Source organism: Hevea brasiliensis, chromosome 8, assembly GCF_030052815.1.
Source record: "Hevea brasiliensis isolate MT/VB/25A 57/8 chromosome 8, ASM3005281v1, whole genome shotgun sequence".
Lineage (NCBI taxonomy): Eukaryota > Viridiplantae > Streptophyta > Magnoliopsida > Malpighiales > Euphorbiaceae > Hevea > Hevea brasiliensis.
The window spans coordinates 27,697,761-27,769,849 of record NC_079500.1 but is presented as its reverse complement, the minus strand read 5'-3'; the positions used below and the strand labels follow the sequence as shown (position 1 = coordinate 27,769,849).

General features: G+C 31.2%; 2 protein-coding genes across 2 annotated transcripts; both read right to left on the bottom strand.

Moving 5' to 3' along the window:
• Nucleotides 1-43,107: 43,107 nt before the first annotated feature.
• Nucleotides 43,108-46,275, bottom strand: LOC110655841 (abscisic acid 8'-hydroxylase 4). The gene is made up of 9 exons (XM_021812312.2): nucleotides 45,950-46,275; nucleotides 45,540-45,861; nucleotides 45,263-45,412; nucleotides 44,921-45,169; nucleotides 44,671-44,760; nucleotides 44,452-44,530; nucleotides 44,216-44,322; nucleotides 43,995-44,113; nucleotides 43,108-43,454 (listed from the first exon to the last, which is right to left on the bottom strand). Exons 1-9 carry the CDS (start codon nucleotides 46,150-46,152, stop codon nucleotides 43,334-43,336), a joined length of 1,440 nt encoding a protein of 479 aa, XP_021668004.2. The 5' UTR covers nucleotides 46,153-46,275; the 3' UTR covers nucleotides 43,108-43,333.
• Nucleotides 46,276-51,795: 5,520 nt separating this feature from the next.
• On the bottom strand, nucleotides 51,796-53,128 carry LOC131182120 (uncharacterized). Its single transcript, XM_058150764.1, has 3 exons — nucleotides 52,526-53,128; nucleotides 52,044-52,400; nucleotides 51,796-51,922 (listed from the first exon to the last, which is right to left on the bottom strand). The coding sequence occupies exons 1-3, from the start codon at nucleotides 52,621-52,623 to the stop codon at nucleotides 51,796-51,798; spliced, it is 582 nt and encodes a 193-aa protein (XP_058006747.1). The 5' UTR covers nucleotides 52,624-53,128.
• Nucleotides 53,129-72,089: the final 18,961 nt, after the last annotated feature.

The window sequence follows — 72,089 nt, the reverse complement described above, 5'->3', positions numbered from 1 at the left end:
TGGACAAGTGGAAGGAGCATGATATGAGAGCTAAGTGTTACATGCTTGCTTCCATGAGTAATGAGTTCTGAAGCAACATGAGAACATGCAGAGTGCTAGTGAGATCCTCCTTCACCTACAAGAGTTGTATGGTGAGCACGGCAGAATGCTAGGTATGAGATATCTAAACAGTTATTCCGTATGAGGATGTCGAGGGACAGAATGTTGGGGATCATGTCCACAAGATGATTCGGTGATTGAGCGGTTGGAACATCTTGACTTCAACATGGATTTCCAACTACAAACGGATTTGATCCTTGATCCCTTCACGAGTCTTTTGGGAATTTTGTGACAAATTTCCATATGACTAAACAGAATGCACCTTAGCTGAATTACTCAACATGCTGGTTATTGCCCAAAAGAATATGCCACGCAATAAAGGAAAGAGGTAGATGTGGTTGCATCTTCTTCAACTGGAAATTACAACAAGAAGAAGGGCAATAAGAAAAAGAAACATCGATTCTGGTCCTTCAAGAAAATAGCTAAGCAGAAAAGGAAGACTAAAGGCGATGGAGGCAAAGGAAAGTGTCTCCACCGCCAACAGAAAGTGTTTCCATTACCAACAGGAAAGTGTTTCCATTGCCGAAGAAAGTGTTTCCATCGGCGGTATAGCAATCTAAATGAATGCAATGCCATGGTGAAAACCAACTCAAGTTCAAAATATATTTGGCACTTAAGGTTATGTCATGTTGCGAGAAGATAGGATTGCAAAATTGGAGAAAATGGGGATTCTATCCTCATTGGGCTCTGAGCCTACTCCAACTTGTGAATCTTCCCTTCAAGGCAAAATGACTAGATCACCCTATGTTGGACAAGGGCTAAGAGCTGAAAATATTTTGTAACTAATACATAGTGATGTATGTGGTCCGTTTAAAGAAATGGCTAGAGGGCTTTCATTATTTTATTACCTTTCTTGATGATAAATCAAGGTTTGGGTATTTGTATTTGATGAAATACAAACATGAATCCTTTGAAAAGTTCAAAGAATTTAAATCAAGTAGAAAATCAAACAGGAAAAAATATTAAAGCTCTTGATCGGATCGTGGAGGTGAAGATTTGAGTACTGAATTTGATGAATACTTGAGAGAGCATGGCATTGTTTCTCAGCTGACTCCTCCAGGAACACCACAGCTAAATGGTGTATCTGAAATGAGAAATCGTACCCTATTGGATATGGTACGTAGTATGATGAGCTATCTTGATATGCCAATCTCCTTTTGGGATTTGCATTAGAATCGACTTTATATATTACGAATAGGATTCCATCAAAATCGGTTTCTTCCACACCTTATGAGATATGGCATGGAAGAAAACCAAGTCTTAAGCATGTTAAGATTTGGGGTTGTCCACTTATATCAAAAAGTGAACAACGATAAATTGGAGACGGATCGAGGAAAAGGTCGATTTGTTGGATATCCAAAAGATAGTTTTGGATATTAATTTTATTTGCCTACTTCACAAAAGGTTGTGATAAGTAGAGATGCCACATTTCTTGAACAACGTTTGTTCAAGAAGGAGGCAAAGGAAGGCAAATAGAGTTAGAATTGGGGAATTCGACCAACCAATGCATCAGGATGGATATAGATCCATCTAGTCAACCTATACCCATTGATGAAACATCTATATTTGTTCCTCGTAGAACAACCAGGTATCTCACCCACGGTGAGATATGGTTTTCTTCATGAAGATGAACAAGAGTTGTCTACTCATGAAGAAGTAGATCATGGAGATGATCCACTTACCTATGAAGAAGCTATATCGGATATAGACTCTTCAAAATGGATTGATGCTATGAAATCGAGATTGATTCCATGTATAAGAATCAAGTTTGGGATATTGTTGACCCACCAAGGTATTTTACCTATAGGGAACATATGGGTTTTCAAGAAGAAAATTGGTTCTGATGGAAAGTTAGAGACCTATAAGGCAAGGCTAGTAGCGAAAGGGTTTCGCCAAAGGCAAGGAATAGACTATGAGGAGACTTTCTGCTTTGTTGCCATGCTTAAATCAATTAGGATTTTATTAGCAATAGTGCATACTATGATTATGAGATTTGGCGGATGGATGTCAAAGCGACTTTTCTCAATGGATACATTGAAGAAAACATTTTCATGGAACAACCTAAGGGATTTGAATCCCAAGATGGTTCCAAAGTATGCAAGCTAAAGCGATCCATTTATGGGTTGAAACAAGCTTCGAGGAGTTGGAACATCCGTTTTGATGAAGCCATTAAATCTTTTGGTTTTATCAAAAATGAGGATGAGCCATGTGTATATAAGAAGGTTAGTGACAGTGCTATCACTTTCCTTGTCTTATATGTGGATGACATACTGTTGATGGGTAATGATATAGGTATGTTGACGACTATAAAGGTGTGGTTGTCAAATACATTCTCCATGAAAGACTTAGGGAAGGCAACCTATATTCTTGGGATTCGCATCTATAGAGATAGAGCGAAAAGAATAATTGGTTTATCCCAAAGTCTATCCTTGGAAAAGGTGTTAAAGAGGTTTAACATGCTTGATTCCAAGAGAGGATTGTTACCAGTGAGACATGGTATCCATCTTTCTAAAGAGATGTCTCCAATGACACCTGAAGAAAGAGATAAGATGGCCAGGATTCCATATGCTTCGGCTATTGGAAGTTTAATGTATGCAATGTTGTGTACTAGGCCGGATATCGCATATGCTGTTAGTTTGACTAGCAGGTATCAATCCAATCCAGGTTTGGAACACTGGATAGCTGTCAAGAATATTCTTAAGTACTTAAGAAGAACTAAGGATTTATTCTTGATTTATGGAGGTGGAGACTTGCAATTGGATGGTTATATTGATTCTGATTTCCAATCAGATATCGATGATAGAAAGTCTACCTCTGGATATGTGTTCATTTGTAATGGAGGTGCAGTCAGTTGGAAGAGTTCCAAACAGAGCACGACTGCAGATTCCACTGCAGAGGCTGAGTATATTCTTTGCATCGAATCTTTGCAAAGGAAGGCTGTTTGGATAAAGAAGTTAAATGTAGAACTTACGAAGAGTTCCTTCCATTGAGTTAGCAGTTCCACTACACCGTGACAACAATGGAGCAGTCATACAGGCTAAGGAACTAAGGTCTCACCCAAAATCCAAACACATAGAAAGGCACTACCACATTATCAGAGATATAGTTGGGCAAGGCGATATAGCCATGCAGAAAAAATAACATCAGCTGAAAAACCAGTTGATCCATTCACTAAGCCTTTGTCACAAGCTCAGTTAGACTGACATCTTGAGAAGATGGGTCTAAGGTATTGTAATGAATGGCTCTAGTGCTAGTGGGAGATTGTTAGTAGTATGCCCTAGAGCAGATCATTTAGTATGTATCGTGTATATATTTTATTAATAAAAGGCATTTCCACTTTTAGTTTACATAATATATTTATGTGTAATAGAAAAGGTCCATTGATATTTTGTTAGAAATATTATTCTTAAGTTGTTAAGAATATGAGTGACAATATTTCTAGCACAAAGTATCATAAATAGGTTCACAATTGAGGATACTTCATAATAAGGACATGACTTATCCAGAAAGATTGTATTCATGTTTGTTCCCAAGTTATTTATATGAGATATAAATAAGATGGAATGGTGAGTCTCATGCCATATAACAAACATGATAGGCACTTATAAATGATAAGTAGGCGACCCGGTGGCGCTTATGATAAGCACATGGAGTTTACTCTTGTCAATGTTTTGTCATAAATCATATTAGTGCATATAATCTTTAGACCGAGAGATAGCACAGTTATCTTGTATATAGGTAGTTTGAGTTTGATGATATGCTATACATGTACTATGTATATGTATATATATGGGCATTGGCTGCCTCTACTAGTATATATGGGAGGTAGGTGTTGATCAGATGGAATCTGTTCCTCTAAGTAAATAGAGATAAAATCCTATGTATTTTTAATTGTTGTTTGTTTGTTGTCAAGTTCTGGCAGAGATTAGATAGATTTAAAGAGTTTTGATTGAAAAAAAAAAATCTTTTAATCAAAGAATTAAAAGAAGACATAATATTTATAGCAAAATGGAGTTTGACATAAACATGACTCTCTTGAGTTGGGATTTTTTTGTGAGAGAGATTCTAGTGCATGGTAACATATGATTATAGGTTCATTTAAGGTAAATCTTATTACTAATTGGGTGGCCATGGCATGCTATGCTAGGTGTTAACCATAGTCTATGAGGTTCATAAAATGATTTAGAGAAATCATTTATGGTAAGAAAGAGTTCGATGATATTAAGAGTTGATATCATGTCTCATTGCCAATTAGTGATGAGCCTAGCCTAAGTCACACACATACACAAGTTATCACCTATTTAAATATGATTTAATTAATTAATTAAAGAGTTTAATTGATTAATTAAATATATTTTTTTTTGCAATTAAATGCAAAAGTCCTAGCATGACTTGAAACAAAATCTAGATTATTGGATGTATAATATAAGTTAAATTTATATTTAAAGTGTTTAAAATTGTGTTTAAATATGAAAATAATTGATGAGAAATTAATTGATAGAGATTAATTAATAATTTATATTTGATATAAATTAATTAGAAGAAGAAAATAATTATTTTGGGTTAAGAACTCAAAATTAAGACACGAGGGCATTTTGGTCATTTCACGGGTGTGACACGTGGCACCATGAGATGGTGACACATGGCATAACATAAGCTTGCCAAATGTTTTTTTTTTTTTTCATGTAAGATGATTAAAATCAAGATTAGATATAGGTTTGACACTTGTGGATTGGTCACTTAAAAAAACTAGAATCAAAAAAGGTGACATGTGGCTAGGGTTTAATGTGTTAACCTAGCACACAATGTGATTGTCACTTAAACCCAGAGCTAATCAAAAGGTGACATGTGGCTAGGGTTTAATGTGTTAACCTAGCTATTTAAGTGTGGTTATGAAAAGAAAAAAAAACAGCAGCTCTCTCTCATATGTCACGCCACTTTGAGCCTCTCCAGCTAAAATATAACCAGCAGCCTCTCTCATATGTCACGCCACTTTGAGCCTCTCCAGCTATTTCTCTTCATCTCTCATCAATTCAAAGAGATTAGCCATCAATCTCTTGAATTAAGAACACTAGAAATTGTTTCTAGTGTCTCTGTTTATCTCTAATCTCTTAAAAGCGAGAACTTGAATTTCTAATTGATAGAAAAGGCTTTAGAAGCTATTCAAGCATTCAAGGCTGCCATAGGTGTTCTTGGTGTGGACAAGCTAGAGGGACAACATCCGGTGTCCAAGACGATCTTCAAAGGCGCAGACACGCCGCAAAGACATCAAGAGGTTAGTGTAATCGTTCTTGATTTAATCTAGGGTTCTAAATTTATCTGATTAATTTTAAAATCTTAAATGGCAAATACAGATCAAAAACATATTAAAAGAGTTTTAATATGTTGTTTATCATTGAAATCAAATAGATAAAAATAAATCTTGCATGATGCATGTGACCCTAGGTGAAAATTTTTGAATTCAATGGTATAAACTTGTGTTTTTCACGCTTCCATTCCTTCAAAATCTAGGTTTGGGTATTTGTATTTGATGAAATACAAACATGAATCCTTTGAAAAATTCAAAGAATTTAAATCTGAAGTAGAAAATCAAACAGAAAAAAGTATTAAAGCTCTTCGATCAGATCGTGGAGGTGAATACTGAGTAATTGAATTTGATGAATACTTGAGAGAGCATAGCATTTATTTTGAATGAATCCTCCAGAAACCACAGTTTTGAATGGTGTATCTAAAAGGAGAATCGTACCCTATTGGATATGGTATGTAGTATGATGAGCTATCTTGATATGCCAATCTCCTCTCCTTTGGGATTTGCATTAGAATCATCGAATAGAATTCCATCAAAATCAGTATCTTTCATACCTTATGAGATATGGCATGGAAGAAAACCAAGTCTTAAGCATGTTAAGATTTGGGGTTATCCAGCTTATATCAAAAACTGAACACTGAAAAATTAGAAACCAGATCAGAAAAGGGTCGATTTGTTGGATATCCAAAAGATAGTTTTGGATATTATTTTTATTTTTCTACATCACAAAAGGTTGTGGTAAGTAGAGATGCCACATTTCTTGAACAACAGTTTGTTCAAGAAGGAAGCAAAGGAAGGCAAATAGAGTTAGAATTGGAGAATTCTGACCAACTAACAGATCAGATGGATATAGATCCATCTAGTCAACCTACACCTATTGATGAAACATCTACAGCTGTTCCTCGTAGAACAACCAGGGTATTGCACCCGCCAATGAGCTATGGTTTCCTTCATGAAGAAGAACAAGAGTTGTTTACTCATGAAGAAGTAGATCATGGAGATGATCCACTTACCTACGAAGAAGCTATATTAGATATAGACTCTTCAAAATGGATTGATGCTATGAAATCCGAGATTGATTCCATGTATACGAATCAAGTTTGGGATCTTGTTGACCGAACTGAAGGTATTGTACCTATAGGGAACAAATGGGTTTTCAAGAAGAAAATTGGTTCTGATGGAAAGGTAGAGACCTATAAGGCAAGGCTAATAGCAAAAGGGTTTCGTCAAAGGCAAAGAATCGACTATGAGTAGACTTTCTCGCCTGTTGCCATGCTTAAATCAATTAGGATTCTATTAGCAATAGCTGCATACTACGATTATGAGATTTGGCAGATAGATGTCAAAACAGCTTTTCTCAATGGATACATTAAAGAAAACATTTTCATAGAACAACCTAGGGGTTTTGAATCTCAAGATGGTTCCAAAGTGCGCAAGCTAAAGCGATCCATTTATGGGTTAAAACAACCTTCGAGGAGTTGGAACATCTTTTTTGATGAAGCCATTAAGTCATTTGGTTTTATCAAAAATGAGGATGAGCCATGTGTATATAAGAAGGTTAGTGATAGTGCTGTCACTTTCCTTGTCTTATATGTGGATGACATTTTATTGATGGGTAATGACACAGGTATGTTGACAACTGTAAAGGTATTGTTGTCAAATACATTCTCCATGAAAGACTTAGGGGAGGCAACCTATATTCTTGGGATTCGCATATATAGAGATAGAGCAAAAATAATAATTGGTTTATCCCAAAGTCTACACTTGGAAAAGGTATTAAAGAGGTTTAACATGCTTGATTCCAAGAGAGGATTGTTACTAGTGAGACATAGTATCCACCTTTCTAAAGAGATGTCTCCAAAGACACCTGAAGAAAGAGATAAAATGGCCAGGATTCCATATGCTTTGGCTATTGGAAGTTTGATGTATGCAATGTTGTGTACTAGGCCAGATATCACATATGCTGTTAGTTTAACTACTAGGTATCAATATAATCCAGGTTTGGAGCACTAGATAGCTGTCAAGAATATCCTTAAGTAGTTGAGAAGAACGAAGGATTTATTCTTGATATTTGGAGGTGGAGACTTGCAATTGGATGGTTATACTAATTCTGATTTCCAATCAGATATCGATGACAGAAAGTCTACCTCTGGGTATGTGTTCATTTGTAAAGGAAGTGTAGTCAGTTGGAGGAGTTCCAAACAGAGTACGACTGCTGGTTCCACTACAGAGGCCGAGTATATTGCTGCATCATATGCTGTAAAAGAAGCTATTTGGATATAAGATGTTAGTAGTATGCCCTAGAGCATATCATTTAGTATGTATCTTGTACATATTTTTAATAATAAAAGGCATTTCCACTTTTCCGTTTACATAATATATTTATGTGTAATAGAAAAGGTCCATTGATATTTTGTTAGAAATATTATTCTTAAGTTGTTAAGAATATGAGTGACAATATTTCTAGCACAAAGTATCATAAATAGGTTCACAATCGAGGATACTTCATAATAAGGACATGACTTATCCAGAAAGATTGTATTCATGTTTGTTCCCAAGTTATTTATATGAGATATAAATAAGATGGAATGGTGAGTCTCATGCCATATAACAAACATGATAGGCACTTATAAATGATAAGTAGGCCGAACCAGTGACACTTATGACAAGCACATGGAGTTTACTCTTGTCAATGTTTTGTCATAAATCATATCGATGCATATAATCTTTAGACACGAGATAGCACAGTTATCTTGTATATAGGTAGTTTGAGTTTGATCTCGCTTTCATACTTGTACTATGTATGGGTATATGGGCATGTGTTGGCTCTGCTAGTTATATATGGAGGTAGGTGTTGATCAAGAAGGAATCTGTTCCTCTAAGTAAATAGAGATAAAATCCTATGTTCATTTAATTGTTCTTGATGTTTCAAGTTCTGGCAGGAGACAGATAGATTTATTGAGAAAGAGTTTACGATGAGAAAAATCTTTTAATCAAGAACTGGAATTAAAAGAGAACATAATATTCATAGCAAATGGAGTTTGACATAAACCATGACTCGGCTTGAGTTGGGATTTTGTAACAGAGAGATTCTAGTGCATGGTAACATATGATTATAGGTTCATTTAAGGTAAATCTTATTACTAATTGGGTGGCCATGGCATGCTATGCTAGGTGTTAACCATGGTCTATGAGGTTCATAAAATGATTTAGAGAAATCATTTATGGTAAGAAAGAGTTCGATGATATTAAGAGTTGATATCATGTCTCATTGCCAATTAGTGATGAGCCTAGTAAGTCACACACATACACAAGTTATCACCTATTTAAATATGATTTAATTAATTAATTAAAGAGTTTAATTGATTAATTAAATAGATTTGTTTGCAATAAAATTGCAAAGTCCTAGCATGACTTGAAACCAAATCTAGATTATTGGATGTGTAGTATAAATTAAATTTATATTTAAAGTGTTTAAATATGAATTTAATTGATGAGAAATTAATTAATAGAGATTAATTAATTAATTTATATTTGATATAAATTAATTAGAAGAAGAAAATAATTATTTTGGGTTAAGAACTCAAAATTAAGACACATGGGCATTTTGGTCATTTTGCAGTGTGACACGTGGCACCATGAGATGGTGACACATGGCATAACACATAAGCTTGCCAAATAATTTTAATCATGTAAGATGATTAAAATCAAGATTAAATATAGGTTTGACACTTGGCACAATGTGATTGGGTCACTTAAACCTAGAGCTAATCAAAAGGTGACATGTGGCTAGGGTTTAATGTGTTAACCTAGCTATTTAAGTGGGGTTATGAAAAGAAAACACAACCAGCAGCCTCTCCTCTCAATTGTCACGCCACTTTGAGCCTCTCCAGCTATTTCTCTTCATCTCTCATCAATTCAAAGAGATTAGCCATCAATCTCTTGAATTAAGTCAACTAGAAATTGTTTCTAGTGTCCTGTTTACATCTCTAATCTCTTAAAAGGCAGAACTTGAATTTCTAATTAATAGAAAAGGCTTTAGAAGCTGTTCAAGGGCTGCCATAGGTGTTCTTGGTGTGGACAAGCTAAAGGGACAACATCTGGTGTCCTGAAGACGAATCTCAAAGCGCAGACACGCTGCACATCAAGAGGTTAGTGTAATCGTTCTTGATTTAATCTAGGGTTCTAAAATTAATCTGATTAATTTTAAAATCTTAAATGGAAAATACAGATCCAAAAACATATTAAAAGAGTTTTAATATGTTGTTTATCATTGAAATCAAATAGATAAAAATAAATCTTGCATGGTGCTTGTGACCCTAGGTGAAAATTTTTGAATTCAATGGTATAATCTTGTGTTTTTCACGCTTCCGTTCCTTCAATTGGTATCAGAGCCACTATATTTGCCATTTAGATTGTTGATTATATAATTTAATTGTGTGTTTGATCATGAGATCAAGAGATTCATTGCTGGTTGGATCATGAGGTGTGGCGGCACACATGGTGGAGCCACCATTGGTGGCGGCAACAATGGTTCCATGGGTGGTTCAAGGTTTGGCTTTTAATTCTGCAATTGTTGTATGATCTAAGGCCTATTCTTTGACTAATTAAAGTGTTTAATTAGTTGTTTTAATCACACAATTAAATTATGATTCAAATCAGAATTTTAAAAATGTTTGAATGTGATTCAAATCTGAATTTTAAAAGTTGTTTGAATGAGATTCAAATCTGAATTTTTAAAGTTGTTTGAATCATATTTAAATCTGATTTTTTAAAATTGATTCAATAAAATTCAGATCTGATTTTTAAAAATATTTGAATGTGATTCAAATCTGATTTTTTAAAAAAATGTTTGAATGTGATTCAAATCTGAATTTTTGAAGTTGTTTGAATGTGATTCAAATCTGAATTTTTAAATTTGTTTGAATGAGATTCAAATCTGAATTTTTAAATTTATTTGAATCATATTCAAATCTGAATTTTAAGTTGAATATGAGATATTCAATTTAATTTAAGAATGTATGTTTTATTTAATTGTTAAATAGTGATATGCATGATGGATGATCATGGACTATAAAAGACCAATGTGATTGGATTTATTTCTTTTATGTTTCTTTGGGATTGTAAATTAATTAATTTATTTTAATTTATTTTGGGCATGTATTATTAAGTTTGTAATATTTTGGGTTGTAATTTCATTTATTTAAGTTCTTGTAAATTCGCCTTGGTATGCCAAGGATTACTATGTAATATTGGATTGCAAGAAGTTCAAGGAGGTCAAGAGCATTGGTGGGACCAAAGGGGAGGAATTCAATATCAAGTGTTGATTATGTACTCCTTCAGCAACTCTTGTAAAATGAATGAATGAAATGCACCTAAGAATGCCCAGATTCAATTCTTGGTGGCTCAGAATTGAATCCCTTAGAAAGTCCATGATCATACCATATTTACTGCTTATCCATGAATGCATGAGATGTATGGGAATGTATGCAATTATATGATATATGCATGCTAAATGGATAATGTGCAAAGTGAGACCTTAATAGTAATTAGGATGGCTATAAAATCTTCCAAACAAATGATTAAGTTGGAAATGCTATAATTAAAGTAATTATAACATAAGCCCTCCATTGGGGTAATTATTTTAAGAAATTTTAAATAGTTGCATGAGATGCAATTAATTTAAGAGATTTTCTTAAGAATAATTGTTAAGCATGAGATGTTGTAAATATGTAAATGGTTTGGTGGCCAATATTGGATGTACCTGAGGACATTAAAATTATTTGCATAATTACTGGCTCAATGGGATCAACTTAACTAATGCAAGATAAGTCAATATTGGATGTACCTGAGATTTTGAGCATTAGGGGCTAGCAAAAGGATTGAACCTCACATGAGATGTGATGGGCAAGGAGTTGCTCACTTATAGTTTATTGTAATTCCAATAATGGATGTACCCGAGGATGATCAATAGAATTATAAGAATTCAATCACCCACTAGAAATCCATCCAACTAGGATTTCCGTTTTCTACTTTGGAAGTGTAGGATTCGCTAAGTTAGTGGGAGGATCAATTTGATTAAAAGACCATAATCATTTTGGTTAATTACATGATACATTTACTAATTAATCTGGTTATTTTCTGCAGTTAATTTTCTGATAAAAATGAGCACAAAACAAACACCACCATCCAATATCCTTTCAAGCATACTTGATCACAACAGTTTGACAGGACCTAATCTCTCTGATTGTCTAAGAAATTTTAAACTTGTCCTGAACCTTGAACATATAGGATATGTTCTATATTCAAATGTTCCTGGTCCCTTACCTCCAGAGGCCACACAAGAGGAACATGATACTTTGGACAAGTGGAAGGAGCATGATATGAGAGCTAAGTGTTACATGCTTGCTTCCATGAGTAATGAGTTACAGAAGCAACATGAGAACATGCAGAGTGCTAGTGAGATCCTCCTTCACCTACAAGAGTTGTATGGTGAGCACAGCAGGAATGCTAGGTATGAGATATCTAAACAGTTATTCCGTATGAGGATGTCTGAGGGACAGAATGTTGGGGATCATGTCCACAAGATGATTCGGCTGATTGAGCAGTTGGAACATCTTGACTTCAACATGGATTTCCAACTACAAACGGATTTGATCCTTCAGTCCCTTCCTGAGTCTTTTGGGAATTTTGTGACAAATTTCCATATGGCTAAACAGGAATGCACCTTAGCTGAATTACTCAACATGCTGGTTATTGCCCAAAAGAATATGCCAGGCAATAAAGGAAAAGAGGTAGCTTTGGTTGCATCTTCTTCTGCTGGAAAGTCCAACAAGAAGAAGGGCAATAAGAAAAAGAAACCTCAGATTCCTGGTCCTTCCAAGAAAATAGCTAAACAGAAAGGGAAGACCAAAGCTGACAAAAGCAAAGGAAAGTGTTTCCACTGCCAATAGGAAAGTGTTTCCATTGCCAGTAAGAAAGTGTTTCCACTGGCCAGAGTATAGCAATCTAAAAGAATACAATGCCATGGTGAAAACCAACTCAAGTTCAAAATATATTTGGCACTTAAGGTTATGTCATGTTGTAGAAGATAGGATTGCAAAATTGGAGAAAATGGGGATTCTATCCTCATTGGGCTCTGAGCCTACTCCAACTTGTGAATCTTGCCTTGTGGCAAAATGACTAGATCACCCTTTGTTGGACAAGGGCTAAGAGCTGAAAATATTTTGGAACTAATACATAGTGATGTATGTGGTCCGTTTAAAGAAATGGCTAGAGGGGGTTTTCATTATTTTATTACCTTTACTGATGATAAATCAAGGTTTGGGTATTTGTATTTGATGAAATACAAACATGAATCTTTTGAAAAGTTCAAAGAATTTAAATCTGAAGTAGAAAATCAAACAGGAAAGAATATTAAAGCTCTTCGATCAGATCGTGGAGGTGAATATTTGAGTACTGAATTTGATGAATACTTGAGAGAGCATGGCATTGTTTCTCAGCTGACTCCTCCAGGAACGCCACAGCTGAATGGTGTATCTGAAAGGAGAAATCGTACCTTATTGGATATGGTACGTAGTATGATTAGCTATACTAATATGCCAATCTTCTTTTGGGGATTTGCATTAGAATCAGCTTTATATATTCTGAATAGGATTCCATCAAAATCAGTTTCTTCCACACCTTATGAGATATGGCATGGAAGAAAACCAAGTCTTAAGCATGTTAAGATTTGGGGTTGTCCAGCTTATATCAAAAAAGCTGAACACAGATAAATTGGAGACCAGATCAGAAAAAAGGTCAATTTGTTGGATATCCAAAAGATAGTTTTGGATATTAATTTTATTTGCCTACTTCACAAAAGGTTGTGATAAGTAGAGATGCCACATTTCTTGAACAACAGTTTGTTCAAGAAGGAGGCAAAGGAAGGCAAATAGAGTTAGAATTGGAGAATCGACCAACCAGCATCAGATGGATATAGATCCATCTAGTCAACCTATACACATTGATGAAACATCTACAGCTGTTCCTCGTAGAACAACCAGGGTATCTCACCCACCAGTGAGATATGGTTTTCTTCATGAAGAAGAACAAGAGTTGTCTACTCATGAAGAAGTAGATCATGGAGATGATCCACTTACCTATGAAGAAGCTATATCAGATATAGACTCTTCAAAATGGATTAATGCTATGAAATCCGAGATTGATTCCATGTATAAGAATCAAGTTTGGGATCTTGTTGACCCACCTGAAGGTATTGTACCTATAGGGAACAAATGGGTTTTCAAGAAGAAAATTGGTTCTTATGGAAAGGTAGAGACCTATAAGGCAAGGCTAGTAGCGAAAGGGTTTCGCCAAAGGCAAGGAATAGACTATGAGGAGACTTTCTCGCCTGTTGCCATGCTTAAATCAATTAGGATTTTATTAGCAATAACTGCATACTATGATTATGAGATTTGGCAGATGGATGTCAAAATGACTTTTCTCAATGGATACATTGAAGAAAACATTTTCATGGAACAACCTAGTGGATTTGAATCCCAAGATGGTTCCAAGGTATGCAAGCTAAAGCGATCCATTTATGGGTTGAAACAAGCTTCGAGGAGTTGGAACATCCGTTTTGATGAAGCCATTAAATCCTTTGGTTTTATCAAAAATGAGGATGAGCCATGTGTATATAAGAAGGTTAGTGACAGTGCTATCACTTTCCTTGTCTTATATGTGGATGACATACTGTTGATGGGTAATGATACAGGTATGTTGACGACTATAAAGGTATGGTTGTCAAATACATTCTCCATGAAAGACTTAGGGGAGGCAACCTATATTCTTGGGATTCGCATCTATAGAGATAGAGCGAAAAGAATAATTAGTTTATCCCAAAGTCTATACTTGGAAAAGGTGTTAAAGAGGTTTAACATGCTTGATTCCAAGAGAGGATTGTTACCAGTGAGACATGGTATCCACCTTTCTAAAGAGATGTCTCCAAAGACACTCGAAGAAAGAGATAAGATGGCCGTGATTCCATATGCTTGGCTATTGGAAGTTTAATGTATGCAATGTTGTGTACTAGGCGGATATCGCATATGCTGTTAGTTTGACTAGCAGTATCAATCCAATCCCAGGTGGAACACTGGATAGCTGTCAAGAATATCCTTAAGTACTTGAGAAGAACTAAGGATTTATTCTTGATTTATGGAGGTGGAGACTTGCAATTGGATGGTTATACTGATTCTGATTTCCAATCAGATATCGATGATAGAAAGTCTACCTCTGGATATGTGTTCATTTGTAATGGAGATGCGATCGATTGGAAGAGTTCCAAATAGAGCACGATCAGAGATTCCACTCATCGAGGTCGAGTATATTCTTGCATCGATGTCGCAAAAGAAGTCGCTTGGATGAAGAAGTTCGTGACAGAACTTACAGTAGTTCCTTCCATTGAGTCAGCAGTTCCATTACACTGTGACAACAATGGAGCAGTCATATAGGCTAAGGAACTAAGGTCTCACCAAAATCCAAACACATAGAAAGGCGCTACCACATTATCAGAGAAATAGTTGGGCGAGGCGATGTAGCCATGCAGAAAATAGCATCAGCTGAAAATCCAGTGATCCATTCACTAAGCCTATGTCACAGACTCAGTTAGACCGACATCTTGAGAAGATAGGTCTAAGATATTGTAATGAATGGCTCTAGTGCTAGTGGGAGATTGTTAGTAGTATGCCCTAGAGCATATCATTTAGTATGTATCTTGTACATATTTTTAATAATAAAAGGCATTTCCACTTTTCCATTTACATAATATATTTATGTGTAATAGAAAAGGTCCATTGATATTTTGTTAGAAATATTATTCTTAAGTTGTTAAGAATATGAGTGACAATATTTCTAGCACAAAGTATCATAAATAGGTTCACAATCGAGGATACTTCATAATAAGGACATGACTTATCCAGAAAGATTGTATTCATGTTTGTTCCCAAGTTATTTATATGAGATATAAATAAGATGGAATGGTGAGTCTCATGCGATATAACAAACATGATAGGCACTTATAAATGATAAGTAGGCCGAACCAGTGACACTTATGACAAGCACATGGAGTTTACTCTTGTCAATGTTTTGTCATAAATCATATCAGTGCATATAATCTTTAGACTGAGATAGCATGATTATCTTGTATATAGGTAGTTTGAGTTTGATCTCGCTTTCATACTTGTACTATGTATGGGTATATGGGCATGTGTTGGCTCCTGCTAGTTATATATGGAGGTAGGTGTTGATCAAGAAGGAATCTGTTCCTCTAAGTAAATAGAGATAAAATCCTATGTTCATTTAATTGTTCTTGATGTTTCAAGTTCCTGGCCAGACAGATAGATTTATTCGTAAAAGAGTTTCGATGAGAAAATCTTTTAATCAAGAACTGAATTAAAAGAGAACATAATATTCATAGCAAATGGAGTTTGACATAAACCATGACTCAAATTGAGTTGGGATTTTGTAACAGAGAGATTCTAGTGCATGGTAACATATGATTATAGGTTCATTTAAGGTAAATCTTATTACTAATTGGGTGGCCATGGCATGCTATGCTAGGTGTTAACCATGGTCTATGAGGTTCATAAAATGATTTAGAGAAATCATTTATGGTAAGAAAGAGTTCGATGATATTAAGAGTTGATATCATGTCTCATTGCCAATTAGTGATGAGCCTAGTAAGTCACACACATACACAAGTTATCACCTATTTAAATATGATTTAATTAATTAATTAAAGAGTTTAATTGATTAATTAAATAGATTTGGTTTGCAATAAAATTGCAAAGTCCCTAGCATGACTTGAAACCAAATCTAGATTATTGGATGTGTAGTATAAATTAAATTTATATTTAAAGTGTTTAAATATGAATTTAATTGATGAGAAATTAATTAATAGAGATTAATTAATTAATTTATATTTGATATAAATTAATTAGAAGAAGAAAATAATTATTTTGGGTTAAGAACTCAAAATTAAGACACGAGGGCATTTTGGTCATTTTGCGCAGTGACACGTGGCACCATGAGATGGTGACACATGGCATAACACATAAGCTTGCCAAATAATTTTAATCATGTAAGATGATTAAAATCAAGATTAAATATAGGTTTGACACTTGGCACAATGTGATTGGGTCACTTAAACCTAGAGCTAATCAAAAGGTGACATGTGGCTAGGGTTTAATGTGTTAACCTAGCTATTTAAGTGGGGTTATGAAAAGAAAACACAACCAGCAGCCTCTCCTCTCAATTGTCACGCCACTTTGAGCCTCTCCAGCTATTTCTCTTCATCTCTCATCAATTCAAAGAGATTAGTCATCAATCTCTTGAATTAAGAACGCTAGAAATTGTTTCTAGTGTCCTGTTTACATCTCTAATCTCTTAAAAGGCAGAACTTGAATTTCTAATTAATAGAAAAGGCTTTAGAAGCTGTTCAAGGGCTGCCATAGGTGTTCTTGGTGTGGACAAGCTAGAGGGACAACATCTGGTGTCCTGAAGACGAATCTCAAAGGCGCAGACACGCTGCAGCACATCAAGAGGTTAGTGTAATCGTTCTTGATTTAATCTAGGGTTCTAAAATTAATCTGATTAATTTTAAAATCTTAAATGGAAAATACAGATCCAAAAACATATTAAAAGAGTTTTAATATGTTGTTTATCATTGAAATCAAATAGATAAAAATAAATCTTGCATGGTGCTTGTGACCCTAGGTGAAAATTTTTGAATTCAATGGTATAATCTTGTGTTTTTCACGCTTCCGTTCCTTCATAAGAAACCCCGGACTCACTAGAAATCCAAACACATAGAAAGGCGCTACCACATTATCAGAGAAATAGTTGGGCAAGGCGATATAGCCATGCAGAAAATAGCATCAACTGAAAATCCAGCTAATCCATTCACTAAGCTTATATCACAAACTCAACTAGACTAACATCTTGAGAAGATGGGTCTAAGATATTATAATGAATGGCTCTAGTGCTAATGGGAGATTGTTAGTAGTATGCTATAGAGCATATCATTTAATATGTATCTTGTACATGTTTTTATTAATAAAAGGCATTTTCACTTCTTTCATATGTGCCACCACCCCTTGGCTGCCCTCTCCCCTCTTCTTCTTCATCTCTCATCAATTCAAAGAGATTTGCCAATAATCTCTTGAATTAAAAATACTAGAAATCGTTTCTAGTGTCCTGTTTACATCTGTAATCTCTCAAAAGGCAAAACTTGACTTTCTAATTCATAGAAAAAGCTTTAGAAGCTGTTCAAGGGCCGCCATAGGTGATCTTGGTGTGGACAAGCTAGAGGGACAACATCTAGTGTCCTAGACACATCTCAAAAGTGCCAAACACACTACAGTGCATCAAAAAGGTTAGTGCACTTGTTCTTAATCTAATCTAGGGTTCTAAAGAATTAATCTGTTAATTCTAATATCTTAAATAGCAAATGTAGATCCAAAAATATATTAAAAGAGTTTTAATATGCTATTTATCATTGAAATCAAATAGATAAAAATAAATCTTGCATGATGCATGTGACCTTAGATGAAAAATTTTTGAATTCAATGATCCAAACTTGTGTTTTTCATGCTTCCGCTCTTTCAACAAGGATGATGCATAAGGTACTTGAATGTAGATTATTTTGGCCATTCATTTTTAGAGATGTATACCTCTTCTATAAGAGTTGTGCACAATGCCAAAGAACTGATAATCTCTCTCACAGAGATCAAATGCCCTTGTCCCTTATACTTTCTTATGAGATTGTTGATGTGTTGGGCATTGATTTTATGGGACCATTCCCTTCTTCTTTTGGTAATATCTATGTTGTTTTAGTTATTAGGTGGAAGCTAAAGCCACTTGGACTAATTAGGCTAAAAGTGGTGTGGTTTTTATCAAGTCTCACATTACAAACGAGCTTTGGCATTCCTAAGTGATAAAGGAATTCACTTTTGCAATAGAACTATTAAGGCTCTTTTGAAAAGTATCATATGACCCATAAAGTTTACACTGCCTACCATCCTCAAATAAATTGATAAACTAAAGTATCAAATAGAGAGATTAAGTCCATTCTTAAGAAAACTATGAATCCAACAAGGAAAGATTAAATTTTAGGTTGGATGATACACTATAGGCATATAGGACCGCATACAAAACTTCTATTTATATGTCTCCATATTGATTGGTTTATGGTAAGCACTATCATCTTCCTTTGAAAGTCAAGCATAAAACATGTTGGGCCATAAGGCAATGCAACATAAACATTGATAAAGTTAAGAGAACATAAAAAGTTGTAATTGCAAGAGTTGGAGGAAATTAAGAATGATGCCTATGAGAACTATTAAGTCTAGAAAAAGAAGAAAAAGGCATTCCATGATAAGATGCTAACCAAAAAGAAGTTTGTGGTGGGATAAAAAGTGCTTCTATTCCATTCAAGACTCAAGCATTTTCCTAATAAGTTATGTTATAGATGGGATGGTCCTTTTGTTGTTATTAATGTTATATTCATAGTGCAGTTGAAATGCAAAGTGTAGCAACAAAGAAGGTATTCGAGGTGAATGGGCATTGGTTAAAGCCTTATTATGAAAGATTCGAAGGGCACAACTTGGATGAAGTGGAGCTAAAAGACCCCTAATATGAAGAATGATTAAGATTAGGGAAGTTGTGCAAATGAATTTAAACAAATTTTCTAATTGGGAGGCAACCCAAGTATCTTCAAATAATATTTGCTTTTTAAATTCTTTTTACTTTTATGTTTTTTTTTTCTATTTTCCTGCCACTTACATTGAGGACAATATAAGATTTAAGTGTTTTTGCATTTTCTTTTTCAAATTTTTGCATATGATTTTTTTTTATTTTGCCATGTTTTGCGTCTATGTGTTATGTCTTTTATGTGTTTTAGATGTTTTCCAAGATTGTTAAGATTATGTATGTTATAGGCATGGATTGATCTAGCTTGATGAGAGCACGGATAGAATGAATGAGTTGAATTACAGTGTAAGCTTTCTTGATATGGTAGTTGAATTAAATCATGCTAAGATGGTAGATCAATAACTTTTATGTGAGATTTTGAATCTAAGATTGACACATCTATGTCAAACTCTATTTTTTATTGAGTGTGATATTCATTCATGGATATTGTATCTCTAGAACTTGCTCTTAATGTTGTTGAGATTACAGTGATATATGCATGCATGAAAGTGATGAAGGCAAATTAGGGATAACCACTTGAGCTTAAATAGAAAACCTATATGATGATTTCATTAGTGAACCAATTTTAAGCCTACATTATGACCTACTTTCTTTATTGAGTTAGCCCAATAATATAAGCCTTTAACTTGAAAAGCCATTATTATACCTAACCTTAGCATTAGTACAGCATTTGAATATGTGAAAGTATGCGTTATGGTTGGTTCATATGAAGAAAAAATGGTGAAATTATTGTGATATTTGCTTAATGTACAGCTTTGTGTTTCTTTTATCTCATGTGCATAAATTAAAACCAAAAGTAGAGTAATAAAAATGCAAAGTAAAAAAAAATGTGATAGGACTCTCATATATGTTTAAGGAACATAAGCTAAATTCTTATTGTAGTTGAAGGGTGAATGCACAAAAGTGAATAAGAAAAGAAAATTGAAAGAAAGAAAAAGAATGAAAATGAGCAAAGAAAAGAAAGAAAGAAAGAGCTAGTGAGCTTGTTGTGAAAATTGAAAAACTATGGTTGTGACATATGTTTCATGAGTACAAAATTTGAATGCTCTACTAGTTTCTTTAGTTTTAAAACTTGTTTATCCTTTGTTCCATACCTTCATCCAAGCCCCATTACAAACTTGATAAAAACCTTCTGATTTGTGTTGTGCATATAATCTAAGTAGTGGAAATGAGATGAACAAGTAAACTTATTGTAGGTCATGTTCATGGATTGAATTTTGAGAGCAAACTCATTTAACCTAAACACATGAAAGATGGAGTGATTCTCATTCCTATGTGAGGTTCCTCCATATTGGAATGTTTAGCTTTTTATGAGATTGCTATGGTAAGTGAAGTTCTAATGTTTGTGAGGAGATTTGTTCATGATATTTATTATTCTTAAAGAGCTTAGTTATGTTTGTCATATCTTACTCCTTTGTAAGATATGATATAATGCCGTAGTATACCTAACAAATTACCAAAATTCGCCAACCGATAATCTATTAAATATACTATAAGGGATTTTAACAAAACAAATTCATTTTGAGGTTTAATGTGGTGGTAAAAGAATTATTTAAGAGTTTTCAATTTAAGTGCATGCTATAAAATTTTCTTAGAATTAATTTAGCATTTTTAAAATTTTTCAAAAATTTTGCATGGTGATGGCTAAAACTATATAAAACCAGTTCTTTTAAACCTATAAAAAATCACCTGTAACAATTATTTTACATAATTAAATACAATCATTATTAAAAAAAATTTCTTTCTTTCATCCACAAACCAAAAAGGATGAAGCTTTTACATTTACAATATAAAAAAAAAATTATTTCAAATTGACATCCATTGAAATTAAGGAAATTGGTATTACAAAATTTACAAATGTTCAAACTCACAAAAAATAATATTACAACAATTTACATTGGATTAAAGTCCCAAAAACAATATTACAAAGTTTCTGTATAACTGTTCGAATCTAATTACATACATATAGATATATAATTACACTAAAACCTAATGTACAAGAGTATACCTATGATATACCTGAAGACAACTCCAACTCAGCTTCAAGTAGGCTCATTCAACTATTCTATCTTTTCTTTCACCTACTACAGCATACAAAAGCTATCGCTAAGCGGTGAACTCAGTAGTACATAACTAATAATTTAAAAACTCAATATAAAATATATTTATCAAATCATAATAGGGAATTTGAAATGTTCAAATTTTCTATAATTCATAAAACCAATATCAACATTTTTAATCATACAAATCCTTTGTTTCAATAACATTTTATCAAACATTCATAAATCAAGGGTGTATTTGCAATGTTCACATTCCCATGAAATCATCATAACATTTTGAAATCATTAACAAAACATTTATTCTTCAATTCCATGTTTATTAAGTAATCACAATTTAAGGGTGTTACCAACATTTCACACAGTTAGATCATGACACAAAATTTCTTATCAAAGCTGTGTTGTACACCACGACAAAGCCAAGTCATCCCAATAACCAAAGGATAAAAGGGAACACAAAGGGTAGCTAGCATAGATGAGTACTCATCCAAGTCATCCTCAACTGGCCAGCCAGAGAGGGAAACTCAATCCCACAAGTGGAGGAGAAACAAATCCAAGTCATCTCACTAGACATGCTAATGAGGAATACAAATCAAATTGCCATTTCCACTGTGGTTTCAAAACATATTCAAAATAATTTCCATTCAACAAAATGCATTTACAAATCAATAAACACATTTAGTTGTTACAAATTCATGTACATGGTTGAAAACACATCAAGTTCTCAAAAGCACTTCAAAACACATTCAAAACCAGCCCACCCCCTTGCTACAATGAAATCAAGGGCTAACATTCGCCTTTCCATAATATAAATTCATTTCACAATTCACAATCTGCAAAATAATGCATTAAATTCTTAAATACATAAAAGAAATCATACTTAAAGCATACAAAGTCAATTTAACAAATTAAAGTTCTCAAATACAAAGAAAAAGCATAAATCATTCATATAAAGCTCATTCAAATCAATTACAAATTTAAAAACAAAGGAAAAAGCTAGTTGTGCACAAACCTTCAATGAATCTTCTTTTTTTTTACTAATTTCTCCTTGTCCTTCAAAGCCTCTTTTTTTTGCTAAAAACACACAAGCAGGATATCTCAATACTTATCCCAACTATTGCCAATAACTGATCACATAAATGTCTAATGAATCCCTAAGTTAACTTTGCAATTTCAATGAAATTCTGGGTTCTGGGCAGTTTTGGACCTTCACTGTTGAACCCAATTTCAACCTAATTCCAGTCCTTATTTGCCAAAGTAATCATCATGAAAATTGTTCCTTTATGTGTTAGGTTTAATTTCCAATTTGAATCACTAAATTTGAAGTTCTGTATCTCATGTTATGGCTAAATTACTAAACTCTGTTCCAGGTGTACTATCCTGAAATTCCAAGTTTTCTGGATTTATACCTTAAATTTCTATTCTGTATCCGGGCTTTTTAAGCTCATAATTTGGCCCTGATCCCTAAAACAATGTTTTAGGCCTTTGTCTTAGGTTTTCAAATCATTTTGAATCACTTCAATTGGAGTTATGTAGAGGAAGTTATGGTCTGTTAGCCATTTGGAGGTCAAAGGGCAATTTTGTTAAAGTGCAACTTTTCCAGATTTGGCATTCCTAACTTACCCTAACATTTCCCCTATTTTGCCCTATGAACTGGGTTTAGGTCCAAATATGAAGTTTTTAGTTCTATGTCTTATAGTCATTTGGCCTTAGAATCACTTAATTTTCTATTGTGTAGCTAGAGTTATGGCAATTTTGTCAAAACTAGTTGGATGCCTAATCCTTCACATTTTTCAAGTTCAATCCATAATCAGGACAGATTTGATAAACTAATTTTGTCTAGTAATTTGATTAAGTTAGGGTTATAATTTGACTTCATGGTCTTCATAAGAATTATTCTCCTATGTCTCAGGTTTCCATTGGTTCAAGAATCATCTAATTTAGAGTTTTCTAAAGTGAGTTATGTCTAATTGAATAGGTACTATTTATATGGTCATTTTCTCCAGGTTCATAATTGGTAACCTAGATTCAAGCCTTAATTAGGGTAACTTATGGTCATTTTCTAGGCAGGGGTTCTTCATGAAAGTTTTATTCCTATGTCTTATGTTTCATTTCCGATTAGTTTCACACCAATTAGAGTTGTGTAGCTCAACGTATGAGCATTTAAACCTACTAGACTCAAGTGTCTAGAATTCCAACACATTAACCACATTCCTATTTCATTAATTTCTTCCACCAACCAACACCAATACTCATTCAATTTACACCAAATGACCATAATTCAACATTAATAACATCAATTGCACTTTATATCACTTAAACCCTAATTTCTCCAAAACCCTAATTTCACAACTTTTTAATTTCATGCAATTACCTCAACATGCAAATCGTATAAACACCTCTACACAAGCTTAAATTCAAGTTCAATTCAATTAAAATACACAAAACCCTAATGGTACCCAAGCTAGCCGAAAATTCATGCCCTCATGCATGCAAGATTTCTTCAATTTCTTAAGCATATTCCCCATAACTAAACTTAATTCAACACATACATAACTAATTAGACTTGGTAGAGAGCTTACCTCACTTAGGTAAATTCCAACTCTTCCAATTCTTCAATTTCTTTGCTTACTTTCTCTTCCAATCTTATAATCATAGGCTAATTAGAGGCTTTCTACTAGTTTGGTGGAATAATTAGGGAAGAAATCAGGGTTTTAAAAGCTTAAGAGTACTTAACAATGGAGGAATAATCGTGGAGGGAGAGAAAGAGTATGAGGCCGGCCAAGCAAGGAAGAAGGAGATATATTTGTTTTGTCTTTAATCCATTTTTGTCTCTTATATATATAATTATCTCAATTTTAAATATTTAAATTATAATTTTAATTATTATTATTTTTAATACAATTTTCTTAATTCCCTTTGTTTCCCCATAAATTTTTCCATACACCTCTTCATAATTTTAATTCTATTTCAATATTTTAATCTCACTCATTTTAATGGATATTTAGGTCAAAAGTCAACTCTTAGAGTGAATTAATCAAAATGCCCTTCATCGGGTTATAGTCTGTCTTTTTCCATAATACCCAATGAATCCTTAGGTTATGATTCACTTAATTGTACTTCTTCCCTTTTCATTTCTTTGATTTTCAAATTCTCAATAATGCCTAAATTAATCCTTGATTTAGGACTTTACGGAGTTCCATACGAATTTAGGATAGCAACTGATCTTACAGTCACTTCCCATGTAAGTCATCCATCGCCGGGACCTAGGCTTATTTAATCAAATTATGCTTCATTTTTCTTATTTTCATCCAACCTCATTTGATCTTTATTAATTTAATCTATGACTTCTCTCTGTAAATTAATTATGATTCTCAACATTCTATTTATCCGAATTGACATTGGTCATCAAAACAGTAGAATGTATGGAACTGCCTAATATGAAGGTGTTGCAATGTTTATGCTTACTATTGTCCCTTGAAGCAACACAAGAGCTGGGTGAATTGGGTTGTAATTAAAATTTTGAAAGCTAAGAAGAAAATTGACATTTTAAAAAACAAGAATCAAGGGGGAAAATGAAATACATAAGAAATTTATTGAGGTTCTGCTATCTCAAGCCTATGTCCTCTCCTTAAGGCCCTCCTTAAGAGTTAACTCCACTAATCAACTTCTTTGGGTGAAGATTAAACCCTTTTTTAATTCCTTGAGAGCAAACCCTAGCTTTCTTACAACCCCTTTTTACTTAAAAGCAATTTAATGCTCTACAAGCACTCTCTGATGAAGAACAAACAATAAATCTAAAAATGGACAAAAGTTATGCCAAGTTAGCTCGACAGTAGTAAATGAGAAGATGAAAGCTTTACAAAAGAATTTTCAATTTTAATATACTAGGAAAATGGCTTTCATGCTCTTAAATTAGTATAAATGAGGTCTTATATAGGTAGAAATAAAAAAAGTAGCTATCAGGCACATTTCACAAAGTCAAAATACCTTAGAAAGTGAAAATATAATTGTTATTTTGTATTTTTGTGAACCTAGAAAAATGCTGCAAGGGCTAAAAATAACATGCTACTTTTAAAGTAACATATTGTGACACCCCTCACCCGTCTACAGTGTAGCCGAGCAAGGCATATCACACTCGATGCCAGAGCCTCTTAACTTATTATATTTCTTATTATTCACATTTATTTTATTAATTTGGGTCAATTCATTTACTGGAGAAAGTGACAGAGTTTTCCCTAATTTATTAATATTTTGACGAGTTCCCACCTAATTGAAAAACAATTTTATAAATATTCTCAACCTCATATTCTCATTCAAATCATCAATTTAATCTCACTCATATAAATACATATGAAATTCCATATCATTTCCATACATACATAATTCAAATATGAAATTTTAAACTTTATTAATTTACATCATGTGCATATTTGATATACAAAAATATATAATTTACATTACATGTCCAAAATTTAATTACAAAGATCAAAAATAAAATACAAGCTGGTGGACTCTACCAAAATATGCACTGCTGAGGAGGTGACACTCGGGACCCAAATGCAGATCAAAAACTTCTAACTCTCAGTCTATGGTCTACTGGGCTCTCTGTCCAAATCTCTAGTACCTACGCATGACAAGCAGCGATGCGCTAAGTATAAAGCTTAGTGGTGCCAATATAAAATAAAAATAAAATAAATAAATAAGTACAAGATATTATACTATTAATTTATCCAAATTGAAATTTTTTTATAATTGGTTGTAATATCCTTAATTTTATGACTTTTATATTCATTTCCTAGTTACAATTCCTTAAGACTCATTTTCTTTGCCCAAGTAGCCTATGCCAGTTGACTGGACTAGATAAATGAGTAAACTGGCACTGGGTACCAAGTACCTCGGGCCGTCACACCATCGATCACAAAGTATCTCCAGGTGTGCAACAGAACAGCTAACAAGCCATAGTAATCGTCGGGCGTAAAGCCAAATATGTCAAGAGTATCAAAATGGCCAAAAGTCATAACATCACTAAATGGCATTAAAGCCATGAATCATGAAATGGCACAAAGCCATATGCAGTACTGCTATCGAAACCCTATTAGCATGCCAACCTATCCAAACCAATCATTCTAGGCATACAAAGGCATATTCACAAAGTTGATTTTTTCTAGTTCTTTGCACTTAATGTTTGGTGGTTACTATTCACCTTACTATTCATACATAAATATTGACTTTTTCATAAATAATAGATATGCAAGTTCCAATTACACTATAATACCACATTTTGGATGTTACATTTGTTGGCATTAGTTGCCAAACTCAATTCAAGACTCATTAGAAGTTATTTCAAATTTTCAGATTTCATTGCCTATGTTTACTATTTTATTGGACCAATCTACAGTGAGAATTTGGCTAAACTTTCTTCACCAAAGTTGTTCCTTAATGTTTCTTCTTTAATTCTCTTTTTTAATCACTCCATTTGGAGTTTTGTAGCTCAAATTATGGCATTTTTATCACAACTGCCCGGATTGATCCATTCCCAGATTTTTTGGGCAAAATGGATTCTGACAGTTTTGGTGTCCTACTTTTGGCTAGCAATTTGAATTAGTTACGATCAGAATTTGGGTTTCTATTCTTCATGAAAGTTGTTCTGGATTGTCTAAGCTTTCCATGGGTTTAAAAAGCAGGTCATTTGGACCTCTCTACACAAAGTTATGGCCATATGAACAAACACTGTTTATTTGGTCATTTTCCAAGTCCAAAATGTTGGTTACCCAGATTTAGGCAATTTTTAGGTCAACTTAAGTTGGTTTTCTGAGTAGGTTCCCCCCATTAAAATTGTGGCATTATATCCATAGTTTCACTTTCAATTTTCCTTGTACCAATTGAAGCTACACAAGTCAAGTTATGGCTGCCCAAACCCACTGGACTCAAAGTCTAAAATTTCTAGAAATTGGGCAGCACATCCAATCCACCAATCAATGCCACAATTCATTCCAAATTAAGGTCAATTCACCTCAAATGGTCACTAATTGACCATTAGAGCACTAATTTACCATCAATTTAGCAAAGCCCTAATTTGTATTCAAAACCCTAACTTCCACTTTCTACTCATGCATAACACATGGAATTCAACCTCTAACCCATACACATACCTCAACCACCATCACTAAACCAATTTAATTCTATTTGAATCATCAAAATCATCATTCCCTTAAAGCTGCCGAATTTCATGGGTGGTTATACATACATGTTTTCTTTTATCCTTTAACAAATTGAGCTCAATTTAGCTTCCTAAACAAAAGAAAGGAAAGAAGGAAGGGAGTGTATGCACTAACCTCTTGTAGCTCAAGTCCAAGCCAACCAAACTTCAATTTCTTCTCAAATTTTTGCTGCCTTAAGCTTCCTCAAGGTGTAGGGATAATTTTTTGTGAAGACAACTATGGGTTTTATGGTGAAAAGCTTGGGGAAATTAAGTTGGAAGAGAAGAAAATGGTGGGTAGGGAAGCTCATGGGTTTCGGCCACGGAGAGTGAATGAAGAAGAAGACCTTTTTTTTTTATTTTAATTATTTTTTTGTTTCTTTCATAAGTTTTTGTCTCATTATTATTGATTAAAAATTTTAATTAGGTCACCTTTGCATCATGCTTAGGTCACAAAGATTTATTTAAATTACATTTCTTTCATTTTCTTTTCTTATTTTCTTTTCTCATTTCTAATTAAATTTTCATACATATTAATTCATATTTTATGACATAAATCTCACCTACTTAAATGGACAAGTTGGTAAAAAATCATCTCTGAAGGTAAAATGACCAAAATACCCTTCGTTTTACTTAATGAGCTAAAACTGTCTGTACAGATTTAGAAAATTTTCTTAGTATTTTCTTGGCATTCTATTGTCATCTAAGCCTGAATAATTCTTCTCTGGAGTCCCAAAAATGATTTCACTAGATTTCCCACGGGTCTAAGGTCGGCAACTGTATTTACAGTCGCTTCCCGTTGATCACCCATCGCTGGAGTCATGGCTCATTTAACCTTAGTGCATTTCATTGCTTAACTTTTTCCTTAATTTTTTTTTGTCATTATTTGTGTTATTTATGACTCCTCACTCTAGTTTGAATATAGTTTCAGATATTCTAGCTGCCCGAACAGACATTAGTCATCGGAACAGTAGAATGTACAGACTATCTAAAGTGAGGGCGTTACACATATTACTTTTCCTCATAAGCATTTTCAGCAATGAAACATAATAAATTACTTTAAAAGTAGATGTTCCACTTTCGCTACTATCCTAAAAATTTATACTTTCAAAATATGGCTTCAAAATTTTTTTTGACATTTTGGGGCATCATATTTCATGTGTTTAAGGATTTATAAACCTTTAAAGCCACCAGTTATCTAAATAAATAATTAATATTGCCATATTTTGCTCCTTATTCTCATTAAAAGGGTCTTAAGCCTAAAAACTAAGTGTTTTACCTACTTGAGCTACCTTCATGCCTTGAAATTATATACTTTGAATGCTCACTTGTCCCATGGGATGATTTTAGTCGCTTCTCTACATTTAATGATGTTACATAGCCATTTATTACTCAATTTCAACCATTGTATGGTCCTATAAAAGTTTGCTTTCTTTTATTTCAACCATTGTATGGTCCCATAAAAGTTTGCTTTCTTTTCTTACTCTTTTTCATTACTGATTTAAAGAAATTTAACATTTTTGAATTTGGAGCCTACAAACTTATCACAAATACTTCCAATATAATTAGTAGCACACTAATTATTTATTATCATCAAAACATGGGTTAAGATGCCTAGGTCTAACAATCTCCCACTTTTTGATGATGACAAACAATTACTAGATGAGGAAAAGCTAAGCACAAGTATAGTGTATGAGTTTAGAAAATTCTTCTGCTTAATATACTCCCCTTTCAAACTTAATTGATGCTTCAATTTTAAAAATCGAAGGAAGCACATAAAAAGATGTTTGTTGACTTAATGAATGCAATCGCATGAGAGTCCTAAATGAATGGTGAATTCTAACCAACTCAACAAATTCATTCCCAAGGAATATGTCCAAGTCAACAATCAACAATAGAATGACAATGTAAATAAAGGTCCACAAAACTATGTCCATATAGCGCATAAGTGCATAAATATTCTCAAATATCATCATCATAAAAATATCATTCAAAATAAATATCATCATCCACTAACCAACTATCTCCCCCTTTTGGCATTATCAAAAGGGCAGGAAAGAACAACCATCAAAGCACAAATATTTCATACTCAATCATAAAGAATCAATTATCATTGATTCACACAATACATTTTCACTTAACATAAAAAATGTTGGTAGGCATACAACCATCAAGTATCATATTAAGATACAAACCAATCATAAAAACATTAATGAACTAAGCATCAAATCTATCAAGTATGCCTAGTTTCTTTTAATGAAACTAAACCTTTCTTCATTCAAGGGTTTAGTGAAAATATCAGCTAATTGGTTATTGGTATCCATAAATTTAAGAACAATATCACCATTTAGCATATGATCACATATGAAATGATGCCTAATACCAATGTGCTTGGTCCTAAAATGTTAAATTGGATTTTTGGTTAAATTACTTGCACTTATATTGTCACATTTAATAGGAATGTGATTAAAAAACACTTTGAAGTTTTTTAATTGTTGTTTAATCTAAAGAACTTGGCTACAACAAGGACTCACCACCACATATTCGGATTCAACAGTTAAAAGTGCAAGTGAATTTTGTTGCTTACTATACTAAGAAACTAAAAAGTGTCTTAACAGTTGATAAGTACAGGAGGTACTTTTCCTATCTAGGATGCTTCTGGTAAAGTTGGCATCTGAGTAGGAACATATATCAAATGATTCATTTCTAGGATACCATAGGCCTAAATGCAAAGTACCACTTAAATACTTAAGAATGTGTTTTACGGCATGTAAATGAGACTCTTTGGGACATTATTGAAAAAGAGCACATAAGCATACAAAAAAGATAATGTTTGGTCTACTAGCCATGAGATGTAATAGGCTATCGATCATACCTCTATAAAGTTTTTAATCAACAGGATTTCCTTTTTCATTATTGTCTAGCTTGGTATTTGTGCTTATTAGAGTTCTACTTAGCTGGCTATTCTCTAACCCAGGCCTCTTGATTAGATTTTTTGTATACTCGGCTTGGTTGATGAAGATGACATCCTTAGCTTGCTTGATTTGAAGCCCAAGGAAGAATTTGAATTCTCCTTTCATGCTCATCTCAAACTCACTTTTCATAGTATTAGAGAACTCTTCAAATAAACACTCATTAGTAGCACTAAATGTAATATCATAAATATATATTTGCACTACAAAGATGTCATGTTCATGATTTTTGACAAAAAGAGTTGTGTCAATGTTGCCTTTTGAAAAACCATTTTATAAAAAGAAATTACTGAGTCTTTCATACCAAGCTCTTGAAACTTGTTCCAAGCCATATAAAACTTTTGTCAATTTAAAAATATATTATGGAAATTCATGATTTTTAAAACTGGGAGGTCATTTAACATAAACCTCTTTTTTAATAAAATCATTTAAAATATGCACTTTTACATCCATGTAAAAGAGTCTAAAATTCATGAATGATGCATATGCAAGTAAGATTCTAATGGCTTCTGATCTAGCTACCGGGGGGGGGCCGGGCAAAAGGGTCATCATAGTCAATGCCTCCTCTTGGTTGTAGCCTTTGCCAATTAACCAAGCTTTATTCCAAATTATGTTACCATCTTCATCTAACTTGTTTTTAAATACCCATTTATTGCCTATGGTTCGATGGTCTTTAGTTCTAGGAACTAAGATCCCAACCTTATTCCTTTCAAATTAATTGAATTCCTTTGGCATAGCAAACATCCAACCTTCATCACTAATGGCCTCATCTATGGACTTAGGTTCTATTTGAGAGATAAAAGCAATATTAATGTGAATATTCCTAATATAGGATCTAGTTGTTACCCCACTAAAAATTCACCAATAATTTGGTCATTGGGATGATCCTTTTTATAGGTCAAATCCTTAGGCAAGTCTTATTGAACTCCTTGACTTGGAATTTGATGCACTTGTTACTCTTGGAGTTCAATTTCATCCTCTAATGCCTTCAAGAGATCTTCCTTGAGTTAAGCTTGATCTTCGCTAAGTTAAGGATTCTCAAGGGACAATTCATCAAGGTTACCTACATCATCATAAAAAACCTGCTTTCTAGGAGTAAAGGAATTACTTCATCAAATACAACATGCATTGGCTCCTCAACAACTAAGCTTTTCGTATTGAATAATCTATATGCTTTACTAAATATGGAGTATCCTAAGAAAATACCTTCATCAGGTTTAGAGGCAAATTTACCCAAGTTATCCTTAGTATTTAAAATAAAACATTTACAACCAAATACTCTAAAGTAACCTATCTTGGTTTTTTACCACTCCAAAGCTCATAAGGGGTTTTCTTAAGAAGAGGTCGAATTAAAACTTTATTTGAAATGTAACGAGTTGTATTAATGGCTTCCATCCAAAATATATAAGCAAGTTATATTCATTTAACATAGTCCTCCCCATATCTAAAAGAGTTATATTTTTTCTTTCAAGTTATATTTTTTTCTTTCAATAACACCATTTTATTGGGGAGTTCCAAGAGAAAGAAATTTATGAGTGATCCCTAGTGAGTCATAATACTTTTCAAATCTTTCATTTTTAAATTCTCTACCATGATCACTCCTAATAGAGGAAATTAGAAAACCCTTTTCACTTTGAACCTTTTATTGAAAATCTTTCAAAAGCATCAAAATGATCATCCTTATAAGTATGGAACATAGCCCAATTATATCTAGAGTAGTCATCAACAATAACAAATGCATAATGCATGCCTCTTAAACTAGCTACTTTAATTAGACCAAACATATACATATGCAATAATTGAAGAGATCTAGAGGTAGATATCTTATTGATTGATTTAAAAGAACTTTTGACTTGCTTACCAATTTAACATGAATCACACCCTTTATCCTTTTGAAACTTTATCTTTGGAAGCCCTTGAACAAGCTCATCCTTGTTCAAGTTCGTAAAATGCTCCATGTTAGCATATGCAAGCTTTCCTTACCAAGTCTAAGAGTTATCATTAATAGACACAAAACACCTAATATCATTGTTAGGCATAGCTTGCAAGTCAATAACATAAATTTTTTTCAATTCTTTTACCAATAAACATGACTTCGTTATCGAACATTCTAAAAACAAAATAAGTTTTTGGTTCAAAAAAAACTCTACAAACTTTGTCACATAATTGACTCGCATTTAAGAATTTATATTTCAAACCATGAACAATAAGGACCTTATCAAAGATAGGAGAGTTTTCCTTACAAACCTTACCTATCCCCACAATCCTTCCTTTATCATTGTCTCCAAAACTCACTTAACCACTACCATCCTTTTTCTCAAGGTAGACGAAATGACTTGAATTTTTGATCATGTGCCTCAAACATCCACTATCCAAATACCATTTATTTTCAAGCTTTGAGGATTTCAAGCACACCTACAAAAAAATAAATAAAAAATCTAACCAATTTTAGATACCTAAGTATACTTATGTCCTTGATGGTTAGTAATTTCATAATCATTAAAGTTAAAGATTCTACCATACCCAAGATGGACTTTTCTAATTGCACACCTATATTTGGTAAGACCAAATTTGCCACAATAGTGATAATAAAGATTGAACCTTCTTTTTCTTGGTATATGTGTGCATGAATATGCATATGGTCTTATATAACCATTCTTTTTATGCCCATAACGAGTATGTGAGCAAAAACCATTATGAATATAATGGTTATGAGACCTAGTTGCATGTCCCCTATGGAAATTTTATCTAGATGCAAATTTCCTAGGTGTAGTTTTTTTATGGAAATTTTTTCTAGAAACATGGTGTTCATAAGAATTCTTCCTAGGTGTATTGCCACCAGGAGCTTTTGGCTTATGTCTTTTAGGACTACACATTTTAGGGCTAAATATTTTTGGACTAAGTTCATTTGAACTTATAGCTTTATCAAAAATAGTTTTAGAATGAGTTACTTGAGTTGATTTTCTATAGCCAATGCCATACTTGATGCTAAGAGACCTTTAAAAGTCTAAAATAGCATCAAGTTTGTCCTTCCCTTTCACAAATTTTGAAAGAGTAGTCTTTAGTTCTTGAATTTTGTTTGTTTTAACTTCTTATTTTCTAGTGAGAACTCATTTAAGTACTTTTGCTAATTATGATCTAATGGTGAAGGATCCTTAGATGTGTTCTCACTCTCCTTCTTCAAGCTAGCAATTCACTTTTTAAAACTTATTTTTCTTGTGACTATTTTATAATTGATCATTCATAACTTCAAGAGCACGAACTAGTTCACCATAAGAAAATTCAACAACATCATCATTTAAAGTTACCTCAATGAAGCTTTCTTCCAATGCCATTAAGTATATGTTAGCAACTTCATCACTGGTCTCTTCACCTTCAGAGTCACTAGATTCATCCCATGTTGCCTTGAGTGCCTTCTTCTTAGACTTTTTGGAAGGTTTCTTTAAGACACTCCAATTTGATGTGGCCCTATTTGTTACACTCATAGCAAATGATTGGATCCCTTTTTCTACTTTCACCCTGTCCTTCCTCAAGTTCTTCTTTGAAATAAACTTTTTGCTTTGGAAGAGCATTTTTCTTATTCTTCTTATCACCAAGGTCAATTCCTCTTTATCAAACTATTCTTCATCACTTGAACCTTAAAGCAATGTTCTTATTGGTTTTAGATGGCTCCTTTACTTGTTCCCTTTTTAGAGTAATCTCATAATCTATAAGATTACCCAAAAGCTCATCAAGTTGCACTTGCTCAAGTCCTTGGCATCTTTGAGTGATGTCACCTTTAGTAACCACTCTTTTGGAAGACTCCTTAGGATTTTCATTACAAGCTTTTCATTTATGGAGTCTTCCCAAGTGACTTGATTCCTTTAATGATTTCCATACACCTATCATACATTTTGCTAATGGTTTCATTAGATTTCATCTTGAATAACTCATATTGATAAATTAGGGAATCCATTTTATTCTTCTTTACTTGTACCTTCATGAGTGATCACCAAAGCATCCCAAATTTCTTTGGCAATAGATTTCATACACACCTTGCTATACTCACTTCTACTAAGAGCAAAAAACAATACATCGATTGCTTTGTTATTTAGAGCCACCCTTCTCTTTTCTTACTCACTCCATTCACCCTTTATTTTCTCCACATGTTTACCATTTATGATTTTGGTTAGTGTGAAAGGGCCATGCTTAACAACAGCCCATAAATCAACTACTTTCGATTTGATTTAACAAAGTAATACATCTTATTTTTCCAATATAGAAATTCATTATCATCAAAGAAAGGGGGTCTCACCCATTTTGTGCATTAACAATTGTCATTTGATCTTTGCTCCAATATGATTAAATCTTGTAAAAAGGAGACTAGCTCTGATACTACTTATTATCCCTTAAAGCAACTCAAAAGGGGGGAGAATTGGGTTGCAATAAAAAATTTGAAAGCTAAGAAGAAAATTAGCAATTTAAAGAATAAGAATGGAAAGGGCAAAAGAAATGTATAAGAAATTTATAGAGATTTAGTTATCCCAAGCCTATGTCCTCACCTCAAAACCCTCCATGAGAGTTTAATTCCACTAATCAACTTCTTTGGGTGAAGATTAAACCCCTTATAATTCCTTAAGAGAAAACCCTAGCTCTTTTACAATCCCTTTTCACTCAAGAGTAATTTAATACTCTACAACCACTCTCTAATGAAGAATAAACAATAAATCTATGGAGAGAAGATATGCCAATTTAGCTTAAGAGTAGTAAATGAGAGGATGAAAGCTTTATAAGAGAAATTTCAATTTTAATCCATTAGGGAGATGGCTTTCATACTTATAAATTGGTACAAATGAGGTCATATATAGGTAGAAGTAAAAAAAATAAATAAAAAATATAGCTATTAGACACATTTCACAAAGTCAAAATGCCTTGAAAAGTGAAATATAGTTGTTATTTTGTCTTTTTATGAAATCAGAAAAATGTTGTCATGATAAACATAACAATTACTTTTGAAAAAAACAAATTACTTTTTCTCAAAAGTTTTTTTAACAAAGAAATGTAATAGATTACTTTAAAAGTAGATGTTCTATTGTCCCAAAATTTACACATTCAAAATATGGCTTCAAAAAATTTTTTGACACTTTAGGGCATCATATTTCATTTGTCTAAGGATACGTAAACCTTTAAAACCACTAGTTATTTGAGAAAATAATTCATATTGGCATATTTTCCTTCCTATTCTCATTACAATGTTCCTAAGCCTAAAAACTAAGTGCTTTACGTATTTGAGCTGCCTCCATGCCTTGAAATTATATCGTTTGAATTCTCACTTGTCCCTTAGCATGATTCTAACTGCTTTTTAACATTTGGTGACCTCACATAGCCATTTATTGCTTAATATCAACCATTGTATGATCCTTATAAAAGCTTGCTTCCTTTTTTTGCTCTTTTTGAACCTTGATTTGAAGCAATTTAGCATTTTTGAACTTAGGGCCTACAATCTCATCACAAAAACTTTCAATATAATTAGTAGCACACTAATTATTTATTATCATCAAAATATGGGTTAAGACACCTAGGTCTAACACTTATGGTATGCTTGTCTTTGGTGATCTTAGGAAATATAGATTGAATCTTTGTCAAGGTTTTAGTTCTATTTTGTTCAAGGACCAACAAAGGCTAAGTGTTGAGGAATTTAGGTGCATCAAGTATCATATATTTGCATACTTATATTAGTCTATTATTCATGTTCTTGAGTTATTTTAGTTGTCACACCCTATCCCTCTGTAAGGCATAACATGATCTCGTAGTATACCTAATGAATTACCAACTTCGTCTACTGATAACCCATTAAATACACTACAAGGAATTTTAAAACTTTTCTTACTTCTTTTTATAGTGGTGAGCACAATTTACAGGTGTTAAAAACCTTTTTGAACCGAAGTGAAACAGCTAACACATTTGGACTATTAGTAATTTCTGTAAAAAAATTTTGGCAGTGCCATCTGTATTTTTGGATAAAACAGTTCTTCAGAAAACCTGTAAAAAGCACTTCAATATTTTTCTCAATCTCAACTCCAACAGTTAAACACCACAATATATTTCTCAACTCAAATCCCCAATAGTTTTTCAAAGACTGAGATAAAGGAAATACAATACAAATTTTACAAGCCAAATAACTCATAATTTATTTTACAACTTCAATGTACAATTTTAATTTACAACTGCTCAAAACCAAGAACAATATATACATACAGTGAACATACATTACAGTACAAAATGCAAAATGTGGTATACTCAATATACCCGATGATCTCTCGCTGAATGTACTAGCAGCCTAGTCTGCTGCCCTGTCCGTCTGTCTACCTGCGACAGCAATGGAAAGCTATCGCTGAGATAATGTCTCAGTGGTGCACAACATTAACCAAATACAACTTTAAATCACAATTCATAAATCATATAAATGATGGATATGTAAAACTATAGTTAAATTCAAGACAATGAATGTCATAAGGAATTTAACACAATATCACAATAAATCTCAGTAATCAAAACATAGTTAAATTCAAAAGACAGTGAATGTCAATAAGAATTTAAACTCCATTTCACAAATTATCAAAGCTCATAATAACACAATTTAGTCAAATAATTTAAGAATACAGTGTTGCCAAATCATACACAACTTAAGCCATGACACAATTTTCCGATCAATGCCGCATTGTACACCACGACAAAGCAATCACAACCCCACTAATCGAAATCAATGAGGAAGGAAGCTAGCTATATAATGAGTACTCATCCGATCACCTCAATTGGTAAACCAGAGAGGGAGAAAAATAAATGATCACAACCCCATAAATGGAGAAGGAAAATAAACGATCACAACCCCATAAATGGAGAAGGAATGATGTGATACTGTCATGCTAAGTGTGAACACAAAATCAATTCCAAACATTTTATTCAAATGATTCATGAGAATCCAATAAATTTCCAAAGTCATAATTTCATTCACAAAATGACAACACAATTCATAATTAACTTCAATTTTCACAAATCACACTAAATCAATTTTTCCACAGTTTCAAACCATTTACAATTCTTTTCAAGCAATAAGTATCCATTCAAACACATTTCCATAATTGAAAACAATAATATACAAATAGTCATAATTTATTTCAATTGAAAAATTCAAAAGAAATAATCACAGTGCACAAACCTCGATAATCGTCTCTCGGCCTTGACTCAGTGTTTCCTTCCCTTTCCCTGAGTCTTTGCTGACTGAGAAACACAATTTGAAGTGTTTCAGTATTCATTTAAACTGTCTCTAACGATAATGCTTGATAATTAATTCACTGAATTCTATTATTTGCTTAGTCAACCTAATATGTTGACCCTCGATGCATTCTAGGTAAATTAGGTTTTAATGTTACTAATATGTCACATTCGATATTCTTTTAGGGTTGGTACACGTTACCAAACTCATTTCCATGTATCTTGCATTTTCTTACAATTTGCTGGATTCCGGGATACTAGTTTGACCTAGCCGGACGACCTAGTTCCCTCGGTTTTTGGGTTTTAGTCAAAACTACAAACTTGTATATCTATGTCTTATTGCACGCGGGGAAAAATTTCAGGTCATTCTGAGTTATGTAGACCAAGTTATGGTCATTTTACTATTGCTGGTCAAAATGTATCAAAATTGGTCACTTTATGTCATTTTAGGTCAATTTTGGTTCGGCCAGTTTTTGGACCCGAACTTGTCCAAGCTGTTTGACTTGCTTATGATCATTTCTGGGCTTTGGTGTCTTCATAAGACTTGTAGATATAGGTCTTAACTATTCATGGTCAAAATTTCAGGTCAATTGGACCTGTTTTGAGTGAGTTATGGCCTAAACACTAACTGTTGCCCAATTGGTAAATTTTCAGGCCTTAATTGCACTAATCCGGATTTGGTCATTTTTCAAGTTACCTTACAAGGAGAATTTTGGCAAGCTTCCTTCATGAAAGTTGGCACATTTTGTGCCTACTTTCACCTCCAATTTGTCTCATACCAATTGGAGCCACACACTTAAGGTTCTAAGCCCAAAACACAAACTGTCCTATTGCATTTTGTTCATACTCATCAAAGATCACCTTTAACACTTACCAAACTTCACCTTCATGCCAATTCTGGTTTGTACCCTAACCTAAACATATTTCACAATATATTATTGATCATTTTGGCAGCTTACAATCACTTTCAACATACACCATAAAGTGCAGAATTTGTCAAACTCAATTACCACAATTTAATCACTTAATCATGCTCATTTACATGTCCACTATCATAACATATATCTTCACCACTAACTTACATACATATTTGGCAAACTTTAGGACCACAATTCATTAAACAACTTCATGAATTCCAGCATCCTTTAAAGAGTTAACAAGCTGCCATATTTTTCAAGCCTCCATAATTGCCTTCAAACTCAATTTCCACTTGGTCCACCATTACATATGCATGAAGTTAACTTACCAACACTTTAAATCACATTAGTCAACATTAATTCTTCACAATACATGTAATAATATTTCATTTAGTGTACAATTTCATGGTTGGCCATTTAGGCATCCACGCATAGAATTTTAAATTCAACAAAATTTCCAACTCAAGTGCTCAACTTTAACATACACCAAGAATTAACCTACTAAAACTTTTATTCACTTTAATCAACATCAATACCCATCAATTGCATGTGAACAATAATTCAAACTCTTTAATTACCATGGCTGCCTAAACTAGTGCATAATAACAACTCACCAAAACCTCAAATTTTCTTCATCAATTTGTTCATCTCAAGCTTCCCATAAACTTTACTTAAGAAATAAATCAATTTAAACACTTACCTATTGTTGGGGCTTGTTAAATCTTGACCAAACTCCCTTGAATTTAGTATCTACTTCTTTCTTGTGGGGTGGGGATCAAAATTAGTGAAGAAACTTTGGTGTTTGGAGGTGGAAATGATGGAGATTATGAAGCTTCAAGCAAATCGGCCATGGAGGATTTTCAAGCTTTTCATTTCGGCAATGGTGAGTGAATGAAGAAGATGAAGGTGTTAGTGGAGTTTACACCTGCCCACATAGTGATTATTTTAACCCCATAGTGCTCCACTCACCAATATTTAATTATATTAAAAGTTAAATGTGTTAATTACTCAATTTGAATCCCATTTTTGCTATTTACATTAGGTACCCCTAGTTTAATTTTTCATTATATTTTCCAAGTGTAATATCATGTATTTTCAATGGACATTTAGGTCAAAAAACAACTCGGGGTGTCAAATGACCACAATGCCTCTGTTCGAGTTGCATTCCCAATTTTTCGGTAACCCCGGATTTTGTCCGTTTTTCGATTTCTCACTTTTCTTTGTACTAATTATTTAATTTTTATTTGATATTTCTAATAGTATTTATACTTCAATAGGGGTCTATTTAAGTCCTAAAAATATTTTCTAGGGTTCCTCGCTGTCCAGGGCTAGTCAACGGTCCACGCCGTGACTTCCCAGTGCGGTCACTCATCGCTAGGGTTCTCGGCTCGCTTAACTTGGTTACATTTCTTTGCTATTATTTTTCCTTTGTTTTTCTTATATTTTCTTTTCTTGTATTTCATTATTTTATGTTCCTTCACTCATATCAAAGTGTAGTTCTAGGCATCCTAACTGTCCAGACAACACTAGTCACCAGAACAGTAGAACGCACTACCGAACATAGGGGTGTTACATTAGTGTTTATTATGTTCAATTTCTTTATTATAGGTGCTCAAAGTGGTTGGAAGTGATTTAGAGTTAAATTAAGCAAGACAGAAGAAATAAAATTGTTGGTGGGTTCCACTAATGATATGGTTGGTTGGGATGACATGGCAGCCATATGGGGAGGTGTGCATGATGATTTGGCAAGGCATAAGTGGCAGCACAATGGTTTGCTAGTTTCTTGGAGAAGTTGGTTACCTTGGAAGACTAGGATGTTGACTTTGTCAAATTTCCTAGAATGTGCTAGATATGCAATTAATATGAGATTTTTTTTTTTCTTCCTAATGAGCTATTATTCTTTCCAAATAAGTGTGGGAGACTAATATAGGCAGATTTTATATGCATTGTTCCTATTCAAGATTGGATTAACATTGAAAAGGAATTAATTGCATCAAATTCTTATTAGGAAGACATAAGTGGCCCCATACTTTGTCCATCAAGTGGGGCAGCACATGTGATTTATTGGCAGCCCTATTTCACCCTAAACATTATAAATACATCTTATTTTAGCTTCTGGAGAGTTACTTGGCTTTCTCTAGAGTGGCGTGCACTATTCTAATAACCTTAGCCTGGAGTTGTGCTTTTACAAGACCTAACTTTAGTGCCTCACCTCTCCATCACTCTCCATCATCTTTGGTGTGTTCTTTAGCATTCCATAGTCATGTTTTAGTGTCTTGTTCATGTGATATTGTTGCTAGACTTGGCGTGGAGTTGTCTTTACCTTGGTTGTGCAACCTTGCTTCTTCCTTTCGTTAATGTTGTGTGCTTTGATCCTTCAAGCTTTTTGGTGGCGCTTCATTCTTCATTAAAAGGCAGCATGTGCTCCATTGTTTTAGTTATTTTTCTTGTGTTTTCATATTGTAGTTTAAGTGACTAGTTTCCTTATTTAGCAGAAAGAATTGTTAAAACCATGGAATAATTATCATATGGCCATTTTGAACTATCAATAAATCAGTTTTTTGTTTCACTTGAACATTTATGTTTCTCTTGCAGTTTATGTCAAGATTACATGTGTGATTGTTTAAGAGGCCTACTACTTAATTATGTATGTTGAGCTAATGCTAGTTAGAATGATCAAGTCTATAATTGCTTGATTTGCCTAACACCAGTAGCAAAAGTGATAATGTATGTGAATTCATCCTATTAGTTAGAGATTCATAGTCTAAATTAAATAATTATACCGCTTATTGTGTAATTTTTACCTAGAATTAATTATGTCTCTCTAGTGCATTAAAGTTGCCATTGAGTTAAATCTTGTGCTTGGCTAAGATTTTTCATTTGGTTATGGGTTAATTAGATGCCTACTTTGATTTAATCTACTAAGTAAAGAGAGATAAGAAAATAAGAACTTGTCGGTTTCCGCAACCAATTTATTCGAATGGATGAATACGTGTGTGAGTATCTTTGGTTAATAATTAATTTCCATCATAAAAACACATCTCTTTATTGAGCCATTTACCATTGGCTGTCATTCGTGTCAATTGCATTTGTGTCTCTTTGTCCTACTTGTGTTGTGCATACTTTCTAGTCTTAGTAGTTTATTTTTCTTAGTTTAATTTACTTATAATTAATCAAACACAAATCCCCTATTTTCTTTATGGTTGGCGTGATATTACTAATTAATCAATCATTTTTTATGAGATCGACCTCTACTTGTTTTTGCTATGAGTTAGTTAGTCCAGTAGAATATTATATTTAATTGGTGTGTTTGTCACACATCATATGCCATCCAAGATTACAATCTATATAAGACATAAAATATAGGATCACAATCTGCATAGGATAAGTAGACATTTTTGCTCATCTTGCCCAAAACGATGTTGTTTGGAGCTCATCTCTTATATTTTTTTGTCATTTCATTTGCAAATTACTTTTGTGGTGAGTCAATATTACAATCGACATCACCATAATTTTATATCATAATCTATAAATAACTTGGCGTCACATTCTATAAAGATTTATAAGGTAAGCAATATAACATCACAATCTATAGAAGATATGCCACGCCAGTTAAGTATTTAGTTATTAGACAAGAGTAGAGTAATATAGAGTGATGTTCTTTTACCATATTTAAGATTTCATTTTTGTACATTGCATGTCAATATTTCAAAAACCTTATATTTTATGTATTAATTTAATTTGTAAATGAGAATATATATATAAGTAAATAGTAAATTAAATATTAAATTTTTTATAAAATTTATCAAGTGAAATGCGCAATATACAACCAGTAAAAATTAATTTAAAATTAACACTCATATTAATTATTATAGATATTAATGTACTTTATCAACTCGAATTAAATTTTAATTAAAATTAATTATGTTATACATCATCCAGATGGGAAGTGGGATCTAATTTTAGAAGGGAAAAAAAAAAAATCATTAATGGGACGGCTTGCTGGCCGAGCGGCAATGGCTTGACAATTAACATAGATATAGAGGTTGAATTGTGGTTCTGTTTGCTCCTTTATGCGACCTTAATTAAGTTGGTGGCCCACATATTGGGGTTCACTCAGCCAATCACAACAATAACACGTGGCACTTCTGAGGCCACTAGAGCCGCACTCAACCTCAACTGAAGGTCTGAAGCTATGTGCACTCTCATTTAATTCAAATTATAATATTTAAAAATATAATATCCATCCATATTATTTTTTAAATAAACATATATTTTTAAGTGTTTAAGATGCTTAAAAAATTAATTAATAAATTTTTTTAATAAAAAAATTAAATTATTTTAAAAAAGAATGACTTTTTCAAAAATAAATTTATTTTTTATTTTTTAAATTTTGACAACAGGTCTTAAACGGATGATACATATTAAATTTTTTTCTAAATTATTAATTTCTGCTTATAAAAAAATTGTCTTTCAAAGAAATAAAAATAAAATCAGTTGAGATTCCAATTGCAAATGGAATTATGCATATAGTTAAGGAGGGATTACATTAAAGAACAATTTCTCACAAGGCAAAAACTAGTAGTATACGTTCATTACATATAGATCCTCAAAAGGATCAAGATTACAATTACAATTATAAGTCATAAAAGTAACAACAGGTAAGCATTAGAGATGGGGACCCCATGAAAAAAAAAAAAAAAAAAGCAATGGGGTTGGAATTGGGGGTGGGGAAAGGGTAAAAATTGAAAATTATGAATAAGAAATCATAATCATTAAGGGCTGCAATCTTGGTTGAGGCTAGTTGATTCTTGCCAAAATCTGGCTGGCAGCCCTTGTTGGGGAATTGGAAATGGACCATAATGAATTCCATCTACTGTTCCCAACACTTCCCACCTGGCAACGCTAAAAGAACAAGTCAAAAACCATTGAGCCCACAAAATCATTTTCTTTACACAAGTGATATCATTTAGAGTTATTACCCTATATGGAAAAAGACAAAGCCTTATACACGAACAAATTACATTTGTGCAACTCAAGATAATTTAATTAATTTTTTTATTTTTAAATTTATTGTTAATAAAAGTTTAACCTTTGAATTTATTTATTACTGATAATATTCATTACATGAACAATGAAAATTACTAAAAGAGTTAATTATATTTCATTATTTTATTTATCAATGATTATTTAATTTATTAAAATTTTAAAATAATAATAACAAAATATTTAAAATTTATAATATATATTGAAAATATTAAAAAATAATAATTTTTTAAAAAAATTATATAAATTAAATTTATTATAAATTTAAAATATATAAATTTTATTTAATTAATATATAAATTTTATTATACATAATATATTTTAAATTTATAATAAATTAAATCTAAATAAGATATGCTTGAAAATCCCTTGAAAAAAACATTTATTTACCTGAATATGGTTACCAGATGGTGTATCAAGATGAGCATTTCCAGCTTGGCAAGCTCATTGCCGGGACAAGCATGGACTCCGTTGCCAAACGGAATGAAAGTATTGGGTTTTGGAGAAACCTGGATACATCACTTTTTACTGACCTATGGCTTACAAACACCTGTATAATTATGCGCGTGAGATAAACGATTAGACCTTCTTTTTTTTTTTTTTTGGCATACCTCAAATCTTGATGGGTCAAAAATGTGAGGATCAGGAAAATTTTCTGGATTGTGATGAATGTTCCTGAATACTGGCATCACCTTCCACCCTTTTGGTATTAAATATCCTATACATGCATAGATAAACATACACATGCATTAAATTTTTTTTAAAAAACAAAAAAAAAAGAAAAGAAAAAATTAGCCCTCTTTGAATAATATCAATAAAGGCAAAATCTTCTAGATCATGTCCTTACCCTTATATTCAACATCAATTATTGATTCCCTGAAGGCGAAAGATATGATACTTGCCATTCTTAGACTCTCTAGTATAACCTGCAGATTCAGAGGCATGATAAGCCCGATATAACTAATGGACTTCCCCTTCAAAATTAATTAAATTTTAAATTTCTATTTCTTATACCAATTTAATTAATTCTGAAACACCATATTTTTCTGGTAATTTCAGTGCATACCCTATATGTAAGTGGCATATTCCTTGTCTGTGTCCATCTTAGGGACTTCTTTCCTCCATTATTTGCTTCACATATTGCCATTTGCTCAGCCTGTAACACGTAAATAATTATGGTTAATTAACAAGATAATCCCTGGTGATTATCCAACAATTGAACATATAATAATGTGCATGAGCTATATACATAAAATGGGTTTTAATTTCTTCCATGTTTTGGGCATGGAATGATCATTTTTGGGTGAATTTCTCACCTTTACAGCTTCAAGGAGTTTCTGGTCATCATGAAGGTATTTCAGAATCCATGTTAAAGCACTAGCAGTAGTATCTTGAGCTGCAAAAAGTACTCCTATAATGTTATCAGCTATCTGATCTTCAGTTAAAATTTGCCCATTTTCATCTTTGAAATTGAGAAAACGACCCAAGAGATCCTTCTCTAGCAGTCTTTTCTCCTTTCTTTCACAGATGATCTCACCAAGGATTTGATCAAGTCTTTTCCTTGCCTTAAAAAGAATTAAAAATAAATTGAAATTATTTCATAAAACATCATTGACTTGCAGTTTAATATGTAATTAAGATTTTAAAATATCTCTTACCAAGAGAGCTTTTTGATAGGGAGTTCCAGGAATGTTTGATGGAAAAGAATTGTAACCCTTATCCATTATGTGGTAATTCTCATTTAGCTTCTCTCTGTAGTTGCTGTCCAAGAGACCAAAGATAGAGAGAATACCTACTTGGAAAGAAAGCTATGAAGGATCAAAAGAAAACCCAAAATCAGAAAAACAAAAAGCTAAGAATCAATAAAAACAAAATTCTGAGAAAAGTGTTATTAGGACTTGAATGAATATTGAATATTCACATTCATGAGCAAACCTTCTTCATCTCATGGAAAGTGTTGATGACATGCCCATCAGCCCATGATTCCAAGGCTGAAATGGCCATTGATTCAATATCTGGAATTAGTTTCCTGATCGTGTCTGGAGATAATGAACCTTGAACTAGCTTCCTCAGGTGATTATGATACTCTCCTTGGTGAAAAAAGAGAGCTGAAGGTCCAATTAGTCTTTCTTTGCTTTTGGGGTATGTAGGCTTGAACAAGTGAGCATGAGTCACCAGCACAAACCTTGCAGCCTCAGGACTACACAGCATGACACAAGGACACCCAAGTATGTGGGTTTTGAATATTTCTCCATATCTAAAAAGAAAAGAAGAAAAGTTGATAACACCATTCAAAGAGACTCTTGAAGAAGAAAAACAAGGTTTAATATAGTAATAATATGAACCTTAATTGCTTTGTGGTAAAGAAGACATTTGGGTCTTGAGAGTAGAGTTGTAAAGTTTCACCTACATAAGGCCATCCCATTGAACCTGGAGGAAGCTTAGCTTTTGGTTTGGATATCCTTGTTTTCTTCTTGATGAAGAAGAAATAAGAGAGTAGACTAGAGAGAAAGAGGCATATGTAAATTAAAATAGAAGCAACCTCCATGCAAATGTGCTCTCTCTCTCTCTCTCTCTCTCTTTCTAGAACTCTCTCCCCCCTCTCTCTAGATCTCTCTCTCTTTGTGTGAGTAGTTATGAGATGGGTTTTGGTAGTGAAAGGGGAATATGTTGGATAGATGAAGCTCAGTGAAAGAGAGAAAGGAGGGTTGGTGTTTATATAGAAGAGACAAGTGTTGACAAATTTTGTTTTGGGGCCTAGTGAAGGGAATTTAGCAAATTATCACTGTAATTAGGATTCATATATGTCCAACATTAATAGAGCAGAACTGCTTGCCACATGTGTTCCAAAAAGTATATTTGAAAGTAACATAGATATGATTTAAAAATGATAAAGCCAATGACGAAAACGTTAGTCTTCACTGGATTTACATGCATCACATTTGTACAAGGTAAACATCACTAGATAAATTGTAAAATTCTTGCTAAATCTCACTAATCATGAATTTAAGATATAATATGCATAATAAAATTCATGTATAAATTAAGTGAGACTTATATAGTGATAGAGTCAGAAATTTTATGTAGGGACTCAATTAAAATATGTAATTCATAAAAATAATATTTTTACAATGATGAAGCCAAAAATTCAATTTAAGGGACCTTATTAAAATATTTAATTTGTAAAAATAATATTTATACATATATTGACAAGAAATATTTTTTTAAAAAAATTGACTTGATAAAAATTAAAAGAAGTGGTTGTTGATTAGAAATATATATATATATATATATATATATATATATAATGATGGCCTAAAATTAAATACTTATCCGAATTTAATTTTTTAAAAAATAATTATAAAAATAAATTTAATTAAAATTATAAATAAAATGAAATAAATGACATGGCTTTAATTTATAAATTTTTTTTTTATAATTTGAGTACGATGAAATGATAGTAAGGGAGAGATTCAAATAATAACAATAAGATTATGAGAAGAAAACTAATAAAATTTCAAATTGATGAAAAAATAAGATTATATATATATATTATGATTAGTTGTTATACGAAAATTTTTTTATCATGATTTTCATTTTTGCGAGGGATATATCTGTTAATTTGAATTTTATTAATCTTTTATTCCCTTTTAGTTTTCAATTAATAATCGAATTATGTTTTGTAAAATATAAATAAAAATTTCTAATATTAGTAGATTTCACATTAGATTAGTATTCCTAATTTTATTTAATTAAGTTTTTATATTAGTTAATTAATATTTTTATATTAATTAAATTAAATAATTAGATTAAATATATAAAGACATTTTAGTCGGTTTGAAAACCATCTTCTCATCCATACATTTATATATGTTAAGATTTAAAGCACGTGCAAATAATAATAATAATAATAATAATAATAATAATAATAATAATATTATTATTATTATTATTATTATTATTATTATTATTATTATTATTAAAATATTAAATTTTAACGATATTTAATATTATAAGTTGATTAGTGCAACGTAATATATAGATAGTTGAAATATTTTTATATCTATTATTTTATTAGTTGTAGTTAGAAAAAATTTCTACATATACAGTAAAATTTTAAAATAAAATTTTTCAAAATAAGATAATTTTATTTTTATTTTATTTTATTGATAATTATCTATTATGTGAGTATTAATTTAAATTTTTATAAATATTAGTATATTTAGTGTTAAATATTTTAACTATGCGTTTTAATTATAATTTCATTAAAATATATGTTTGTATATTAAATATATAATAAAGGTGAGTGCAACAATATTATTAATACCATGAAAAAATGATAATCAAAATGAAAGGATAAAATTTGATTTTTCATATAAAAATATTAATAAAATGCATGAGTGCATGATTATCAAATATATAAATTATATTATTTTACCAATTCAATGAATTTACAATTTTTTGTGTAAATTTTACTAATCAGGCTCGAATTGATGATTTCCACCACGTAAAGGTAACACTTTACTTCGTGGATTTGATTGACAGTCTAAGTTCTGAGAAATATTTACCATCCGAAAAGAGTGTTTTTTTCATTGAAATAATTTTTTTTTATTTTCAATCGACTTTGACTTGAAATAATGAAAAAATGACTAGTAATCCCTCTTTGCTTTTTTTCTTTTATTTTTTTTATACTACATTTTGGGAATTACTTGTATCACATTTCTTGCAACCACCCCTGAGTATATACTTCAATAAGAATTACACAAGAGTAGTTGATACAATAAAAACCTTCGGTAAAATGCCTGCCACATTTAGAAAAATCAAAAAAATTATTAAAAAAACAATAATTTATTAAATGATTGATTTTTTTATAAATGTATCACTATGCTATTAAATATTTTGAATTAAGTTCTTTTCTTTCTAAGAGATGGAATAGAATAACTTGGTTAAAGCGTAATGATCATACGTCTGTAATGCATTGTATGTCCCATAATAGGCTGGAAACAGTTGCTAATACCCCATAGGCTAAGGAGCAAAAGGGGGAATCTGCCTGAGGAGAGGCTCACATCTAATTAGCTAGTTGGTGAGGGCCAATTCCGTTATTTTTTCTCAATTTCTCATGGAGTCAAATTCTCATTAGTACTAGTCAAATGAATAGCCCCCCGATCTCTGATTTCCATATAACGGTATTGAGACAAAGATGGCCTGTCAAGAACGTAGAGGAGGTAAGATGGACAATTGGTCAGATCTATTATGGATCGTACATCGACAACAGTTGGAGTCGACAGCTCTCGAGTATCCAAGAAAAATTAGAATATTTGATACATTTCCCCTAAGATCTATTGCAGGAAAAGGATAATCTGAAATTTCGAGTTGTCAATTATATTCTTCATGGGACTGGTAAACCCATTTAGAGAATTTCTGACATAAGTATTCAATTAATTCTTACTTGTTTAGTGTTGAATTGGGACCAAGACATTTCATATATTTTGTGCTTCAGATACTAGAATAAAAGATACTATAGTATCGACATCCACAAAGAAACGATCCAATTGATCAAGATGCACAATGAGGATCGTATCCATACGATTTTGCACTTCTCGACATATATAATATGTTTTTCTATAAAAGAACCTTTTTTGTGTTGGTTCCAATTCAATACCAAATAAGTACGAACTAATTGAATACTTGTGTCAAAAATTCTCCGAATGGGTTTACCAGTCCCATAAAGAATATAATTCACACTTCAAATTTAGCCCTTATAATGATATTGTTTGTAAACTTTAGTTTATAATATAAAACTCCTTGCGCATTGATTTATAAACAATAAACTCTTCTTAACATATTTTTGTTAAATTTTTTATTACCATGTTGACCCGACATTAATATAAAAAAAAATGAAAATAATGTATATACTTTCTCTATTTTTCTCACTTTCCCTTCTATCTCACTTACTATTTCTCTATATCTTCATTGCAGTAATTTATCATCGATAAATAAAAATTAGAAAAAATCATAAAGCATCTAAATTAATAATGATATATTATTAATATTGTATAGTTTCAATTAAATATTAAGTATTAACACTACAAGAAAAAAGGAGATTTGAAACCGAATATTCGGTTTCAAATCAGTGAAAATCGGTTTCTAAATACATTTAGAAACCGATTTAAAACCGAAATATTCAGTTTTAAATCCGCAAGTTTCTAAATAAATTTGAAACGAAAAGTGGCGTCCGTTTCAAATTCTGAAGCTGTTTTCAAACCACTATTCCGTTTCAAAGTTAGAAACCACATATATTCGGTTTCAAAATCCGTTTCAATTTAAAAACGGATATTTTGGTTTCAATTTTTTTTAAACAGAAATTCCGTTTCAAATCGGTTTCTAAATTCTAAAACCGATCCTTACGCTATTGGATTAGAAATGGAAAAATTCGTTTCCAATCCGTTTCAAATTACTAGTAGAAAATTTTTATTTTCTTTTTTAATATATTTTTTCCTGTATTGAAGCATATAATATAATTTTAATTTTAAATGCTCAATATCAGAATATTTACAATATCAGGCTGTCAAATATCAAATATCAGTCAATATTATATATAAATATGACAGTGAAGGGTTATGACAATAATGTACTGTATGGAAAAATAAAATATCATAATAACAAAAAAAAATAAGCTACTTGTCATTAACAAGATCATCACTCATCACCACTATTAGCCTCTCTACCATCATCCTGATGAGTCGCATCTGGAGTTGGGGCTGTAAACTGCGTACCCTGCATCATTTGTGCCATCATGTTTTGCATCATTTGTTGCATGTGCCCCTCCAGTGTCTGCTCACGTTGTCTATATCTCTCCTCTAGCATCAACTCGCATTGTCGGTCTCTCTCCTCCATTGCAACCAAACTAACCTTGAGCGTTGCAACAGTCTAATGCAATTGTTGAATCTCTTCCTCCATTGCCTCCGACTGAGCGCAATAGGATGCAGTAGAAGATGATCCATGTGATGAGCTAGGGTAAAAAATTGATGCTTGAGATCCAATGCCATAAACCCTGTTCTTCTTCTCCCCCCACCCCCCCCCCCCTCCCACCCAACACAACTTGATAATATAGTGCGACCTCATCTACAATAGGAGGGTCACTGTACCCCTCTTGTGGTTGAGACGACTGCTCCTTAAGCGCCAAAAATGCATCCTACATAAGTTAATACACATATTTTAAATTTATTTTTCTTGGCAATTGAATAAACAAACTCACTTATTCATTTTTTTCCTATAATTGAAAGACATAAAATACTTGTTCACTTACCTTAATTGATTGCGCTCGTGAATCAACCATATCGGAGGTGCCTTTCCTAGTGTGGGTCTTATGGAAAAGTTCATAAGGAAAAGGTCTTCGGCCAAGCTTGGCTTCCTGAAAAGATATAATGATTTTAGTGATGTTTATAATAATGTTCGATTATTTGCTACTAATATGTAGACAGACAATAACAAAACCAGTAAATATGAAATCATTACCATTCTATCTGCGTGAGTAGCATGTGGCCAGAACCCCCGTGTGTCTAGAGATGCCTGCCCCAACTCCCCCTATCTCACTACAGCGGTTAGCAGTGAACTAATGGCTCTTGGCTTTAAACTCTGGGCTACTCCATGCCTCCTTCCATTTTTGCATTGTACTATTAGGCACGATGACCTTGGATTTTCCTTTCCTGACATTGCACATTAGCGCCTTGTAGCGCTCTGACCTACGCCTCAAGCTTCCTTTACGGTGAGTCACCTCTTGCCAATCAAAGTATTTATGTTATAAAATAAATAAAAATTAAGACAGTTGTATTAGTATGATAATATTTTAGAAAAAAATTGACAGCATTTCCCCTTAATTTTGGACAATGCAGCCTAGTTATTAGGTATTAATTGCACCTGTTAAAAACACTTCATATATTCTCAACAACAAATAACATCCACCCCAACTACAACAACTCGCAACAATATATATTTTCAACATCCTCAACACACAAGCTGTACATAGAACATTTAAGCATTAATATACCTCAATTGTGTTCTTTTACATTAATTCACAAATTCTCATCACTTAAATGATATTTGTTTGTAACATTCTTTTTTGAGGTTTCATAAACTATGCAAATTAGTTATCTGATAGATAATTATATTTAAATATTTATTTTATTACCTAAAATTCATCCCAGTAAAACTCTTTTGTTTCAGGCGTGATAGTTTTCCAACGATTGCCTCCTGGGTCCATCCTCTCCTTGAAGATATTCTTCATCTTCTTAGCACATTCCTCAGATGGATGTAACCTGTACAAGAGAAAGACAGCAAATATATTGATTTTATGTAAATGTAGAAACATGGTACTTCAATTGCCAATGATATGTAATACCAAATCATAGATAAAGTTAATTAATTTTTAATACTTACGTGCCATTAATGAGCTTTATTCGTTTCTTTCTTCCAAATGTAGTGAGTGATAGGCCATCCATTGATGATATTGGTGCTGCCCCAACTGAATGACCTTCATGACTAGAGGTTGATCCAATTGCAGGCTCAGAAGATGGGGTAATAGGTGGTGGCGGTGGAGGTGGAGGTGTAGCTCGATGCTGTGTTGAAGCAGTAGACCCCTCCGGATCTGGTGTCGACCTCCCAGTGGATCGTGAAGGAACCTGAGGCTGACCCTGTGTAGATTGGTCTAGTTGATCATTGGGCTCATCCTGCACAGGTAACTGCCTTGACTGTGAATGACCCAACAAACCTCCCCTGCGACCGTTGCCTCGCATCCTGCATAAATAATTGTATTAACAAGTTAGCTTCATTCAACTTATGATACATAATACAGATGAAATTTTCCAATAGTTAGAATTTATACTTCAAGTTTAGAAATATAAATTCATTAAGAGAAATACCTAATTCTAATTAGTATCACTATCATATACATCATCGCATTCCTCATCGCTTTCTGAGTCCAACTCAAGCTCTTCTTCATCTTCAACATCCTCTTCATTAATTTCAACTAGTACACCATTTTGATCATTCAAATATTGTTGTTGATCATCATCATCATCAATTTGAATCAAAGGGACTTCCATTTCATCTTCTTGAAATGGTTCTTCCCGTGCAGGGGGGGTTGTCACATTCACTTGCTCAGGAAGATCAATAACAGATCTCGCTTTGATTTTGAACACGGCCCACCAATCATCCTTGTCACGCTTTAAGCTTGGATATATGGAATAATTCACCTGAGCAGCTTGGATAGCAAGAACAAATGGTTCATACCTATTGAAGGATCTTTTATGATTAATATCCACAAGTTTATATTTTGGATGAATCTTTGTTCCCACATTTGGTGTTGGATCAAACCAATCACATTTAAACAATACAGTTCTTTTGATTGGTAATCCAGGGTACTCCAATCGTAGCACTTCAATTAATTGTCCATAGTAGTCACTTTCATTAGTACTGTAATTAGTCCCCTTGATACATACCCCACTGTTCATCGTTGCCCTATGCGAACCATGCCTTTTAGTGTGAAATTTATAACCATTAACTACATAACTATTGTAGGACATAACACTTCTTAATGGACCCTTTGATAGATCCTTTAAAAACTAGCTTGATATATTGTTGGAGGGATTGTGAACGTATTTATTGAACCACTTGTCAAATTCACGCTCTAGTTTCTCATCAACTTGTTTATCATTGATATTTGGATTGGCCATGTGTAACTCATTAACAAAAATGCTGCACACAATGAAAATAGTTAATTAAATGTTTGGAATCAATAATGGCATTGCAACAACTATAATAATTGAATATTAGAAAAACTTACTCAATGTACGGTTTTACTTCTATACAATTCAACAAGATGTACATTTGTGCTGCTTGAAATTCTTGTTCTGTGAGATATCTAACCTTTCCTTTTCCTAGTGGCCTACCGGAAAAATTGATAGATTCCCTAGATGTTCATCCATATGTTCGACTATATCATCATTGCATGGAACCTTTCGATGCCTTGTGTTGACATGGGGTTCAAAATAATGAGCGCAGAATGACGATGCTTCTTCAACTAAGTATGCATTGCATATGGAACCTTCCACTTTGGCTTTATTTTTCACATTATTTTTTAACTTCCTAAGGTACCTGTACCATTTACTATTTAGTCACAACAAAGTTTTTATTTCTCCATGTAATGATAGTATACAACAATACATTAAACTAGTTACCTCTCAAATGGATACATCCACCGATATTGCACAGGACCAGCAATCCATGCTTCATAAGCCAAATGCACTGGGAGATGTTCCATGGAGTCAAAGAAACTTGGAGGGAATATACGCTCTAGTTTACATAATATAATAGGAATCTCTTCATTGAGCTGTAACATGGCTTCTTCTCTAAGTGTTGTTGCAGTTAACTCTCTAAAGAAATTGCTCAATTCGGTCAATGCTTACCACACATTTTTTGGAAGCAATTCCCTAAATGCTATTGGGAGTAATCTTTGCATAAAGACATGACAATCATGGCTTTTCATCGCAAACAACTTTAGTTTTCGCATGTCTATACACCTACCCATGTTTGACACATAACCATCTGGGAATCTAAGATTTTTAAGCCATTCACACAACACTGCTTTTGATTGTTTGTCTAATGTGTAACATGCTTTAGGATACTTTCCTGTTGCCATATCCCTCTCTAACTCAGGTCGGTGACAAAACTCTATCAAATCTTCCCTTGATTTTGCATTGTCCTTCGTCTTCCCTTCAACATTCATCACAGTATTAAAAATATTTTCAAATACATTTTTCTCTATATGCATGACATCCAGGTTGTGGCGAAGCATGTTAATACTCCAATATGGCAAATCCCAAAAAATGCTCCGTCTCTTCCAACCCGTGTTTTTTGCTTTGCAACTGTTATTCTCATCTGCACCCATATCTGTGACACACATTAATCCTAGATGTTCTATTTGTTCTAAAATTTCCTCACCAGATAGAATGGGGAGCACTTTTGTAATCGTCTTGTTCTTTCTAAAAGCAATTTTATTCCGTCTGAAAGGATGGTTAGCTAGTAAGAATTTACGGTGATTGTCAAACCATGATTGTTTACCACCCTTTGTCAATGTGAATGCATCTGAATCGTCCCTACAATATGGACAAGCAGTCTTGCCTGCTGTGCTCCAACCGGATAACATTGAATATGCAGGGAAATCACTTATTGTCCATAATAACTCAACCCTCATATTAAAATTATTCTTCTTTGATGCATCATATGTCTCAACTCCAACTTCCCACAACTGTTTCAACTCTGCAATAAGGGGCTGTAAGTACACATCCAATTTGTCTTTTGGGTTTCTCGGACCAGGAACTATTACCGTTAGGAACATATACTCTTCCTTCATACATAACCAAGGAGGCAAATTGTAAGGAGTGACAATGACTGGCCAAGATGAATATTGTTGTCGGCATCGATGAATGGTTGAAACCCATCGGTGCACAGTCCTAGCCTTACATTCCGAATCTCAGCAGCAAATGAAGGATGTGTTTTATTAAAATGCTTCCATGTAGTTGCATCTGAACAATGACACATTACCCCATCTTCATGGTTATGCTTAGCATGCCATCTCATTTCTTTTGCTGTTGCATTCGAAGCATATAATCTTTGCAATCTCTGTGTGAGAGGAAAGTAGTACATTTTCTTATGTGGCACATTGGTTTGAAAATTAGAAGAGCCTCGACTATATCGTTTGAACCGTGGATGGTCACAAAATTTGCAATTCGTTAACTCACTATCTTCAGCCCAATATAACATACATCCATTAGTACAATAATGAATCTTCTCAACAGGTAGGCCCAATGCTTAAACCAACTTTTTCGTACTGTAAAAGTTTTCAGTCATTAAATTTTCATCCGGTAACACCTCTTTCATAAGTTGACAAATGTCATCAAAACACCTTTCTGACAAATGATGTTCTGCCTTGATGTTTAACATCCTTGCAACAACTGAGAGCTACGAATGGCTTTCACAACCTAGCCACACCTCTTGATTAACAGCTTGTAACATGTCATACAATTTTTGAGCTGATGGATTTGGAGGCTCCTCCATTACATCCTGAAAGAAATCAGGACCTGCTGCATCCATTACCATTTGCTCATAGGTATTGCTTGTGCTATTATCAACCTCTTGAACAGACTCCACTATCATAACATTTATGTTTTGACTATCAATATTACTTGTGCGGGGTTCCCCATGTAGAATCCATTTATAATAATATGGCACAAATCCATGCTTCATCAAATGTAACCGAATTGTATTCTCATCAGCATAATTATGATTCTGACACTTTCGATGATTACATGGACACTTCAGTTTATCCCCATCCATCCACTTTGGATGTTGCTTAGCAAATGTTATGAATTGTTCAATACCTTCTATGAATTCTGAGGTCAATAGACCATCTTTTAACCTAGCATACATCCATCTCCGATCTGATCCCATTTTGCTAATAGCTATGTAATAATTAAGTGAATATTAGTAATGATATGTCATATATCAGAATTACATCATATCCCCAATCATGCGTTGAAAGGTAAGGCCCTAACCCAATTAGAATTGTATCATCTCTACCAATAACAGACAGATGATGACATGTCATATATTTGTAAAAATTCCAGCAGCATCTCCCATTAGTTCTCCAAGTGCACAACATAAAATTTGCACCCAGAGAACAATGAGAGATGTTACAAAATTTCTACAAATAGAAAAAATTATCACCTCAAAAATTGATATGCATGCATCTACAAATTAAAACGCCATATTAAAATATTACTTACCTGTGTGATACTGAAAGCAACGGACAAAATAACGAGAGATAGTGACCAAAAGAGAATGAGACAGACTGTAGTTCCAAAAAAAAAAAAAAGAAATTCTGTCAGTAAATTCTTGTATAAAATTTAACACCGCAAAGTAAATAAATAAATAAATATAGTGTAATTATAAATATAGTGAAATTTACAATCACATGGACGACTCACGTGTAAGCTAAGATCCCTGAGAGAGGCCGGACCTAATAATTTTCACCCTCTGTTGTTTACTTAGCTGGGCACCACACCAATGGAGTTAGGATATCTAATCTAATCAATTGCCACAAAAAAGCTACATACCACTAAGGCAACTTATGTAATATCCAGAATGAGAAACAATATTTAGGAGAAGTGAAGGCATAACAAGCAACAAAGATAGTAATTAGAAATTATGAACTTATGATATTAAAAAAGAAATTCACCTATTTAAATAAATACCAACCAACACCAACCAGTTAACAAATACTGCTAGAGAAACAGATTCTTTGACAATTGTGATACCAAGATTTGGCTATTGATGTTTCATTAAAGTATCAATTTCATCCCTTGCTTAATATTTCAATTTTGATCTCATAGTTTGTAATTGTAAAAAGATGTTTCAATTTCTAGCCCGTAGTTTCATTTTATATTTGTAAATGACATCCCTCAATATGTGTTTTCATTTGCAGAAGTGTAATGATTCAATTCAATATCCTGTGCATATCACTTGACATTGACAGCAAGAATGAAGTTGCCAAAATTCCAAAAGCAGTATAGGTTCTATTCATTAAAAGATCTAACTCTATAACCAGCACACATAGAATTAAGATGGCCATAATCAATAACCTGACCATCAAATTATAATTATGAGTAGGGCGGTAGCTCTTACCAAGAACATGTAGCAAGAACAACTCCAGTTATTAAAAAATGGAAAAGCAACATGGAAATAACTACAAAAACAGCATGTGCAAAGACGTGGTCGCACGAAATAAAAAGAAGAGACGAGGGAAAGATTTAATCAACAGGAAACACTTAAACTCATGGACTGATACAGCGGATAAAAGAGTAATCTAACAGTGAAATAGAACATAGAGAATCATATAAATTAAAAAAAAAAAAAAAAAAAAAAAAGAAAAAACTAGGCTATGTGGTGCAGTCAAGCCCAAGGATACCCAATGTAGAAATTAATTGAATTTAATTTTTCATTGTAAAATCAATGTCTTTAATTCACATTTTCTAGTAAAATTTAGGAAGTTTAAGTTTCTATTATTATTATTTAGAAAATTTAATTAAGAAATATTTTGATTATTTAGGAATTCTATTGTTTAGAATTCCCTACTTAGTATCAGTTTGATATTCCTAGTTAGATTCATTAAGTATTTTCCTATTTTGGGATTCTTAGTCCTAAAAGTCGTAGGACTAGTTATTAGTCTATAAATACCTATGCAATTTAGGTGTTTCTAGAAGAGCTTATTACTATTGATATTGACAATTGAGAATTAATAGAATTTGAGAGTTCATTCCTTTTTCCCCTTTTGTTCTTTGTTGTTCTACACCACTATAGCACTGCTTAATTTGGAAATTACACCAGAAAATGAAGCATTAACAATTTAACACGGCCTGAAGTGCTAGCCTCATTAGAAGGTGCACTCCACAAGCTATCTGATAAGGTCCACAATAAAATGACCCTTGAAATGCTGACATGTGATGTGTCATCATTCACTGACCTAAACGTTCAATTTGATAGCCCTAACCATTGAAGTTACTCAACTCTTACTAGGTACTGCATAGACACACCCATCTCTCGCCATAACCCCTCTCTTTATTTTGCAGGTACCATTTCACAAGCCCCTAGGACATTGTAGTTTTGATCTGAACCACTGTTGATAACTCAAGAAAGGGTAGGTATATCAAAGGTCCCTCATCAAAGGTCCCATCTCATTTCATTGGCCGCAGAAGTTGGCAAACTCTGAAAGAGGGAGCAAAGAGATTTGGATGGTTTCTTGGATGCCACATCAAGACAAAGTAGTAGTTTTCCCCTTCTGTTGGTAAGCACATTTCTAGCTCATTTTGTTTTCATACAATTTTTTTATAGCTAAAGAAGCAGAATTCTGGTTCTTGAAAGCAAGGAGACATAAGGGAAGAAAATGCAACAATCTGGTCACAATGGGTTTCCTGATTCCCATCCCAACCATCCTTGGTGTCATTTTCTTTTCATTTTCCCTCTTGTTTCCAAGAACCACAAAGCAAGTATCAACGATGAATTTCATTTTCAAGCTTTTATCTCTGCATCTCCACTATTGAACTTCTGCTGCAGAATTCTCATGCTTTGTTTGGTAATATAAATATACATGAGGTTAATGCAGGAGCTACAATAGATAAATAAAGTATATCCACACCAAAACCAAAACGCATTTCATTCCAATCACATGAAGTTTTATTACATTAGAAATCTGAAAAGGATAAGGGTAGTAGAAACTTATTCTATATCCTATGCACGCTCAAAAACAACAAAAAGGAATCCAATCAGCTGGTTAATCAATCTTTTCTTTTTTCCTCTATTTCTTTAATTATATATAGGCAAGTTGCCAATTTATAATTACACTTAGGTTCTGTACAGATGATGAATTAAAGGCCAAAAACTGGATCGAAAGATGAAACACCCGAAACCAAATCAAGAAAAACAAACCTGACTGTTTCCAACTAAAAATATAGTGATTTTTGCCCTAGTTTCCTTCATATATGATGAGATAACATTACATATCAACTAAAAGTTGAGGTAGTTAACGAAATAATTCAAAAATAATTCTAAACTAGATTTAACTTTCATATTGAAGTAATAGAACAAACCTGACTGTTTTCCTCAGTCAATCCATCTATTCATCTACCCCTGTTCTCTATCAATTCAAATAAGGCCTATCAACAGAAAAAAGGTTCATCAGATAACAAGTACTGAAGGGGAACTATCCTACTCATTTCTCAGAAGGGAGAAAGGAACAAAATGCAAGCAATTAACGCCAAATGTGTGTGAGTTGTGATTACTTTCCACCGTTATGAAACTAGGAAAAAATGAGCCTACATTCGGTGCTCTGTTCTGCCAACCAGAATGAAGACAATACAATGGCCATTCTTGAGGTGAGGAGAAGATGAAATGCATTCATCATCTTCTAACAAAAACAAAAGACCATACTGAAATGGTAATATCAGAACAGCAAGTAAAAGGGAAACTTGTACAATATATCTGGCTCGTAAATAAGAACTTTGGAAAGGAATTATACTAAAAAGGTTCAGTATAAAAATGGATATCAATTAGCTAAGTGTCTCACACTCTCATCAATAAATACCAGAAATCAAGATCAAGAAATAGTATTGAGAGGTCATCAGGCTCACACACCAAAGTTACATACATTGCAAACAGAGAAAATAAACTTTTTTTTTCTCTTTCAAAGAAAATCTGAGTTCACAAATCAAATTAATTCATCTGTCACTTCTAATTTAACAGTAACTAAAATTACAAATAGAATTTTAAACTTGGATTGACGTTCCACTCCGCTGATAATAAGATTACTAATGTTTGTTCTCATTCATCGTGCTGTTTTCAACGCAGAAACAAGGAATAAAAAAAAAACAAATAAACAAAAAAAGAGAGTGAGAGAGAGGGAAATAGAAAATTACAGGAGCTTGACTTGAAAATAGAGGTAAAAATGCCAAGAAGAATCCGTATAGTAAAGCCTCTGGTCGACTCTCCAGGAGGAAATCGAGAAGAAAGAAACCCTAAGCATCAAAGACGACCAACTAGCGTGAAAGACCCAGAAGCAAAGAAACAAAATGACCATCAAATTAAATGGCAAACCTTAAGAGCAGATCCCACTCGTGCTTCAATCCACCGAATTGAGGAGATTTGTTCTAGAGAGCAAAGAAAGCTATTTGGGTATTTGGGAGAACAAGCACGGGTAGCTGAGTGATATTAGATGAGAGTTTTTTTTTTCTTAAATAAATAAATAGCAATTAGAAACTGACTAAAATCGGTTTCTAATCCAAGAGTTTTTTGAAACCGAAAATATTCGGTTTCTAAATATACATAAGTATACATAAACTTTTGAAACCGCACAAATCGGTTTCTAATTATAACAAAATAAATTAGAAACCGATAAAACTCGGTTTCTAATTCCTTTTAATATTTTAATAAATAAAATAAATAATAGATTAATTTTGAAACCAAAATTAATCGGTTTCGAAATATAAATAGAAGAATTAGAAACCGATATGAATCAGTTTCTAATTTGATTAAATTTGAAATCGAAAATAATTGATTTCTAAATAAAATTAAATAACACTTTAATTTTTGAAACCAAAAATAATGAGTTTCTAAAATTAACCAAAAAAATTAGAAACCGATGTGAATCGGTTCCTAATTTAACTTTAAATTTAATCGATAAAATTGATGATAGATTTAGTTTGAAACCAAAAATAATCGGTTTCTAAATATTACTGGAAATAGAAACCGATAAAAATCGGTTTCTAAGTTGACTTTAAATATATTAAATAAAATACACAATTAGATAAATTTTGAAACAGAAAAATATCGGTTTCTAAATTTCAAAAAGAAAATTAGAAACCGATAAAAATCGGTTTCTATTTTGACATTAAAATTCATAAAAAAGTAGAAATAATATTAATTTTGAAACTGAAAAAATCGGTTTCTAAATATACCTAATAGAAATAGAAACCGAAACAAATCGGTTTCTAAATTAACTTTAAAATTTATTAAATAAAACATACAATAAATAAATTTTGAAACTGAAAGTTATCGGTTTCTACAATAAACTAGAAATCGAAAATAATCGGTTTTTATTTTCACTTTAAAATTTAATAAATAGAATAGAAATTATATTAATTTTGAAACCGATAAAAATCGATTTCTAAATATAAATAGAAAATACATTCATTGTGGAAACCAAATTCAATCGGTTTCTAAATTAAATTCAATGAATTAGAAACCGACGTTATTTGGTTTCTAATATGACCTAATACAATAGAACTAATTTTGAGCTTTCAAATTAGAAACAAAATAAGTCAGTTTTAGATTTTGGTTTCTAATCGGTTTCTAAACTGATGCTAATTTAGCATTTTGAAACCTATGTTTTTCTGTTTCAAATTTTGATTTCAAATCCGTTTCTAATTGATTTTTGATAAATTTAACTAGTTCTACTCAATTTTCGTTGCAAAAGCTGTTTTAAATTATAAATCGATATAAATCCGTTTTTAAAGTCGGTTTCTGTTCCGATATTTTCTTGTAGTGTAAGATTGATAATTAATTAAAAAAATTGTAGGAAAACCATCGTATTAGCATTGAAGGTGAAGTTTTTTTTTTCCTTATTTATTGTCAATTCAATGACATATACTTTCAGTTTTTGGTACTTAAGTCATAAAATGAAAAAGACATAAAAATTACCAATGTGGTCTAATGTCATACGTCGAGATGATGCCAGCACCGTTAATACCGTTAGACACAATATAATAAGGTTATTAAAAAATAAACAAAATCATTTTTTCTTCACATAAAATTGTTTATAAGAATTTACCTTTTCTAATATATTAAATAATATTAGAATTATTATTATTAAAATTTTATTATTAGAAAATTAAAAATCAAAATTTTATCATTAGAAAATTAAAAGATAATATTAAAGATGTATAGCCATAAAATACTTCTTTTCACATGACATCAATTAAAAAAATATATAATTTTTAACTAAGATTTACGCATTGAAATTGTAAAATGATTTCTAAATTGTGAATACGTTAATTATTGAAAAAGAATTAAAAAAGTATTTGTGAAATAATTAGTAATAATTTTTAAATATTTTAAAAAATAAAAATTTAAAAGAGAGCTTAATATATCTACCAATGAGAACGGTTGAAAATTCCATATTTAATATTATTGAATAAATATTATATTATTTTAATTAATTTAATTTATTAATTAGTTTTTTAGAGAATTTATAAAAATGCAAATCCTTGCAAAGTATTTTTTTTAATTAAGAATGTTAATTTATTTTAATTATGATTTTTATGACATTATAATTTTTAATATTTTAATATTGAAATTTATAAATAAAAAATTTAAAAATTATCAAGATTTTATTATAATTTTAAACTGTAAAGCTTAGTAAAACATACTATATGGAATTTTGGAATAAATATTATATTATTTTAATTAATTTAACTTATTTAGTTCAATGATTTTTTTTGGAAAATTTATAAAGATACGAATCTCTTGTTAAATATATTTTTATTAAAAATCTTAATTGATTAACTTTTAGTTTAATTACGATTTTTTTTTTGCTATATAATTTTTAATATTTTAATATTAAAATTTAGGAATAAAAAATTTAAAAATTATTAAGATTTCAATATAGTGTTGAACCGTAGAAGTCATAGGGTCAAGTATTTGAATTAAAATTCTACACTTAAATTCGACTACAATTAATTTATTATAGAAATCTATTTAATTAAAATTCTATAGTTTAGATATTATTTGATTTTGTAAATAATTTAAAAAATTATAGATATTTTTGTCTGGCACTGAAAGAGTCGTATGTGTCTAAGATAAGAGTTGCAGAGATGAGAATGTTAAGGTGGATAAGTGGCCATACTAGACTAAATAAAGTCCGTAACGAGAGCATTAGAGAAAAGGTGGGAAAGGTGGGAGTAGTGCCAATTGAGGAGAAGTTGAGAGAAGGAAGATTGAGATGGTTTGGTCATGTGAAGCGTAGACATACGGAGGCTCCAGTTAGAGAAGTAGAACATATTAGGTTAGATAATAGAAAGAAAAAAAGGGGTAAACCTAAACTGACATGGAGGAGAGTAGTACAACATGACCTATAAACATTATACATTTCAGAGGATTTAACCCAAAATCGTTTAGAGTGGAGAAAGAGAATCCATATAGCCGACCTCAAATTTTTAGGATAAAAGTTGAGTTGAGTTGAGTTGAGTATAGATATTTTTATCTGTTCGAAAGTTCGCTTTCTTAATCATACATTTATATATAATTATAGATTATTTTTTGTGGCACATATCATTTTCAATATGTATTCAAATTATAATTTTTATTTAAAATTTTATTTTTAATTTATTCAAATTTATGATCTAATTGTAAAAATAATAAATAATAAAAATACTTAAATAATTAATTATAAACCAACGAAGAATGAAAAATATTACGCCAAAATCTATACGTTAATAAATCATATTCAACATAAAAACATATAGAGTTGGTTAAAAAAATAGCATAAAAGTAATATATAATATTTTCTTTTAAAACAAATAAAATATAATACTTAAAAAAAATCTATTGAATTAAGAACTCAACAAACAGAACAAAACAAAACTATATAAATATAAATGTGATTATATAAATAGAAGTTATATATAAAAAAAATGCCATGTGGTTTATTGCCTGATCATTTAAAAGAAAATTATACATTAGAGTGAGTTGTTGAAAAAGTGAAATTTATAATAAAAATTTTACAATAAATATATATTTTTATGTAGATTTATCGTATTAAATATTTTTAGTTATTTGTTTCTAGTAAACTTTATTAATTATATTTATTTTTATTTGCTTAATCCTACTCATTTAATGTTGTATACAAGGGTAGACTCACGTATCCCTTTTTTTTCTAAAAAATATTGCTTTCCTTTTTTATTTTAAAAATAAATATTCAATATAAGGTTTTAAAATATTACATTTATATAAATTATTAAAAATTTTAATTTTAGTAACTAACTTTTTTAATTTTTCTCTATAAATTTCTCTCAAAATTTAGGAATAATAATTTTATTTAATTGATATTTAAATTATTTTTACCACCAATTATGAAAATAGATTAAATATTAAGAAAAAAAAATTAATTTTTACAGTATAAAAGTTTATCTCTTTTAATTTTATTCGGTCAAAATTTTTAATTACTATTTATTATAATAATAATTATAAATTATTATTTAATAATAATAATTAATTTAAAAATATATCTACACAAATTTAAATTCTTAAACCTTAAATTTAGTTTTTATTGTAGCACTTTAACTTTTTAATCCTCAAATCCTAAATAAATTCTCTAAAAATTAATGTCTTAATTGATAGTTAAAAAAATATTATCATAAATGTTGATTATAATTTATGGACTTTTCTTATTAAGTTATTCTTGATTATTTAAAGTCAATAAAATATATTATTTATAAAAAAATCATGATTATTATTTGATAAAAGTATAATTTATAAATTTTTATTACTTATAGCAATTATTGACTATTTAATTGTTGTCCTCCCCTATTTTTAATTATAAATCCACCTCTAATTATTTATAAAAACTTTTGTCATATTTATATAATATTTTAGTAAATATAACAACGCCACCAGATTACATAATATTTATAAAATATAATATTTGTTTTTCTTCTATTACTGAATCTCCTTTTTTATGATTCCACAAATTTTCTTTTCCTTTAACTAAGTATAGTATTTACTTTTTTTTTTGTCTAAAGTTTAATTGTAGTTTAGCTAAGTTTATGTTTCTAAATTGGAATAGAATTGAGAAATATAAAATTTTATTAATTAAAATTTAAAGTATTAATTATTAGTATAATTAAAAATCATTAAAATTGGAGTTGGTTTTTTTAAAACATAAATTCACAATTTTTTTAAGGAAATATGAATTTATTGATTATTTTTTATAAGATTTTAATTAAGGTTGCAATAGAAATTTTAGTTAAGTAGAATTATAAGTAAGTCAAGAATTTTAAATTTATAAAAACTCTAAAACTAATATAAATAATTAAAATAATATAACTGTAAATAATGTAAAATTTAAGGGTATTTTTGTCCGTTTAAAAGTTTACCCTCTTATTTATACATTTATATGATATAATAATAATATAATATTAATATTATATTATAGATTATAGATAACAAGAAATTTATCAAAATGGTATGTTTATTTTTTTTTATTTTAATGTATAATTAATATTTCACAAACATTGAGAAGATAATTACTCAATAATAACATTATTTTTATTTTATATATTAACTATAAATGTCGAGAATAAAAAATGAAAATATAAATATAATATAATGAATGTTGAAATATTGATTTTAAAAATAAAATTTAATTAATTAAAATTATTTAATTATATTAATAAATGTAATATTTAATTAATATATATTTAATAACTATAAGTGAAAGCATAGGAAGTGGTTACACAAGGAACATGAAAACGTTAACTCAGAACAATGTGACAACACATTGGATTTAATTGGCAAGAGTTAGCATCCCATTTTTTGCGATAGCTGCCAAGTTAATTTGGATCACAGTTGTAAGATAGCTAGCTTGGATTGAAGTAATGTTCACTAATTTTGCGTAGAAGAAAGGCAACACAACTACCATTTTGGGTCAAAGTTTGGGTCTTCTAGCCAATGTTCTTGTCATCATTAGGCAACTTTCTGCCTCTAGCTCATTATAGGTCGGTGCACGAATTTCCTTATTTTTGTTTAATTAAAATAACTCTGAAATTGCTTTAAAATAAGCTTTGATTTTTATTGTTTCAAAATTAATAATTTAATTTCTCTATTTTCATAAGAGAAAAATATAAAAAAAATTAAGAAATTTTGAAGAATTAAAGTTTTTAAATTATAATAATTAAGAAATTAAAGTGAAATTAAAATTTAAAAGTCTAGAGAGTAAATTTTTATTTTTTAAAAAATTTAGGGACTAATGAAAAAAATTATACTTTTATAAGTAAGAACTAAAGTATTAGGTGAATAAAATTATAATTTTAAAATTGTAAAAATTAATATGTATATTACAGAAAAAACTTAGAGGGTGTTTTTGTAAATAACCTTTTTTCTGTATACAAATAATTATCTTTATTTGAACAAGTAATTCAATTAAAATAGAAATTCACTCACAATTGAGGACGGAGACAAATTTACGGTAGTTCTCTCATCAAGGCTCCATTTGTTTTAAGTGAAATATTTTTTTATTTTTTTTAATTTTTTAATATTTAGAGTGTTTAGAAAATAAAAATAAATTACTGATTAAAAAAAATAATCTTAAAATTAGAGAAAATGACTTCTCATTTTTTAAATAAGAAGTCATTTTCCTTACCTTATTTTCTCAATTTTCACAATACCTAGCTTGGTAAATTTTGTGAATAATGATATAAAATATTAAGCATATGCCAAACAGTAAAAAAATATTTTCTATGAAAATATTTTTTTAAAAAAAATAATATTTATAAAATATATTTTTCACATATAGATTATTTTTCACGAAATAAACGAAGTCTAAAATTTACGATAGTTGTTAATAAGCCTTATATATATTTTTACCTTAAAATAAAAATAAAATAAAATAAAATCCCATTGTATAAATTTTATATAATTATTAATATATATTAAATAAAAAAGTTAAAATATGAAAATAAAGATATTGAAAATAAAGATATTGAAATATTACAATTCATGAATTATGTATATGTAATTGTTTAACTTATATGTTATTTTTTTTCTTGTAATGAAATTCAATTATTATACAATTATTTTTTTTTTTTGCTTAGATTATATAAAAATACTAAAAGTTATTGCTCATATTCATTGGGGCTAATAACAAGTCAACACTATGATGCATAATTTGTTTTATTGAATTTTTGTAAATTAAAAAAGATATAGAGTATAAAATATCTTATTTAACTATTAGTTTAATAGGTTTTCTTATTAATTTGAAGGGCTAATTTAATTTAATTTTATTAGTTGGGATGAAGCAAAGCGCGTGTCGGTGTACCCTTAACTGCTGTTGATGGCTCAAAAGTGGAAATAGAGTACTCTTGATGCCCTGCCTTGCCTTTTGAAGAAGGAAATGGATCATTAATATCGTCTGCCATTGTAAATAGGGTTAATAAATTTGATTTAAATTGAAAAATAAAATTAATTTAATTCTGAAATTCGATTTAATTTTTTTTAATAATTCAGTTAAATTTAATTTTTAATTTTAAGGAAGATAATCTATCCGTTTGATTTAGTTTTAGGAAAAATAATAAAATTGAAATGAATTCAATAGTTTAATTTTTTTTAATTGATTATTATTAAATATTAAAATTAAAAGTAGGTAATATAATTCAAATTGAATCTAAAATAGTCTAAATCAATAAAAAAAAATTGTCCAAAATAAAGTATAAATTGATAAATCAAATTAAACTGATATGATTTGATTTATTAAAAATTTTAATTTATTTAATTTAGTTCGATTTAAATTTTTTTTAATTTAATTCAACTTAATTTATTAAAATTTCAACTTATTATTTTTATAATTTTTTTAATTTAAATTGAATCGATGAATGTACACTACAGGATAATCAAGCAACAAAACGGAAAAGAATGAGCAAGAAATGACCCACAGACCACCCAAATGTTAGATATGAAATGATATAAAATATCATTTATTTTTATTACTCTATTCATATTATTTTAATGTTAAAAATAAAATATAATTTTCAAATTAAAAATATTTAATCAATTCACTGTTCTAATTGATTAGTTTAATCAAGTCACTTTTTAATCTGGTTTAACTATAAATTCAAATTGAATAAAGGTCTGATTCACTGATCTGATCAATCAATTTAGTCCAAATTTAATAACACTGCTTGAGAAATTGTATGCATATGATCATAATGACTTTTAAATTGATTTTTCCTTAAAGAATAGATCTAATAGAGATGTAAGATACATACCTAACACATTAAGACATTCAAATGTGCAAAGAATAAAGGGAGTAATGGATGGATGGGTATGAAATGAGTTGCACATAAAATCCGACTTGAAATGGCTTATTGAACCTAGGATGGCATGGGGTGTGCCATCATTGGTGTGGAGTAGAAGGATTTGTTTGTGATAATGATTTTAGATTTCCCTGATAATATACATAATTAATAATATATCAATACAAGAAATGTTTGTGTTGTTGTGAATTGTTAAATTATAGTTGCATACATGTAGAAAAGGAAAATTAGAATTGTGCTCATGCTTGGAAAGTTAAATTTATAGATGTTGTGTGTCTTATTTACTATATGTTCACGAGTTGATTACTCACCTTGTTTAATTATTTTTCTCAAAGTTTTTGAATGATGTTGATTTATGAAAATAAGTTTCATATTACAACACTCTGCATAGTATCAGTTAAGTAATCCTAACTTGTGTGTGAAATCAATGATCATCATTGAAGTAAGTGTCTAACTTCATCATAGTGTGAAAATAATTCGGCGATTGATTATACTGCCCATAAAAAGTTAAAGAATGATTTTGTGGCTATTGTGATGGAATATTTTGGGATTGGGTTTGTCACCCTTACTGTAATTGATATGAAAGCTAGAAATTACGAGAGCTAGAAATTATTTAGTTTAAATTTATACTAAGCCATTAATATTATTTAATAATAATATGGTGGTAATTTCAATGAAATTTGTATTATAAAAGATATAATACGGACTTTGATAGTCTTAAACTTACCTTAAGTCCTAGTGTTGATCAAACCTAGAAAATGGGTCATCATAGTTTTCATGCAGGGGAAGTGTTTAGTTATGGCAAATAAGCTTTGGGTAATTCACAATGGTCTCCTCCAAGTTTGACGAAATGGGCAATGATGTGCTACGTTGGAGAGTTTTTTTTTTTTTTTTTTAAATCAAGAACTTTATTTAATTTTAATCGATCTAAGAAAAACTTAACACAGCAAGCCAAACTAAAACTCATGTGAAATAGACCAATTCTTAAAAATATCCCATGGCTTGAGATGTAAGGTGGAAAAACTGAAAAACCTCACCAAAGAAACATAAAAACAACAGTTACAAAATATAATCCATCTACGGTCAAAACAGGTCCCCAAGAAAACCTCACAAAGCATCCCGACCCATAGGTCCCATAATTAAAACAAGTCCTGCATTGGAGAGCAATAATCATAGTTATTAAACTCGGATCGAATTAGTTAATTGAATAAGTTAATTAACTTTAAAATTAATCTAAATTTATAATTAAATTGGATAAAAAGTAACTTGGTTAATCCTACCGGTCAGACTCAATTAGTTTAATAATTTTTATTTTGCTTCTAAACGAATATGATATTGAGATTTTTACCATTGTGTGATTGATTTGTGTGAGGGCTCAAGTCCCCCTATCCCCCAAAAAGACCGGCACAACTCCACAATGATTATTATTATTTTTTTATTGTATTCTCTTTTTTTGTAACCGGTGTGAAGCAGTGCTAAATAAAAATACAAAATAAACATTACCTCTCCTTGAAAAGGAGTTGATCCAACCACACCTTCTAATACAACTACATTGTTACAACTTTACTTCAATCACTAGCCTCAAAATCAATCAATTCAATTTATTATCTTTTTTAACTTAGCTACGAAAAAAATTTAAATTTGCATGATTCTTCTATTTATTTAAGTTTAATTAATTTTTAACTTAAAATTTATAGTTTGTAAAAGTGATTTTAATAGTATTAAATTAAAGTTTATATATATATATATATATATATATATATATATATATATATATATATATATATAAAGCTATTTTAGTTAGTGCATAGATTTTCATCAACTTTATTGAATAGAGCTAATTGATATTATAAATAAAGTACATATTTGCTTTTCTTGTGAATTTCTTTACTGTATAATTTATTAGAATAAAAAACGAAGCGTTTCTAAATGTTGATAAAGTGATAGAACTGAGATCTTTATGAAGAGTATTAAATTCAAATCTCATTGTATGGATGAGATGGAGATTTATAGAAATGAAAACGCTTTTTCTCTTGATTTATTTATTTATTTTTTTAATGGGAGATGGACTGTTAAAATAAAAAAGGCATCCTCTTTTACTTTGGGTATTTATATATTTTGAAATTTCTTCATAGCTTAATCTCCTAGAGTTTATATTTAATGTTAGTCTTGAGTTTTTAATATGAAATTCAACCCTCTATAAAAAAAAGTTTGTTTTTAACTATTCTAACATTGTTCAAATTTTGAATATCTATTTTTTATTAAGGGATAATTGCAAAAAATAAAAAAGACTCTGTACTTTTTAAATTTTTTTAATTCTACTTCATATTATAAAAATTGCTAATTGAGCTTTGAAATTTTCAACTTTTATTAATTTTACCCCACTATTAATAAAATTGTTATCTCATTAACGAAGCTACCACATCAGATGCCATGTGTAACGCCCCTGCTCCAACTGCTAGAGGAATTGCCCACTTTGATCCACCCCATCCTGAGTCTCACGGTTTTGTCCCATAGATAGAATAGGGAATTTCTTAAGAGGTCATCAATTCTAAAATTCCTCTCAAGTGAGCACGCTTAACTCCGGAATTCTTCTAACTCTCTAGGCCATTCCACCAAAAAACGTTTCTAGTGATTAGTTTTTTCTATTTTAATATATGATTCGATTCATTCTTGCTCCCTGCCCTGGACCTTAAGTAACGCCCAACCCTTTTACGGCAGCATTCTCTACGTGGCCACTGCCATCCCGAAAAGGCGGGTTGTTACACCACGAAGATGTCACATCAGCTACCACGTCATGTCATGGTAGGTACAATTGATAAGAGATAAAAAAAGTATAGGGTTTATTTGACAATTTTTATAATATAGGGTATAATTGTAAAAATTTGAAAAGTATAAGATTTTTTTTTGGCAATTTCCCAATTTATTTTAATTACTTTTAAAATTGAGAGTTAATTAACAATTCGATTTAGATTAATTTGATTGATTTGAAAATGCTTCAATATGAAACTATGATAAAATAGTGGTAAAAAAAATGAGAATGGAAAATGAGATACCTAAAATGGTATGAAAGAAAATAATATTAAAAGATTTATAACCTTTGAATATTAATACGAAAGTGGTTCCGAATTTAATTGAATGGCAAAAATTGATTCATATAATCAATTTAAACTAGTTTTGGAGACTTAATCGTTATTGTTATTGTACATGTTTTAATTAATTGTACATAGCTTTTATAGTGAATATTTCAGAAAAAAAAAATTATTTTTTAGTCTTTAGATTACATTAGGAATGGCAACATATAAAGTACCCATGAAGATTATCTATATAAAATATATTTATAATTAATAATTTATATTTTAAAATTAATAATTTTAAAAGAAATTACTAAAAAAAATCCTATACTTTCAATTTTTTTTTGTAATTATACCTTACACTAATTAAATTACCAATTAAATAATATATTTTTCAACTTTTACCGATTATATCTATTATCTGACATTGCAATTGACATAGCGTCTCTGTTAGTGAGATAACGGTTTTGTTAACGGTAGGATAAAATTGATGACAGTTAAAAGTTCTAGATTTAATTGGTAATTTTTATAATATAAGTAAAATTATAAAAATTTAAAAAGTACAATTATCCTTTTTATTGATTAAATTTCAGCGCAAGTTAAAAGTAAGTTTATGCATGTCCATATTTTAAGTCCAATAGAGCATATAAAAAATAATAAAATAAATTATTGAATTCTTATTTATTATGTTGCACAATTTAGCTTGTAAATCTAAA

What these genes read in the sequence shown, in the direction of transcription:
- LOC110655841 (XM_021812312.2), bottom strand. Translation starts at nt 46,152, where the DNA reads ATGGAGGTTGCTTCTATTTTAATTTACATATGCCTCTTTCTCTCTAGT. An exon ending in TTTACCACAAAGCAATTAAG is followed by an intron (nt 45,862 to 45,949) that starts GTTCATATTATT and finishes TTTTCTTTTTAG; the next exon opens with ATATGGAGAAATATTCAAAA. An exon ending in AACTCCTTGAAGCTGTAAAG is followed by an intron (nt 44,761 to 44,920) that starts GTGAGAAATTCA and finishes TACGTGTTACAG; the next exon opens with GCTGAGCAAATGGCAATATG.
- LOC131182120 (XM_058150764.1), bottom strand. Translation starts at nt 52,623, where the DNA reads ATGAAGAGGATGTTGAAGATGAAGAAGAGCTTGAGTTGGACTCAGAAA. An exon ending in GTGATACTAATTAGAATTAG is followed by an intron (nt 52,401 to 52,525) that starts GTATTTCTCTTA and finishes TTATTTATGCAG; the next exon opens with GATGCGAGGCAACGGTCGCA. An exon ending in ATAAAGCTCATTAATGGCAC is followed by an intron (nt 51,923 to 52,043) that starts GTAAGTATTAAA and finishes TCTCTTGTACAG; the next exon opens with GTTACATCCATCTGAGGAAT.